This window comes from Haliotis asinina, chromosome 1 (assembly GCF_037392515.1).
Source record: "Haliotis asinina isolate JCU_RB_2024 chromosome 1, JCU_Hal_asi_v2, whole genome shotgun sequence".
Taxonomy (NCBI): domain Eukaryota; kingdom Metazoa; phylum Mollusca; class Gastropoda; order Lepetellida; family Haliotidae; genus Haliotis; species Haliotis asinina.
This window is the reverse complement of record NC_090280.1, coordinates 90269357-90341445: the sequence shown is the minus strand read 5'-3', so window position 1 is coordinate 90341445 and position 72089 is coordinate 90269357. Positions and strand designations below refer to the sequence as shown.

Here is a 72089-nt window from a genome sequence, read left to right as displayed (position 1 = left end):
CATAAAGCACTAAAAGCATGACAAGATCAGGGTTCTAGCTGAAGCCAAGTTGAACATGATCGATGATCACGTTTCCAAAGCACTTACAAACAGCAAAATCTCTTACCAAGAATTCCGTCTGGATTTATCCGAAGTACCACAGAATGAAAAAAGTGATTCAAACCAAGACTCGGAAAATTACTGTGGGTGTTATCATAAATGAGAAAAAAAGCACAGGGCAGACAACCAATCATTTAAATCTTCTCTGTCTGTGCTATCACAAAGAGAGTCTGGAGACAGTCTTTTGATGTTTGGGTTCTGTTTATACTATCGCAAAGAAAGCCTGGAACCAGTTTTATTTGTTGCCTTTTTACCTTGAATAAAGGTCTAATAAAATACAAATATGATGCCCGTAGCTAATTTTAATGATGCTAATAATGATGAATGGGTCAGTATACACTAGAAACAATTGTAGAAACCACAATGCATTATTTTAGAATACAGCATGGCCAGCCTATATATAGATGCATTGGTCCTCACTTTGAAAACATTTGCTGCCTTTTATGATGTGAATAAAAGTCTAATAAGATACAAACATGATGTCCGTAGATAGCTTGATATACACTGGAAACATTTTTTGAAGCCACAAGCCATTATCTTAGAATCAGTGTGACCAGCAAATAAGCGGTGTATAGATTTATTACACATCTGCAGTCCACTAGTGTAAAGGGAACTTCAGCCATGCAGGTATAGTGGTCCAGTCTAGGAAAACCAACTACTTTTTTTTTAACAAAACCAGGAAAACTTATTTTAAGAAAATAAACCTTAAGGGTAATCTGGTCCAGAATATTCACTTATGCTACAACTGAGGATCATGTTCAAAAATCTATTCTATGTTTAGACATTGTTTCTTTGGTAGCCATATTGTATGTGTCAGTTTTCCCTTTTCTCATATATCTCCTTGATAATTGCCTACTGTTTTGATTTTTCACTTTTTAGACAAATTGTTTAATTTATGCATAACAACAGATTTATCGTTCAAAACTGTGTTCCACAGGAGATATCTTTTGTGTGAGATCAGATCTCGTTTTTGCCTCACAATAGTTTATGTAGGTTACCATTGATTGATTGATGTGGATAATTATCAGTGAACGCAACATTTAGCATTTGTTCACAGTCACCTGTGGAAAAGTGTGTCATAATAACGAGCTTCTGTCCCAAATGTTGATATTCGAATTCTCTTCTATTGGCAGGCTGAAGATCTGAACAAGGGGAGACACTCGTGATCTAGTGGAGGGTATAAACAATAGCATGGCGTTTTACTTCCGTCAGCGCTTCTTCATGCTTGTTTTGTTCCTGTCTTTAACAACCTTCATTTGCCTACACTTCCACCTTCACTCAAGCAAGCGGAAGAAGTGGTTGTCCAAGAATAATTTCCTCCCATTGATGCCCACAGATGTCCATGATCATAAAGAATATAAACAATCAAACTCAATTCTTCAGATAGCACAGGCAATAACTGGTGGCCCGGTGCTGATAACTATCATCAATGACGCATATCTTCCTTTCACCCACAGCTGGTTGTGCAATACGAAGTATATGGGCATACACAAACAGGTGCTTATCATTGTAACTGACAAACCAACTCGTGACACACTGACTTGGATGTGGCCAGACATCCATGTTGCCTTAATGCCAGGAGGTCAGGAGTTCAGCGGAGACCAAAACTACAGCCATGTTGGGTATGTGAGGCTCATGATCCGGAGGACTGAGGTCATTCTGGACCTGCTCAAGGACCAGGTGGAGGTCCTTCTGTTTGAGGTGGATTGTCTGTGGCTTGCAAACCCGATACCTGAGTGTCAGAGGGAAATTAAAGGCTTCGATCTTCTTGCCACAAAGGTCAGCAACAGTCCTGGGATTCTTGGAGGGGGATTTCTCTACATGATTCCCAATAGCAGGGTGGTGAATTTATGGGGGATGATGACTCAGAAACTGATGAACCTTGAACAGAAGATTCTGAAGATGGATCCCACAGAGCCATTACCTGAAGGAGACAATGATCAAATATACCTGTCCCGTCTAATCAGTAGGAAATATGGGGGAATAAAAGTGACTGCTGTGTCTTTAGATAAGTTTGCTGATGGTCGGTGGTACAAGATGGATGAAGAGAAAAGGTTGACTCTCCGTCCCCTCATCATCAACAATAACTGGGTTACAGGCAATAAAGCAAAGTTGAGGCGAGCTCGCAAGTTTCACCACTGGTTTTGGAAAGAAGATGAAGAGGAGTGTGATTTGAAATTGGTGAACAGTACCGTGTACTAATATCAAAATGCATTAATGTCATCATGTGCAGGGGGTGGTGTGGTAGCCTAATGGTTAAAGTGTCTAGTCTGCTTATCATGCTGAACTCCTGGGTTCAATTCTCCACATGGGTACAATGTGTGAAGCATATTTCTGGTGTCCCCTCTCCATGAATTTGCTTGAATATTGCTAAAAGAAGCCTAAAAATGTACTCACTTACTGTGCACTGGGTGCCATTGTACGAAAGGGTCCGAGACTGAGACGATTATAATTCCCATGTAGTTTACCGTAGACTTCAGGTTGTTTTGTTCAGTGGCACCCAGGTATCAACATCTCGTGATCAGTATCTATTCATCAAGGTGTACTAATATTTAGGTGTACAATGACACCTATCCGGTGAAAAAATGATTTTGGCTCATGAATCTTGGGCATTAAGTGTCCTTGACACCTGTCAAGGGATCATTACTGTGTACTTTTAGCTTTAAATTATTTCTGTCAGAAAATAAAACTTGAAGATTTCCCATTTCTGTTCACACCAATAACTAATATTATGAATTTGTCAAAGTGACATTGATGTTTGATAGCATCAATGTCATTGATATCAGAACAAGTGTAGAAGAAGAATCTTGATGCTAAGTTTCATGTTAAAAGCATTGAATGCCAGGTTAAAATATGTTGCAAAGTAGGTCAAAAACTGAGAACCTGAAAACTTATGATAAATCCAAATTATGAGAAAAATGAATTCCCTAATTTGCCCCAAAAGGGATCTGACTTAAGAATCCCACACAGAACAAGTAAGAGTTTTCTATACATGTTATTGATAATGACAAGATAATTGAGGATGTCTTCCAATCAAGCACAGAACAAGTTGTGTCAAAGTTTAATGTCTGACAGTTTAAGATAAATTGGTGCCAAGGTGTAGCCTAATGATTACAGCATGTGTTCATCATGCAGAGGACTCATGTTTGATTCCCCACATGGGTACAGTGTCTGAATCCCATTTCTGGTGTATCTTGCTGTGATATTGCTGGATTACTGCTAATATGGACATAGAACTAAAATCTCTCACTCATTCTTAACTTCATCAGTATTTTGTATTTCAAAGGTCCTTTTGAATTTTCTTTGTTTAGTATGAATGTGTGAATACCATAAACAGTAATTGTAATGTTGAAATCATTCAGTCTTCAGCCCTTGTGGGCGTATTCAGTGCTTTTGTTTTGTTCACTGAGTATTGGCTGCTCTTTGAAGTGGCATAATATTCATGATACCAGTGTTTTTGTCTAGTAAACCTGTCTGAAGATCATGCCATGTACTGCATCTAACAGATGGCAGAGACATATTTTTGGCATTTTTTATTTGACATAATATGCTGATGATCAAAGTCTAAGTAAGATTTTAGTATGGTGGGTTGTCTGAAGTTTTCAGTTAAGCCCCTCTCCTTTTGAATTTGTGGAATCAGTAATGTTGAAAACCCAAAATACAAATAACCCTTTCTTTGAATTAATGACATTAACAATTATTTGATGTCACTGAATTCACTGAATTAATGACAAAATAATACAGGTGGTATATTCTTTGTATTACTGATAAAGCTATGGAGCTGGTATTCTTTGAATTTATGATAAGGTTAGAAATGTGATATTCTTTTAATTTATTATCAAGTGAAAGTGATAGTATTCTTTGAGTTTATGTCAGAGTGAAAAAGATAGTATTCTTTGAATTTGTCATAAAGTAAAAAAGATAGTATTCTTTGAATATATGACAAAGCGAAAAATGTGGTACTCTTAGATTTTATGATCAAGTGAAAAATGTGATACTCTTTAAATTCATTATCAACAAAAAAATAGTATTCTTTGAGTTTATGATAGAATGAAAAAGATAATATTCTTTGAATTTGTACCCGTGAAGGTCCCGGGGTAGAATAGGCCTTCAGCAACCCATGCTTGCCATAAAAGGTGACTATGCTTGTCGTAAGAGGCGACTAACGGGATCGGGTGGTCAGACTAGCTGACTTGGTTGACACATGTCATCGGTTCCCCATTGCGCAGATTGATGTTCATGTTGTTGATCACTGGATTGTCTGGTCCAGACTCGATTATTTACAGACCGTCGCCATATAGCTGGAATATTGCTAAGTGCGACGTAAAACTAAACTCACTCACTCACTCTTTGAATTTGTCATCAAGTGAAAAAGATAGTGTTCTTTGAATTCATGAGAAAGTGAAAAAGATGATATTTTTTGATTTATGATAAAGTTAAAAAGGTGGTATTCTTTGAAATTATGACAAAGTTGAAAAGTTGGTATTCTTTGAATGTATCATTAAGTGAAAAAGATAGTGATCTTTGAATTTATCAGAAAGGTGATATTCTTTGAATTTGAGAAAAGTAATTAAGATTGTATTCTTTGAATCGGTAATCAAGTAGTAGAGGTCATATTCTTTGACTAACTGATGAAGTAATATAGGTAGTATTCTTTGAAATACCAATGAATTAATTGAGGTGGTATACTTTGAATTAGCATTGAAATAATTCAGATGATATTCTTTGAATTTGTATTGAAGAAAAAGAGGTGATGTTGTTGAAGTTTACAATAGCGACATATATTTCATTTTTATTGCATTCAACAGATTCATGAAGTAATAGGAACAGTATTACTTCAGTCAGTAACAGTAACAGCTAATTATCTGATATTATCATATTGAAATCTCTCATTGTTAGTGTGATGGAAAATGGAGAATTCTATAGATTTATAACGTCTGTATTTTGTTAAAACTGTTATCAAGCAAATGATGAGCAGTGCCTTGGCAATATGTTTGTATGGTTGATTCTGAACTGGAAATGTCTTTGTATATAATTATTATGGTTTGTTTCTTTTCTTGGTGTTAATCTGTACAAGCATACAGGGTACTTAATGATTCAGAATGTATACTAAATCTTGATGTTTGATGCATGTATTTGTGATGCTTTTGCTTTGGGATGACAGTTTTTATTATATACTAGAAATAGTATTCTTTGTAAACTGTTCAAGTAAAGTATGGGTGATTTTTATGTACTGATTGAAACAATTAAGGGGACGCCACTGCATTGCAATGTTCCTTTACGTACTCTCAGATGACCTCCCACATACTAGAAACAAGTGTTTCCTGGCGTTCTTTGTTACCGACAGGATTTATGTGAAGATTTTGACATTATACTAATATATTGTTACATGCCTTCTTGCCTTTCTTGCCAACACTTGAAGATCCTGTTTGTAATTGGTCTTCAGCAGCCCATGTCATAAGAGGTTAAGAACTGGATCAAGTTGTTGGGTTTGCAGACAAAACATGTCAAACCAACTGAGCAGATCGATGCTCATGATGTTGATTTTTGTACAGTCTGGTCTAGACTGGATTATTTACAGACTGTCGCAATATAGCTGGAATATTTCTGAGTGCGGCATTAAACTCACAAACAAACAAACATACAAATAGAGAAACAAAGAAAACCGTACTTGCCTGTTAATAGAGGTAGCCAAAAATGATTGTATGCAGAGATTCCAACCACTACGATTTTATTGTAGTCGCTATGAATTTTAAGTTCAAACTACGCCAATACGATTCCACTAGAAATACTATGAAATTTGAATAACATTCATTAAAATTCGGATGTATAGACAAAAACATATATTTTCACCCTCACCTCACCTCACCTCACCTCACCTCACCTCACCTCACCTCACCTCACCTCACCTCACCTCACCTCACCTCACCTCACCTCACCTCACCTCACCTCACCTCAATGCATAGCAGGTATTCAAGTTCACTCATAATACTAGCAGTTTAAGATTTTCATAGAAGCTTTACATTGTGGTGTCTTTCTGTAATACAGTAATGTCCCAAACAGAGAGCATTATGTGGGAATTGCTGACCTTGACCCACATTCTATCCATATGATGACAACACCCAAAGATAAGGCTAGAATTGGTCTCCAGCCAACTTATGTTAAGAAGTGACTAATGGGATCAGTTGGTCACACTGAACAAATAATCATGTATTAGTTATGAAGTTAATGCTCATGTTATCAATCACTAGATTGTCTGGTCCACACTTGATTGTGTACAGCTGGAATATAGCCAAGTGCAGCATTTAGAACAAACCAAAAAGCAAACAATCTTGTCAATCCCTACCATGTCACTTTCTGATGCTGTTGTGTGTAAAATGTTTGAAATCATATTGTAATGTGTTCTGTGTTACTCCAAAATGTGCCAGAGAATAACATATATGTTGGAAGTGTTTTACTGGAATGGTTCATGTGAAGTGCAAATTTTTGTCCAAAGCCAAAAAACAATTCATTACACCAGTCAAGTGCAGTCAGTTTAGGCCAGTTGGATGAGATGTGTATCTACAACAAACTGTCTTTGATATTTTTTGTTAATGCATCTAAAAAATAATGCAACTTTCCTAAAGTGGAGTGTATGACAGAGGTACAGTTTGTGACCTTCAAGATATCTTTGTCATTAATATAATTACCCATGAAAATCTGGATGTCATCATTTCCCCATTTGTGTGGGTGAATGCTCATGATGTCAATCACTGGATATTCTGGTCCATACTCGACTGACCTCAAGACCTGGAAATTGCAGAGAGAACAGTTAAACAACAAACAAACAATGATTCTAAATTTGTTTAGGGACTGACTGTGGGGTGCCCATGACTGTAACATCAGCTAACAAGTAATAATTTTATTCATTTTTGACTTACTGTCGGTCAGTGGGTCAGACATATAAAAATGTCACCTTTGACATATTGTTTTATTTCAAACTATTATTATGAGTATGTCATTGTATGTGCTAATTTGTTGTATTGGTGCTTGTTTTAAACTGACATAGCTTTATAATGTTTACACTTTTAGAACTGTATAATTTGTAGTTCTTAAGTTACACTATAGACCAAAGTATGTAAATTTTATATTCACTGTGAAAGCAAGCTAGGATGTTACTACTGACTTTGTTCTGTGGGTTGTCCCAATTTGTCATCCAGAGTTTTAAATGTCACAGTGTCACTTCTAATAATTTAGTATCTGTGAAGGACCAGGGTAGAATAGGCCTTCAGCAACCCATGTTTGCCATAAAAGTTGACTATGCTTGCTGTAAGAGGTGACTAACAGGATCGGGTGGTCAAGCTCGCTGACTTGGTTGACACATGTGATCGGTTCCCAATCGTTCAGATCGATGCTCATATTGTTGATCACTTGGTTATTTACAGACTGCTGAAGTGTAGGTGGAATATTGCCGACTGCGGCGTAAGACTAAACTCACTCACTTACCCACTCTAACAATTTAGCTGAAGCTGTACAAACTCAAGCTGCCATCCTAGGCATGACGACTTCTTGTTGACAGATGTTTGACATGTCTGAATTTCAAACAGTGCCAAAATAGTAGAGTTTATTGTGCTTTACCAAAGTTATGGATGTGTGAATTGTTGAGGCTTTGGCCTCCACTTCAGCTGTTCTGCAGCTCGTGTTCATGATGAAAATAGAACTGCACCTTTTAGTGTAAAGTATAAACACTTTCGGGGTTTATTGGTTCTGCTCACAGGAACCAAACCATATACAGAAATGTAATGTAAAGATGTTAAATCACTTCATATTTGTCCCAAATGAGTCATTTTTGATGAATTAGAATAATGAAAATGTACGGAATGAAAAACTGCAGTTAAAGTTACAATATGTAATTTGGTCATAATGCATATGCCTGTATTGTTTTTTTATGTGTGTGCTTGTCTTTCCCTTGTCATTGAAATATCTAAATATCCAAAGTTTAGACTCACTGAAAACACTCACTTTATGTTGTGTATATATTTATAGTTACTTCAAAGATGAATTTCTCCACTAACTTAAGAGAACCAAGGGCAAACCCTATGCAGATGAATTGCTAGAGGACCATGCATCAAATTGCTGAGAAACGTGTCAGTATCGTAGGTGTGAACAGCAGCATTATGGTGTAAAATGTTGTGAATCTTCACGGAATTTCATCATTTATTGGACTCGTGACAATAGTCTTTTCAGAGTTACCAATTTGTTTGACAATACATCAGTTCATATGTAAACAGTACTTTTAAACAGTATGGAATAGTTTGCAAAATCCAGTGTAGAACTGTTGACTGTTGGAAATGGCTGCTTTTACACTAGTGAGTCTTTTGCTGAGTAGTATATACTGAGATAAAGCATTTAGTGTTATGTCTTCAGAGCATGTCACCATTTATAGCATGATCTTGTATTCTTTTTCAGCAAACTCACTTACCAAATCAGCATTTATTTACCTACACAAATATGTGTATATTCTGTTAAGCAAGTGGGTCCCAGTCAAAATGGACACATGACAAAATGGCTGCAAAACTTCCAAGTCAAAATGGACATACAATATGTCAGTATATTTTAATACTCTTAACATTTGTATTATTTGATATCAGGGTGTAAAAATGAGAAAAGAAGTTATGTCAAACAAAACTTGATGTTTGTTACACATGAACAAATCATTTTAAACAAATAACAAATATATATGTTTGTTCTTTATTCATGTCCAAGCACCTTTTTACTGTTTATTTTTACTGTTTATCAGTTGCTTCTTGTCAAAATCTTGACTTTCTAATAGTCCAGTCAGCTGTCGAGTCTAGTTGAAGCAAAATGTGTGACTACACTGGGCCTGATCGGCTGAGGTGCATCTTGGTTAGGCGTTTCGTACGAAGTGTACTCATCAGACGGAGATACTGGAGGCGCGCGTGCCTTTTCACAGAGAGTCTCGGTGGTGGTGTTATTTGTGACGTCACAGGAGTGTTCTCATGCTGTGACGTCATGGCGGCACGTCTGTCGATGGGGGATTCCCCCCGTAGGAGCATTGCAGCGTGGATTAGCCGTATTATCGCGTTGATTGATTAAGCTTTTTTAATCTCCGCTTGTTTGGGTAAGTGATTCCGATTTGGATTGATGTGAGAACAGAGTAGATTTGGTGACTGTATTGTGAGAAGGAGAATCTGACTACTGTTTAAAATAAGATATGTGTAGATGGGATTTATTTACAAATAGATGGGTGAAACGACATGTGTGTTTGTTGTGTGGAATTGCTGCTCTCTGGATTAGAGAGTCCGGGTCCCGAGTCATCGGCTTGATAACTGGGGAGGAAAAACAACACTACTAGTGAGTGGGTTGCTCTCTATAAAATAAAGTGATCGGATTGATTTGAATATACAGAAGGTTTTTTTTACAAATAAACATATTGCACTGACGTGCCGAGGTAACTGACTGGTTGTCCCACTTTATATTGCAAACTCTGTAAGTGCTAACAACATAGAAGTTTTCAAAATGTCCTCATGGGTAGCCCTAGCTTTGACCTCCTGGTACTCTTGACGGGTGTTATCCAGGTGCGCGGATTTGGGTTGAATCTAACCAGCTTCATCGGGGCGGATTCTGTTGGGTATCCCGCGTTGACAGTACAACGCCCATGGCTCAGTATCACATTCCTCAATGGCGTGAGACCAGTTATGGAACGATGGGACCGGCTTGAATCCTACGTATGTGGCCTCATCTGTGGCTGGGTGTTTCCAGACCTGTTGTATACATCTTGTCACCCGAGTCAGATTAAAATGAAAGATCTTTTCAGTCAATTTCCACGATTGAAACGCATCTGTTCAAACCCAGAGGAATATGAAAAACATAGCCTCAATCTTATCAACTACTACCTAAAATGAAGGTATCCTAAGAAATATACACAACAAAACAAAACCAGGTCCGACTCTAAAGACAGGAAATCTCTCTTATCCTCCCCACCGAAAGAACCACGAAATGACAACAAAATGGTTCTAGTTAGCAGCTATAACCCCATGAACATGGGACTCAGTGCCATTGTCAGAACACGCTGGCTCATATTAAGTGGCTCAGACATCTGAATAGACACTTTCTCCTCACCACATATTGATGCTTATCGCAAAAATAAAACTCATAAGGATCACCTAGTCGAAGCCACTTTGACCTATCCCAGACAACTACCACAGATCAGTGGACAGTTGTCGACGATACGTGCAACAAAGCGAATTGCAAAATCTGCAAAATATTAAGCAACAGCAACATTAAGCAAACACTGCAAGAAACAATATGTAGGTGAAACCAAAAGATGTTTCGGAATCCAATTAACAGAACACTGTGCTGATATCACGCATTAGCGCGACAAACCTCTCGCACTTAACTTCAATTCGTAAAGTCATGGCAAAAGTGATCTACAATTCCAGATCACAACCCAAATCAAAGACAATCCGGACTCTGAGACAACCACGGAAAAAAGATCTCTTGAATCAAAGTGGATATTTGAGCTCCATATGTTCCACCAGCAAGGACTCAATGGCAGGATTGTAGACTGAAATATCCCTTTCGCCTTACCTAGCTGTTGAGTCTAGTCACAAACTTGATAATTCCAACGGTCCTCCTGAAGAATGGTCATGGCTGCTTCCTTCACCTGAAAAGTATAAGAACAATAACAATAGACACAGGGTTTAACAATTGTTTGAACAATAGCGGCTAGTTAACGAGGCCCTTCAAGATCCACATATCAATTAAGGTTATACCATGTGATTATGATTATGTAATATATTTAAGATCAGGAGAAATACCTTTCCGATATAGGTGTATCCCCTAGACTCCATTTGTAGAGGTTTCCCCTTCTGTGAGCCCGTCTCTAGAAGGGTGAACTTCTCTTCCACCTCAGTGACAATCAAAAAGTATCATTTAGGAAAGAATAAACACCAAGTTTTGTGTGATATACCTTCTTTTGTCATTTTATACTTTCATATCAAATAATACAAATGTCATGAGTCTTGAAAAATAATAAAATACTGAATGGCCATTTTGACTTTTTTTCTGTGGCCATCTTGACTTTTTGATATGGCCACTTTGACTTTTTTTTGTGTGGTCATTATGACCTGTTCCCGTTTAGCAAAGATATAGAATTCTAAGAATGTGTGCTACCTCCTTTGACCATATACTTTGTCCATTGTAGATGACTGTGGATGTAGTTCATGTTTTCACACTAGAGGGCACCAGCGCAAGTGGAATCCCCGAGTAAACTTGAGAACACGAGGTGATGTCCAAAAGTTATGAGAATTTCTCGTATTAGTAAGGGATATCTCTTCCAGTTACCACAATATTAATATAGTAACTGTTAGCTGCGAGGTGTTGAAGTGTTCACAGATATATCATAAGTGATCAATGTATGCGATACTGTCTCTGTATTGGTGTTTCATAACTTAAGGTAGTGAGTTCTAACTCTTTGACCTTCCTTCAAATGTATTGATCTTAAACATTATGACCATGGATAGTGTGGTTCTATCTGTTTTGCAAGCATTACCCACATTTGTGTTTTCCCATATGGGGACAAAGAGGTAGCCTTGGGGTTAAAGCTTTTGTTCATCAAGCAGAAGACCTTGGTTGCGTTTCAGACGAGTACAATGGAAAAATACAGTTTCTGGTGTAAGCCTCTTTGATAATGTTTGAATATTGCTAAAAGTGGCCTAAAACCTAACTCGGCCACTTGTTTCACCAATAGTAATAGTTCATAGAGTGTTTGCCATGCAGCCAGCACCTGCTCTGTCTAAATAGCTAAGACAAACCAAAGAACTATACAAGTACAAACTGAAGATGAGGTACAGCTCTTAATAGTCAAGGCTTGAACTGTTGATGTGAAAATTGTGGAATCTCGCCTCGTATATGATGTGGTGGCTTGTTTAATAAAACTGTTTAACCTTCTTGTTATGTCCTTTTATTTTTGTCCCCTTGACCTTATTTTCAATGTCACCAAGACACTTGGACCGCTTTTCAAACTTACGCAAACGAGAAATCTGATGAAACATTGCACTGTCTTGAATTATGACACTAGTCATTTGTGGAACTGACTGAGTTCAATGAATGAAGCTGAGTATGGAGAGATAGATCTTGCTCAGATAACTCTTTGACAGTCTTGTGTTTCCTTTGTTGTACGTATTCACGCCAGGAACCATAACGGCAGGCGTAGTCATGTAGTTCATGTTTCTGGCTCGCTGACTTTGATGACAGTTATCCTATACCCGTTATGTAAATAGATATTCATGCTATTGATCACAGGATTGCATGTTCCAGATTCGATTAGCTACTAGTGATGCGTTAGATAACAGACGGCCAACGGAGGGCATTGGTCATGACATGAACCACTGATTTTTCTGATCTGTACGTATTATATCATGTAGCTGTAGAACTGTGCATTGTGTTCCTTTGCATAATACCAGTGAAGATTCAGGGTAGACCTGATCTCCAGCAGCCCATGTGTTTTAAGAGACATCTAACGGGATATTGTGGTCTGGCTAGCTGACACATGTCCTCGTATTCAATGCGTAGAATGGTGCTCATTATATTTATGACTAAATTGTCTGGTCAAGGCTAGATTCTTTACAGAAGAATAATCCCGAGTCCGGCATAAAACTAAACTCACTTATTCTTGACAACACACATACTCACCCACCCACCCAGGCTCATTAGTTAAGAATGGGTGAGTGCGGCCTGTAAATAAATAATCCAGTCTTGACCAGACAATTTAGTGATAAAATCATTCTACGCACTCATTCTTAACTCACTCATTCTTAACTAAGACTCTTTGTTTATGGTGTATAAGCCCGATAAGTGTTAATTTCAAATTGCAAATGGTCAGTAATAGAAGTTCTTCATTGCGTATTGTCATTAGCAGACAGGCAGATAGATGTTACTAAACCAGACATTGAGTTTTCCCTGTGACAGACTGCTTGTCACAATCAACATGTGTTTTTTATGTAACGAGCAGATTATTTACTTGTTTATGTACACAACTAAGATTAGAATACTGCTCATGACCTCATACTCCGGGCAGGTACAGTTTCAAGCTCCGCGAACCTACTCACTGCGCATGCGTTATGAGCGCAGCGCAATGTTGAAACCACTTTTTCCCCCATCGCTGGGGAAAAATTCGTGAATCGTTTGAACTCCGATTTTGCGGGGTTTTTTCATCGCGTAATTTTCAACTTTATAGGCTGCATTGGCATGTTTGATGATTTGTTTCGATAAGTGCATATCGAAAGGTATCAGAATCTGCAAAGTTGTATTTTACGTTGCATGTGACCTTTAGCGGTGGTATTGCTCCGTATGATGTATGCGTTTTCAGTGTGCCCGTGAGTCATGGAGTTCAGAGCCATGTAACTAGATTTACTATTGCTGGTTGAACAATGCAGTGGAGCATACTTACAACCTTAGATTAGACCCAACATTATTCTGTTCGCATCAGAATTTTATTATGCTCATCACAAATAGAAAAGTATAACATGACAATTTTACAATAGTATTATGTGACGAAGTGATGAACGATATTTTTAAACAGAGGGAATTTTATATTAATTACTGACATATTACTGGCGATAAAATATCAAATGAACATCATATGCCAGATCATTGTTTCACAAGAATTAACAAGACAAACAATCGGTGCACAAAATGTGTCATTACATGATCAAATTCAACTGGTTGGTTTTTCTAGTTCTTTTAGAAGTAGACACGGATCGACTATTTACATGGCATTTTTTTGAGAGTATCACCTCCATGTGCTTCCATTTCGCCAAAATTCCGGTCTGGTAGCCAGGGAGTGAGGGTGTTCGCTTGCAACATCAAAACCCCGTTTCGATTCTGCGAATGGGTACAGTGTGTTCTAGTGATATTGCCGCATCGTTGCTGAAAGCGAAGGCACACCTTACTCCTCAACCTACATCGCCAATATATGTTATGAACAAACTCTCACAATGCATTTTTGTTCCAAAGTCAGACTGGAAAATCACCAATCTTACGACATTTATAAGAAAATATATTATATATGAAGCCAATATATATCCCTAATTAAATGCGACATGTGTCGGAAATGCACGGAAATATAATAACAATGTCATATGCTAGGTGTTTATATGAAGAAACAAGATAAACAATCGGTGCTCAAAATGTGTCATTATATGACCCTTTCTTTTACTGTTTGGTAATAGCTGGTGGCCACTGCTCAATGAAACAATGTTCAAATTGGCAACTTTCAGACCGAGTGATGTAAATATACAGAAAGATTACAATAGCTTGCGTAAGATTATACAAAACATTCCAGGTATACTCTTAACAGGAATGTTCATTTGTCCAATTGAAATTATTTAAAACGCCATTGAGGTATATCGTCTGTGTACCTCTTCACACTGTCAGGTAGTCAAAAAAGTTCAGAAACGTTTGACTGCAGTTTCTCTCACGAACGCAAAACATTCAAGTTAGAGACATTTCAACTTTGTCGCGGCTCGGATGTTTACATCAGTAATAACAACTTGGTGACACGTGTCATCGTATCTCAGCGATGTGGACCGATCCTTTTGCTGTGGATCTCTAAACTGTTTTGCCCAAGGTTCAGTTATTTACGGACGGTCCCGTGTAACTGGAAAAATGTTGAGCGTTGCCTTAAACAGCAAGCAAATCATCGACACAATGCTATACAAAAGGGTCCTTCTACCAACTGTCATGTTGTACATTGCACCATTTCGGATGTACAAATGATCTTGTTTGTTGTTCATGTCATTGGGTACATTCAATGGATAAGAAACATACTGGTCACCCAAAGCGCACTTGATACAACAAAGAAAAGTACACAAATACTTTAAAATAATTGTAAAGCCTAATCCCAAAGAAACAGTTGTATGCATAAATCACACATAACATTGGAATAGGATGTGATGCAGTTGTACGGTTCCCGTGAGTCACGCGACACACTGACTTCATTTTTCGTTCATGGGCGCCACATGGGTAATCTTGTTGTCTGTTGTACTCTTGCAACAGGTACCGATCATTTTCAGGAAAAGTTCCACCACTTCGCACAGAGAGAGAACTGATATACCCAGCCACAGTCCCAACTGGCCTCCGATGTCACTCTGCAAGTTCTCCCACTGAAATAGAAAAGTGGGCATTATTTTACATGTCTTTCTTTCTTGATGTATTCAACCCATGCTTGCCATAGAAGGTGACTATGCTTGTCGTAAGAGGCGACTGAATCGGATGATAAGGCTCGCTGACTAGTTGCGCAGATCAATGCTCATGTTGTTGATCACTGGATTGCCTGGTCTAAACTCGATTTTTTAAAGACCGTCGCCATTTAGCTGAAATATTTCCAAGTACTCGTATGGCGTACAATTAAACTCACTAACTCATTCTTTATTTATTACTAAGTGATATATAATTCTTGGTTCCAATCGCACGATGGGTTAGAATTTGTCTTCAGCAACACGTTTGTCGTGAGAGGTGACTAGTGGGATCGGGTGGTCAGACCTGGTTGACTCATCACATCCAAATTGCGTAGCTCGATGCTCATGATGTTGGTCACTGGATTGTCTGGTCCATACTCGATTATTTACAGACCGCCGCCATTTTTCAGGGATATTTCTGAGTGCCGCGTTAACCAAACTGTAATGTATGTGTCCAGGAGTCATTTGTCTTACCATGTAAGCTGGCTCCTCCTGCACGACCTCCTCAATCAGCTCCGAAAAGAAGATGTTGAGGGACACCAGGTTCTTCCTGACGAAAATATCACATGTGGTTAAATGGCTATGTCATATAAAGCACAAATCTCTACTAATTACCGTTGCCTTGCCAAACAGCCCCTACCCCTTACCATGTAATATTCACACTGGCGATGCCACATTGTGTGAACAGTAAGCACAGTGGTCCATATTGTATACAAGCGCTATCATCTTATTGTGGTGTGAAAACGTGGTGTCCTAACCATAATGATGCTACTGGGTACTGACAACGTCCCATTATTGTAACCATACTCATGCTGTCATGTAGTGAAAACGTCGCTTAATTGTGACCATATTCATACAAATGCGTAGTGAAAACGTCATTTCATTGTAACCATATTCATACAAATGCGTAGTGAAAACGTCATTTCATTGTAACCATATTCATACAAATGCATAGTGAAAACGTCATTTCATTGTAACCATAATCATACAAATGCGTAGTGAAAACGTCATTTCATTGTAACCATATTCATACAAATGCGTAGTGAAAACGTCATTTCATTGTAACCATATTCATACAAATGCGTAGTGAAAACGTCATTTCATTGTAACCATAATCATACAAATGCGTAGTGAAAACGTCATTTCATTGTAACCATATTCATACAAATGCGTAGTGAAAACGTCATTTCATTGTAACCATATTCATACAAATGCGTAGTGAAAACGTCATTTCATTGTAACCATAATCATACAAATGCGTAGTAAAAACGTCATTTCATTGTATCCATACTCATACAAATGCGTAGTGAAAACGTCATTTCATTGTAACCATAATCATACAAATGCGTAGTGAAAACGTCATTTCATTGTATCCATACTCATGCTATCACGTAGTCAAAAAGTCATTTCATTGTATCCATAATCATGCTACTGGGTAGTGAAAACGTCATTTCATTGTAACCATACTCATACTATTGTGTAGTGAAAACGTCATTTCATTGTAACCATACTCATGCTATCATGTAGTCAAAAAGTCATTTCATTGTCACCATACTCATGCTATTGTGTAGTGAAAACGTCATTTCATTGTGACCATACTCATACTATTGTGTAGTGAAAACGTCGTTTCATTGTAACCATAATCATACTATTGTGTAGTGAAAACGTCATTTCATTGTAACCATACTCATGCTTTCATGTAGTCAAAAAGTCATTTCATTGTCACCATACTCATGCTATTGTGTAGTGAAAACGTCATTTCATTGTGACCATACTCATACTATTGTGTAATGAAAACGTCGTTTCATTGTAACCATAATCATACTATTGTGTAGTGAAAACGTCATTTCATTGTGACCATAATCATACTATTGTGTAGTGAAAACGTCATTTCATTGTGACCATAATCATACTATTGTGTAGTGAAAACGTCATTTCATTGTGACCATAATCATACTATTGTGTAGTGAAAACGTCATTTCATTGTGACCATACTCATACTATTGTGTAGTGAAAACGTCGTTTCATTGTGACCATACTCATACTATTGTGTAGTGAAAACGTCATTTCATTGTGACCATAATCATACTATTGTGTAGTGAAAACGTCATTTCATTGTCACCATACTCATGCTATCATGTAGTCAAAAATTCATTTCATTGTCACCATACTCATGCTATTGTGTAATGAAAACGTTTCATTGTAACCATACTCATGCTATTGTGTAGTGAAAACGTCATTTCATTGTGACCATACTCATGCTATTGTGTAGTGAAAACGTCATTTCATTGTGACCATACTCATACTATTGTGTAGTGAAAACGTCGTTTCATTGTAACCATAATCATACTATTGTGTAGTGAAAACGTCATTTCATTGTGACCATACTCATGCTATTGTGTAATGAAAACGTCATTTCATTGTGACCATACTCATAATATTGTGTAATGAAAACGTCGTTTCATTGTAACCATAATCATACTATTGTGTAGTGAAAACGTCATTTCATTGTGACAATAATCATACTATTGTGTAGTGAAAACATTATTTCATTGTGACCATAATCATACTATTGTGTAGTGAAAACGTTATTTCATTGTGACCATAATCATACTATTGTGTAGTGAAAAAGCCATTTCACTGTATCCATAATCATACACATCATACAAACTGGTTTACAATATCGATAAATAGTGTGGTTTGGTCAATATCCGGGATTTACTGGAATTCAGCATAGGCAAATTTAAACTAAATTTGCCTATGTTCAATTCCAGTGAATCCCGGAAATTAAACAAACCACACTATTTATCTTCCAAGTGAAAACGTCATTTCATTGTAACCATAATCATGTTATTGTACAGTGGAAACATTGTATCATTTTAACTATTTTCATGTTCTTTATGGAAAACGTCGTATCCTTACCATAATCGTGTTATTGTATAATGAAAACGCTGTGTCGTAATTATATTCAGGCTATTGTTTGATGCAAAGGCCCTATCCTAATCATTGTCATGCTGTAGTGTAGTGATGACGTTGAGCTGTAGCCATAGTGATGCTTTTGTATACGACGTATCCTAACCGAAAGTAAGGTATTACATCGTAAATAAATTCTCATGTTGTCGAATTGTCAATACATGTTGTTTCCGGGCACTGACGAGACCAGGACATAGTGAATACATTTCGTAGCCTCCATCAATTTTTGTCACCAATTTCAAGTATTTAATGCTTACACGTAGTAGAACAATGCAATATAAGGATTTTCAAAACCCTGGGGACAGATTCCCAACTCAGTTACTTGGCATCAGTATTCTCAAATAACTTCCAATATTCAATGCTTATACTTACAGGAACCATGTAATAACAGTGCCACCAGTCAGAGGCTTCCAGAGGCAGATTCTGAACTCAGGTTCTTGGCATCAGTTTTGTGCACTGACTTCCAGTATTTAAACTCGAAACATAAAAGAATCCTTACTCGAATCTCCAGAGGCAGATGCAGAAATTTATAGTTACCTTGTATCAATGTCACCCAAGGATTTCTCCTTGTTGATGACTGTCTTTAGAGCCATGTCGTAGTGATCCGCAGGCCATGTTGCCATGGAGACACGTTGTATATAGCCATGCTCTCTGCAAAAATATACGTCTCAAAGCATTGCAGTGTACTTGTTTAACTAACACAAAGAAATTCTCAAGCGAGAGTGATCACAAATGGACAACGTCACTAAGACTTGTATACACAGTGTCTGTATTAGAATACAAACATACATGGTTACAAATGATAGATATATGTTGCAAAGTGATATGTATTCTGGACCAGAAATCATGTGAACCGTGTATTTGTACCTTGGCATACTGACAACAGTTTGTTGTTTGCCAACATTTTAAACTGCACATAGGTTTCACCCTCAAGTAAATCAATCAGGGATGAGAAAATTAGTTATTTCGGAGGGGTAATATTTTTTCAAGATGTTATATCATATGGTTGTCATAATCACATGCGTGTTTGTTACAAGGCAAACATTCTGTTGAAACTACATTTCGTGATGCCATTTTCAAGCATAACTGCAAGGCTGCTCTGTATTAAGGATACAAAAATGTCAGTTCGAAAGTATGTGGTTTGACAATGATGTATGAACTAGCTTCTTACGGGACAATCCTGCAAACTTTGTTACGTCACGTTTGTTCTTCACACTCATGTACTTGATTGTTTACAACTTGTCTCCACTGGTGTTTTGAGGGATGTGAACTACTGTTTAAATAAGTACATAAGTAGTTTCCTTGCACAAAGCAGACTGCAGATCTCCACATATTTTTATGATGGCGTGTAAGCTATGGAAGCACAAAGCAAGTGTTTTATAGGGAGCCAATGAACTGACGTTTACGTTTATCAGTGTAACGACAGGGGGTCCATATCACAGATTCAGCTGGAGTGAGTGAGTTTTGTTTCACGCCGCGGTCAGCAATATTCAACCTTAGAGGCGGCGGTCTGTAAATGATCAAAAGCCGGACCAAACAATCCAGTGATCAACAACACTGGCATTGATCTACGCATTGGATATGATGTCATGTGTCAACCAAGTCAGCGAGCCTGACCATTCGATCCCGTTAGTCGCCTCTTACGACAAGCATAGGTTACTCCAGATCAATTCTAAACCGGATCTTCATGGGTGGTTCATCTTGAGATCAATGCTTCCCAACCATAAAACCGTTTTTCAGAATCATTCTTTGGCGTATATTAATACAAATAGCTGAATGTACGTCAGTTTTAATTGGGTCCAAAACCCCGTCATGCATTCTGACGACAATTTTCAATTCTAGATTTGCAAATTAAACAGATAGGAGATAGGAAACATACCGCTGTGAGCACTGTCTGCCGATGTTTTCATTGCCAAGAGTGTAGTTTACAGTTTTAACATCTGTGTTATAATTCGTCCTCAACAACGCTTCCTTTGCCAATAACGGTATAGCGTGGCCAGGTTCGCTGACTTGGTTGCACCGTGTATCCGGTGCTGATGGGCGTGGCTTAGTCTTTTACATTCTATGAGAAATGAATCCAACAACACGCGACCAATCTAGCCAAACAGAATTACAATTACAATTACAAACAAAAGGAAAATTATATTCCAGTGTTAAGTCGAATTTGCATCTAACCTTCACAATAGATTTAAGCGCTAATCCACTGACGTAACGCCTTGGGTGGGTTTACGTTTATGCCGCTCTCAGCACAATATTTCAGCTAAATGACGGTAGTCGTACATAATCAAGTCTTGACCACACAATCCATGACCAGCAGCACGAGCAACGACCTACACAATGGGGATACGATGACCTGTGTCGACCAAGCCAGTGACCCTGACCACTCGATTCCATTAGGCGCTTCTTTCAACAAGCGCGGGGTACTGAAGTTCTCTTACCTGCATGAGATCCGACACGTCGAGCATGTGAGATTCCCTTTCTGCATTTGTTTGATAACAGTCTTTATGCAGCCCCCTTCTGCAAACAGTTTTCAATATTCCAGGATCATAAAAAGCGTTCCTCTGCTCCTTAAGCAAAATAGTAATATAGAATATTTTTGTGAAGGTTCGCATGATAATAACTCGTCTTCACGTTTCCTCAACCATTTAGGAAGTCTTCAAAGTCTGCTGTGGAATCGGTTATAGCTGCTGTTATATTGGCTCTGAGTAAATTTCGAGTGTCACTGTACAATTTCAGTGTTATTTGTAGTCGTAAGTTTGACCTTAGAAAAGAAGAAGGTGATAGGTAAGGGAGGAGTTTCATTGTTTTAGAACATTTGACGTTCGAATATCTCATGTAAAAAGTATATTCCGAAATGATACAGTATTCAGAAAACAAGAGCACATTTTGATATGGGTACAGATATGTTTTAAGTGTTGAATTCGCTGAAGCGTCATGTCATCGGTTAATCGAAACTAGTACAATTTGTCAAAGAAATCTTTCACATAATTTCTGTTCATTTTGTATTCAAAAGACGATTCGGGGAGTGAACTGGTCTTCAGCAGCTCATGATTGTAAGGGGCGATCGGGTAGGCAGGCTCGCTGACTCAAAATCGCGTACCAGTTTGATAGATGGATGCTCAAAATGTCAGTCACTGGATTGTCTAGACCAGATTCGGTTCGATATAGACAAAGGTCATATAGCTGGAATGCTGCTACATTAAATATATTGAAACAAAACTTATTTTGTCCGTATCTAAATGACCCAAATAAACTGACCATACAGATGCAATATTTCTGTCGCAGATGTTGAAGCAAGGGCTTGCAACAACAACGAAGCGTCAAAGTTTGCTTCATAGGGTATTACAGAACATTTTCCTGACGTAAGTACAGAAAGCAATTTCACACAACAGATGATCATTGTTTACAATCTGACTGTCGGGTTTAACGCCTCACGCAGCAATGTATGTGTTCCAAATATATAGAAGCGGTCTCTTAAATACTCGAACCAGGACCAGACATTCCAGTGATCAAAAGTATAATGAGTGAGTTTAGTTTTATGCCGCACACAGAAAAATTCAAACTATATGGCGGCGGTTTGTACATAATCGAGTCTGAACCAGACGATCTAGAAATCAACAGCATAAGCAGTTGACATACGGTGACAAGTGTCCACCCAGTCAACGAGCCTAACCACCCGATCCAGTTAGTGCCTTATCTCTAGTTAGGGTGGCATACTCACGGGCTGCGGAGCACACGTAGGTTATGTTGTTGGGGTTGTTGATCCTCCGTGAACATTCACACTCAATCTCAATCAGATCCTCCAGGCATCTTCTCTCACAAGTCTGAATGATGGCAGAGACCCAAGGTGTTCTTATAGGCACATTCTTATCTAATGTACATCTAATGTGCTTAAATACTAAAGAGTATAAAGGCAGCGACATATGTACATTGTTAGCGAATGCATGTGCCTATAGCCAAAGATAATAAAAGTAACGACAATTATACATGCACATAGTTATCAAAAGTAACTAGCTTTAAAACGAAAAAATAACTGTAACCGGTTTATGCGCATATTCTGCAAGGTCACACCTACACAGTCCTTGGCTCCGAACAGTCATAAGGAATGTTGGGAAGACAAAATCTCAGGGCAAAAGAAAAAAAAATAAAGGGGGATAAGGAGGCTCGGGATTGGAGAATATAATATGTTTATTTTTTCTTTATAATACTTGCTACAGTGCATTATTTGTGCAGTTCTTCAAAAGTCTCAAACATATTTCTTTCAAGAATTGTCGTCACTTTATCTCCCACCTTGTAATGTGTATTTTAATATAGCGGTTTTGATAGACTAAAACATTTTCAGATTTTTGGGTGTATTTTTGTTTTGTGAAAAACACCCTCGGAAACTGAAGAGGTCAGAATATCATCTGTTTGTTGTATCACGTCACTGAAAGGAGTTTCAGTGTGGAACTTATCTAGTGGTGGTCGGAAGGATTCTTACTCACTTGAATGTCGCCGTATGGGTTGTCGGTCTCACAGTTGCCGTACGGGTGTGGCTGATGGATTCGAACTGTCTGAAAAAGCAGATAGGTTTGGTCAGTTGGATCTTCAACTCTTTCAGAAAAAGTCAGAAATAGTCAGAAATAGCACAACGAGAATGGCTTTACACAGTGTATCCGTGTCTGCTGCTGTGAGACCCGTGAAGATCCGCATTAAAATCAATGTTCGGTAACCCATGCTTGTCGTAAGAGGCCATTAACGGGATCAGGTGGTCCGACTCGTTGACTTGTTTGCCACCCGTCACCATATCCCATGCATAGATCGATGCCTATGCTGTTGATCACTGGATTGTCTGGTCCAGACTCGATTATTCACAGACCGCCGCAATTAGCTTGAATACATTGAATACTTCCGAGGGCGGCGTTAAACAAACATAAACTTTGGATCAATTTTTCATTTCTGAAAAAAAAGGCATGAACGCACGCACGTAAATACACAATTCAAGGCCGTTTACATCCCACATCATACGCGGCGTAAAACAAAACTTACTCATTTATTCAGTCCCTATTAGTGTTACTATGATACAACTTTATATCAATAACTGCTCAAATTACGAAAACATTAATACAATGCAAATACTGAAATGCCACTGCGTCTTTTAAAATGAATCCGTTTCTTTAAACGTACTGATATTTGCCGATTCGCCAAGGTGTTGGTCTGTGTTCCTCTTTAACAAGTATTGAAAAAGAATGTGTCTTTAAGAGGATAATTTAATACTGTATTCTTTCTCTTTCATAAACCTTGGCCACAGTAAAATGTTGTTTCAAAACCGGCAAACATTTGCCCAAGTGGTTACTTCCACTGTAATATACTCACTGGTCTGATTCCAATTGAAGTTTCGAAGCCCGGAGGTGCAGTCAGTCCTTTCTGCATCAGGTTGGGCGATGAGCCGTACTCATGAATGGCCACACGGATACCGGCGCTGGGCGTGACGAATGGAACGTACTCTTTCTGGTCCACGTTCAGAATCAAACTCAGACCTCAAGACAGGAGAAGGCATATGATGAGAAATCTTTGAACAACATCTAGAGGCCATACCCATAAAGGAGAGACTTTGTGGATGTCAGCTTCTTTATTTTGAAAAAAACACGACGTTTCCGGGTATATTCTTACACCTTCATTGAATGATAGTGACGTTGGCACCATGTTATTTTGCCTTTTGATAATAGGGGGTATATACAGGGTATGGTGAACAATGAGATTTTACGTTTTTTCTGCTCTGAAGCAATGGCCACAGCAATATTTCAGCAATCTGCATTCACTTTGAGGTTTCATCAAATATCAAACTGATACAGTGACATAGGAGCAATAATAATAAATCCACTGGATTAGCTCTTAAGGCTATTATCATGTTCGACATAACACCGGAATATGATTTTCCTTTTCGTCATGGTAATTTCTGCATTCTTTTTGGCTGGAATGTTATTGGATTCATTTTTCAGTGGATATAAAAGATTAAGCCACGCCCATCAACGCCGAATACGATGCCAGGTGTCAACCAAGTGAGTTTACCTGACCATTCTATACCGCTGTTTGCTAAGAACGGGTTGTTGAAGATCAGTTAGTTATCACCCAGATTTTCATGTAACGTTAAAGCCACAAACTACATTCGATGAAAGTGTTAGCAGATCACTAGGGCGAATGCAAGACAGGGTGTTGGGACTTGGGACAATATGACACTGACCTACATTCAGCTACTTGTGTTCATACATGTCAAAGAATGACTCTGAAAAACCAGTTTATGGTTGTGAAATATTGATAGACACTGAAGGGAGGTAGATGTGTTAGCAGAACACCACACAGTGGTATGTTGCCCGCACTGTGCACAGACTAGTTAAGAGATGTCAGGCTGAAGATTCGGGTTCGAATTGGTTAGAATACAGCAAAGCCTGCTTGATGTAAGATGCGATTAACGGGGCGAGGTGGTCGGGCTCGCTGTCATCGTATCCCCATTCCATAGAAAGATGTTCATGCTGTTAATCACTGCAATTTCTGGTATAGATTCGATTATTTTATGATGCGCGCTATATAGCTAAATATTGCTGACAGCGGCGATAAACAACAACAACAAAACATCGACTGCACAGTAACATTGTCACACATGAGTATTCTGATAGTATGCAATTGCTGTCTGTACTTATATCATCATACCGTTCTGTAATACCCGATGAAATAAACTTTGCATCATTACAAACAAAGAAAGCAAACTATAATGATTGTCAATGTACTCGGTCTCTGCAGAAGCTGCTCCTAGGCCAGTTGTAATGATTGCACCAAAACCAGGTAATGTAATACATCCAGCCTTATCATCCATACTGCATATCTTGACCATGGTCAACACCAGATCTTGTCACCGCTTGACAATGTGGTCAATACTCATGCAGTTGGTCTCTGAACATGTGGGCACTGGTTCAACAGTGGGTGTTTGTGTTTAGCAACATTCTGTGGCTAGGTCCATATCAACAAGAATTTTGGGAAGGTGGGAGGTGTCATACTAATCACTGGATAACACGTTTACTGCTGCAGAGATATCCTAAAAGATAGGGACTTTTCTAGCATGTGGCCAAGGACTAAAGCTTGATATTTACCACATTTGGTTGACACGTCTCAGTGGTTCTTACCGACCGTTACCACCAATGTAAATCCGACCGGCTCATTCATACTCACCAAAGACCTGACCAGCGCTGTAGACCTCGCGCGACCGTGTGCTGTTATCTCGTGGAAACTGGAAGCAGTTCATATAGTCGAGGTCGTAGAACCAAGAGAATTCGCTGAAAGGACACACACGATATCGTATGATGTGGGATATAAACGGCCTTGAACTGTGTACTTACGTGCGTGCTTTCGTGCGGTTGTACATTTGTGTGTGCGTTATGCTGGATGTTCTCTACAAAGATGAGTTGTGGAAAAAGACAAATTCTTTCTGTGTAAACAGTGGCGGTTTCAAAGAAATAAAAAATTGAGCGAAAGTGAATTTTATATCTTTTTGTTTGTTTAACGCCGCCCTCGGAAGTATTCAATGACTATTCAAGCTAACTGCGGCGGTCTGTGAATAATCGAGTCTGGACCAGACAATCAAGTGACCAATAGCTTCCCCATCAATCTACGAAACTGGGATACGATGACATGTGTCAACGAAGTTAGTGAACCTGACCCTCCGATCCCGTTAGTCGCCTCTTACGACAAGCGTGGGTTGCTGATGAACATTTTTAACAGGGTGGTAGACACTCACTTGTGGCGGCAGGGGCTACCGGCAAAGAAGCAGCTGACGAGGAGCTCAGACATAGGCTGTGCTAACCGCTGGATTTCCGACGTTTCTGTCAAAGTCAGAAGGGTGTCCGTCCGAAACTGATCCGGTGCTTCAGTCAGGAACTGACTCACTGAGCAACGAAAATTGTAATTAGGACATGAAGTAGAAAACCAGGGTTGATAAGAGAAAAGTTTAAATCTATTATGTTTTACAGATTAAGATAGAAATGCATCAGGGTTGAGGTGGTCCTGGCACAGTCTGACTGTTAAGGCTCACCATTAGCCCAGGGCCCTTGCCCACCTCTACACACAGTCCAGACAGTGAGTGGGACATCTCCCATGAAAAGATGCCTAGTCGAACCTACCGGGAATATGTAGATTCTTCAACACTGCAGCCTTCTGCATTATCCAGAGTGTCAGAAGGGCTCCGTTCCCAGTAGAGCACCCGGACACTCTCCTGATCTGCGCTAAGAGATCAGGAGGTACCAAGATAAGAGGACCGAGAACAATGGAGAGCATGACGACAGTGTACAAATTTCAAAGGCGAGGTCAGCATGTTTTTCATGAATCTCGCCAGTCACACTGCCGGCAAAAGGGCAGAAAATACATAAATTCAATGATATAAATAAATTCACTGGTTGTAACAAAAAGGACAAGATGAGGTTTCTTGGCAGAAATTCTTCTCAGACTGTATGTAAGCCCATTCCACAGGAGTTTGAAAGCACCATTTTCCATGGTGCCTGGACGTGTTCAGAAGCGTAACATAGATGGACCTCGGAGTCAAAGCCACAGGCATGGCGAAGTCGGTAGTAAAAGCCATCATGTCCTCTAAGATACTGCGTAATCAACATGTCATGTTAACAGTTTCTTTTACAATCACATTTAAGCGATTGCGAGTACAAAGTGTCTTGTCCTGAGCAGCAAAAACAAAGCCCTCAGTTTCACATTCGAGTCCAGACCTACTTCGCCAAGGTGAAGGATTCGGTTCGATACTGTTATTTTCCTCTCACTGCATGTACACGTGATGCACAAATGTCTGACTCTGGCAGACTTGGCGAAGGACTGCACCTGGTTTACACCTGGACTATACCTTCCAGCTTTACATTGCCATCAACAAAATCAACCTCAAATTTTACACTGTGAAACAACAACTTTGGGACGCTCAAAGTGGCTGGAAGTAATATTATTACAATTATTGCTGATCTGACCACTCTACAATGAACCAACATGTAAATATATACCTTCCTACTACTGTATGTAGCAAAACCTACTTATCAGATATTTGCCAACCTCGTATCTCCTGATATTGTTGATATTCCTTACAAAGTTGAGTTCATTCGCTGAATATTCCCCCAAACCTGGTGTCAGAATCTGTGTAATATCAAGTGGTGCACAAACAGTGCATTGTATTATTGACCTTTTGGCTACCTGAACGTGATAAATGACTTGAACAGAATGGAAAATTAAATATTATGCAACCGCAAGTGGGGAAAAATTCAGTTTTAGCGTGAGTAACTGGATATTGAAGCCATTCGTTGCCATACTTGGTCATCGTCAAAACGGGCCGGGGATATTGACGTCGATATCATGTTACGACGATGTAGGTTTATTATCTGAACCCTCCTCGGTATGTCCCTTGTGATTCAAGGTCCTCCGTTCGACAAATCGTGCTCAACTATGAGGACTTTGGATGGAGCTGCATGGAATTCTCACTATCAGTCAGTAACCCTGAGAAATCTATTTAACCGTCAACTATTTCATGAGTGAGTTTAGTTTTACGCCGCATTGTTCCAGGAGCATCACGGCGGACAATACCAGGAATGGACTTCACACATTGTACCAGTGTAAGGAATGAAACAAGAAATGCAACGTGACGAGAAAACGCGTATATATTTGACTCCCATGAACTGATCCAGTCCCTTAACAAAATGGCAATACATATTCTATATAGGAATTCGAAGGTGACACTCCCTCCTATACCGAAATGCAGCTGTGCAGTTTAAGTAATAAGTCAAGGTTACCTGAGAATTCACCACCTGTGTCGTCACTGTAATATGCGTCTTGAGTGATATTTCTAGTTTCAGTATCGACAGGTGCCTGAAGCAAGGATGAAGTACGCATCATGTTATGTCAACTAACTAACGTGTATTAATGTTAGAGGGCACCACCGCATTCCTGAAATATGTCAACAGTATAACAGATCTAAACAATCATCAGAAAAATCCAGCAAATCTATTCTTGAGAATCACTGGTACATACGAAAAGCATAACAAATGTATTTTTGAGAATCACTGGAACATTCGAAAAGTCTAAGAAATCGGTACGTGAGATTCACTGGAATATAAGAAAAGAGTATACAAATCTGCCCTTGAGAATCACTGAAATAGACGAAAAGCATAACAAATGTATTCTTGAGAATCACTGGAACATACGAAAAGTAAAACAGATCTGTTCTTGAGGTGCACTGAAATATACGAAAAACATAACAAATCTATACTGAGTCAAAAACGAAACTCCATAAAATGTAATTTTAAAAAATAATGAGTAATCGTTGTAATTGTAATCTGCACGTGTTTGCAGTGGCCTCAAGAATTGAAAAAACACTTTTAAACCGCAGTTCTGACGGTACTTTAAATGTCATGATTGTCAAATGTGCAACGTGAACATGCCGTTGGCATGTTGCGAGCGGAAAGATCAGTTATTGACGTCGCAAGAGCAATGGGATGCAGCCGTTGTACTGTGTATGACTTGCGATGTCGTCTACAGCAAACTGGCACCACTTCTGATCGCCCAAGGTCGGGTCGTCCACGTGTGACGTCCACGTCCTACGTCACCTACGTGACAGATTTCTGCCGGCTACACGAACCAGGGCTGAGATTTAGAGGTCGACTATCCTCACAGACTATTCGAAATAGGTTGCGGGCTGCCAATCTCCATTCTCGACGTTCATATCGTAGGCCAATACTGACGCCGTTCCATCAACGTCAACGTTTGCTGTGGGTCCAACGCCACCTCCGATGGACCCAGAGAGACTGGAATCGAGTCGTCTTTAGCGATGAATCCAGGTTTACCCTCAGATACGCGGACAGCAGGCATAGAGTCTGGAGACGACGTCGTGAACGCTATGTCCAATGTTGTGTACAGCTGACAGATTCGGGAGCGGAAGTTGCATGGTGTAGGGTGTTTTCTGTGGGAACAACCGTTCCCGACTTCTGGTCATCCGTGGAAACCTTACCGCGACCAGGTGCTAATCCCTGAACTCACATGGCGGCTTATGGCCCAGGTCTACAGTTCCAGCATGATAATGCTCGGCCGCATACTGCGATGTTGATACGAAATTTCCTCCAAAACGCTGGAATCAACGTCATGGACAGACCAGCGAGGTCCCCTGACCTTAATCCAATAGAGCACGTTTGGGATGTACTTGGGAGAAGGCTTCGTGGTCTTTGGAACCAACCTCAGAATTTGCTGGAACTTGGCACTGCCTGGCAAGAGCAATGGCGCAGAATCCCCAACCACGTGTTCACAAGCATCAGGTAGTCGACGAGGAGACGGTGTTTTGAGGTGAATGCGTGGGGCGGCTATATACAATATTGAACTGAGAAATTTCAAATGTTTATTCTTGTGACTTGACATTCTGTATACCCATGTTTTGGAACGGCGATGTATCCTAATGAAACTGATTGTGGCACTGTCAGTGTATCGAGTTTATCACACAAATCTCAGCAATGAAATGATAATAATTTAACCACCTTGCCACCTCTTGTTCTTTTATAGTGCCCTGAATAAAGAATGTGAAGTTTCTTTTTTGACTCAGTATACTTTTGCGAATCACTGGAATACAACAAAAGTATAACAGATCTATTCCTAAGATTCAGAAAAGTATAGCAAATCTATCCTTGAGATTCACTAAAGACTTATCAAATCTGTTCTTGAGAATTGCACTTATTGTGTGATAAATGCGATGCTGTCGTGGGATTTAAATAATTTAAGACAAGACACTGATTGGGAGTAACGGATTGCTTAAGATTCTTTATTTTGCCGACCATGAGACAAGATAGATCAAGAAATAAGACAATGAGTTCAATTTTATGCCACGTTTAGTTTTATTCCAGGAATATTCCAGCAATAACAGTGCGGGGGACCCAAGAAATAGGCTTCACATATTGTACCATTTATATGAAATAGAACCCGGGTCTTTAGTGTGATTTTCGGACGCTTTAACCACCAGTCTACTGTAATGATGTAACTTTGAACGATTCAGGAACGTGAAGAACCTGTCTTGTCCGTTCATGGCAAAGTCACTATGTGTGTAGAGTGAGTGAGTGAGCATAGTTTTAAACTCGCATTATACATGTAGTCATGTTCTCTTAGCAGGTAAAGTGTTGTTCATATCACAAAGTGTTTATAGAGATTGTAAAGACACCATATTTTGTTAGCCATTGGTATTGTTGCGTTTTACATGTGTGCTTCTTAACATCTAAATTATCATATAAAATATTCGATGATGATCATCTTTGAAAATATTCCTCAAAATCAGGCGATAACCGAATGCATCTGATTGGTGCAAGAGTGAACCTGCCTCAGACTGTGATAGCTTGGAGCTTCAGTACTGATTCAACTAAGGAAGAGACTGAATCTGCACAAGTCTGTGATAGGTTCATGTTTCGAAACTGCCTCAAGTAAAGCGAAAAATTACAATACACCTCTCACGTTGATAGGCTGGGGTTTTAGGCCTGTTTCAAGCACAGTGAAGAATACAGGTGTATCCCTCTGCAATAGGCTGGTGTTTCAGAACAGAAGTGAAGAATTACAATACATCACTCTCATTGATAGGTTGATGTTTGGGAACTGCTTCAGGTAAAGTGAAGAATTATAATATATCACCCTCATTGATAGGTTGTTGTTTCAGAACCGTTTCAGGCAAAGTGAAGAATGAAGGTGCATCCCTTTCGGATACGTAGGTTGGTGTTTCAGACTTACTTCATGTTAAGTGAAGAATGAAGCTGCAGGATTGATTCAGGTCACGGTCCCTAATGTGGTGATCTACCTTCAGTTGTTGGCAATCTATAGCCTATTTTTATATTGTATTGTCCTCTATCGTTGAACTGTTTTAGATCTAATTACTAGTTTTACACTCTCTGTGATATTCTAGTTGGTTTTACTGTCCTTCGTTGACAGATCCTTATAACGTGCCATTACTTAATATGTAGGTTTGTAACTAATCGCTCTCGTCACGATCTGGCTGAAATATTGCCGATGTGACGTTAAATATGAACTCACTTACTCACTCACTCATTGATTTAGGTAGAGTAAAGTCTGAAGCTACACCAGACTGCGACAGGTTTGTGTTTCAGAACTGCTTCCAGTAAAGTGTAGAATGAAGCTTCACAAGCCTGCAATAGGTCGATGTTTCAGATTTGATTCAGGTAAAGTGAATTAAGATACGTCACCCTCGTTGATAGGTTGGTGTTTCAGATTTGATTCAGGTAAAGTGAATTAAGATACGTCACCCTCGTTGATAGGTTGGTGTTTCAGATTTGTTTCAGGTAAAGTGAAGCCTGAAGCTACATCAGACTGCTATAAAATTTAGTGTTTTAGAGCTGCTTCAGGTAAAGTGATTTAAGATACGTCACCCTCGTTGATAGGTCGGTGTTTCCGATTTGATTCAGGTAAAGGGATGTTTAGTTTTAGCGGCATCTACAAAGTTACTCAGCCTTCCTTAAATTAATGAAACAGAATGAATTGTGATACAGTTATGAACAGTTATCGCCATTCCAGATTTCTCACGTCATTCGTGAAATAATATATATTTATATCGCACAGTAGCCTCGAATAAATTATTTTGTGACTATTTGAGTGTTTCTTTTACACTAGATTGATAGGAAATGACACAATCAATGACTTGTGTACTTGCTTTTATATAGTCACATTATAAAGTTAATTTATATCATATGTTCCCAACTTAATCTTTATTGTTTACCCAATGTTACTAACCGGAAGAATTTTCTTTTGCTATCTTTTATTGTTCTCAAATGCCGTCGGGAAATATGCTGGAATTGTAGCTGACCGGAAGTGCGAACGTGTGATACTGATGTATTGGCGATAACTGGTACGCGACGATAACTGTTCGCTAGCCAGTACAGTTTCAATCAATGTCAAATACGTTTGTTTGCGTTACGTAGGGGATAAGATACCTCTTTAATATATGCGTTAGTGCAACGCAGCAGTTTCAGGTAAACTTAAGAGTGCGCCTACCTGTCCTGTTTGCGTTGCGCCTCCAAATTGCTCCAGTGAGATGTTGAGAATCCCTGAAATTTGTCTGAGAGTTTCCATGGGGAATTCCTCCTTTTGAATTTCGGAGTACTTGAAGGGATTCAGGTTGCACAGAGTGACGGTCGGGAACTTTAGACTGCGAGAGTGTATCGTAGTCTTGATCGTAACAGGACGCCTGGAATATATAAGTGATATTGACATAGAAAGCAAACAGAAGGTGCTCTTCTTAATGTTTCATTCCACGAAAACAAAACATGGTGTTGGAAATCGCTTTTCATGGCATCAACAGTTGTGGATCTTCTGAAATATATGTTGTATTCAAGATATACCCAGCAGTTAATTGTTGTACATAGAAGCAGCAAAACCCAAAAGGTAACAAGAACTGGATAACATATGTTTTTTCATTTTGATTTAATAGCCTTTTCTTTGAAACAAAGGTTGAATTTCTACCAGCAAAAATGGTTGGAAAAAATTTCAATGTCTACAAAATATAATCATTACTCAATCGGTAAAACTCACATATATGTTGAACGTTACTTTATGATGTGTTAATGTTAAGAAATGTAGAATATCTCGTTTACGTTGTTTCTCATGATCTGTTAATGAAAACAGTAGGTTTGTGATGATCAAGGGAGAAAAGAGAATCTGTAGATCCCGTAATAGTAATAATTCTGTACGTAAAAACACATTAAAAAATTATTTTCTCCATCCATCAGTTGATAAACTTTCTTCTGTATTGAATTGCTCAAATGGAATTGTAATTCAAAATATTGCGGATTTTATTATGATAGAAAAGTTTTATGATATGAAATGTATTATTGGCTTGTGGCCAGATCAGAGCTGAAACAAGATTGATTCACAGGGCTCGTTAGTCGCGTTTTGGCTACTATATAAAAAGAAGTGATGGGTCCAAAACAATTCGTTATACCCGTAAGTTCGTTACAAGCATGATCGTAATATCCGTAGTTCATTTTATGAGTTCGTTGTTTACAGGGCATTCATTATATTCGAAAACATAAGCAAGTAAGCTCTTTGAGCAGAAAGAATGCCAAATCTTTCGCATCGTTTAATTTTTGTTCTTGTTGGAATCGTCCCCACTTAACAGCTAAGTGGTGTGTGTCTTCCTGGAAAGCTGAGGTACTACCACTCTCTATGGTCTCACGTACACCCTTGTTTTCATGTGTCTTCCAAAATATAAATAAATATCCATGTGATGTTCAATATGTACACTGTTCTTTTGAGTACGTTGTAGCATTTTGCACTCATTCCATCATCCCAAAATCAGTACACTATGTTATAATAAGCAAATGCAGTTGCGCAACCGTTGTCTATCTATTTACGATATATGTTTTCATTAAACCATGCCCTGAATATTTGAGAACACAAGAGACTGACTTTACTACTTGAACAAATTGAGACAATTATGACCATATTTTCATTATCTGAAAATTATTCCTTTGCAATTGCTTAGAAAGAAATTAACTGATAGTGGGAGGTTATTGATGTACAGTTTATGTGTACATAAAATTAAGTGAATACGGTTAAGTAATGATATGTCGTAATCTGGTATTTTACCCAATCAACATTAAGTAGATGTGATATCAAAGTATATATAACACGATACAGAGTCTTGGCAAGTATACAATTACTAAATGATTCCTGTTGCATCCATTCGATTTAAAACTTCTTTGGCTCTTTTTGTATGACATTATCCGTTCTTAAACACTATGTCTATTTATTTCTAGTGTCGTTTTGTAATGCAACACACATAAAAAGAAACTACTTTATATAAAAAGAAAATTAATTTGGTTTTGCTGATTCCTTTCATATCTTTCTCACTAACGTTTTTAAATCGTAGAGTATGTGAATGTTTTTTCTGTTTAGATTGATTTGTCTAAATGGCTAACGACTGGGGGATGTTCTAAATGCACCTAGGGTCCTGGCAAAAGGCCCATGGTCCCTAGCATGGTGGCCTGCATGTGGTTGTTTTCATATTTTCTTGTCATTTATAATTATAATGTTTAATTGTAACTACTTTTTAATGTATATATCCTGATAAACTATTGGTTTCACTGTCCCGCCTTTTATAATTTACCTTTGACTAGTATGAAACAATAACTTGATTTTGTCACGATAGATACTGTCGATGTCCCTTAAATAGTAACCAGACTTACATGGAAGATTTGGGGAAAGGTTTCAGTATTTTTTATTATGTTGTTCAGCAAAAGCAAGTGTTTCTGTGGTACGTGTTGTTTGGTTACAGTTATATTGCATGGGTACATTATTTTCACTCGTGGTATGAACAATGCCTAGAGGAAAGTTTCGTGTGTGATTTCTGATTTGGATATCACATAAACCAATCGGATATCAACTTAAGGACATTCTATGATAGTCTGTCTATATAATCTGGAATCGATCCGTCTTGAACAACCACCATATCATATGTCCTTTCGTGATTTATAGGAACGTTATGAGACAACATAACTTATGAAGCAACGTATTTTGTGTTCAAAAGAAATTCCAGATGTATAGCTACCGATGCATATAAATATTTTTACTTTTATCACCGAGTTTCGATATATTTCATGTCAGAAGCCACGGGAGTGAGATTTTGTTTATCATCCATAAACATTCTTCATCAGTTATCTGTAAAAGATTTAATATAGCTGAACACGGAACTGCTATTAGGCTTCATTAGCAGTGATCCCAGTTACGTCATACCATCGTGACGTCATCAGCTTTATGACGTCATTGCATTATCACCTCAGTTCTTAGTGATATCAAAGTATGGTGAGGCCATTAACTGACTATGTTAGAGCATCATGACATTTCAATTGTCATGACATGGCAAACTATTTTGAGGGATAAAGTTTCTTTCATGACTCAGACATGATATGTGAAATGAAGGGATGAGTCCCATCCTGGATGAGGCATTGTGTATGCATACATTATTTACGGCTGTGTCCAATAATAATTTGTCGTTGATGCAATAATAAAGTCCTATTTCTCGAAACGAAAGACCTAAAATTTTCTAGACTTTGACCAGAGCCAGTGTGTTGGATTTGTAACGTTAACATTGCTTGAATCTCTTTGTTCTTGCATTCAGATGATGGAACCTGTGCGGAGGAAACTTTGCAATCTGAAATGCTGCATTTCGGGCAGAATATACGATTCTGCTAAGATATGAATTTCATTTTCATATTAACTAAAGATTATATATTTTCTAGAAAGGTATGAAGAAAACACTCAGATACAGTTATGAATTACACAAATTTAATGCATGTTCTCATTTTAATTACTTTTGTTACATTTCGGCCGTTTTCTCACAACTTATTTACGCAGAAAATGAATTTGTAATTTGACTTGTTGTATAACACAAATATGCTGACTTATTAAAATGTGCATGGAATGCTACCCAAATCAAAAGTAACTGAAGTGATGAAAAGAGACGTTTAGTAAGAAGTCTGTCTATCGAGGCCCAGGTTCGATCCACGGAGGAGGCACTTAGGTTGGGGTCTTGAGGTGGACACATTTACGAAGTATCCTTAGATACGAATTGCCCCAATTCAGTCAAATGTAAAATGGGTACCTGTGAGGATGTGCTAGCAATGTGAGTGTTTAGTTTATAGTAATTTACGTAGCGCAATGAGTAGGCAATGAACGCCAAGTGGACTATTTACTATTACCGTCATCTGACTAAAGTGTGCAGTGAACCTTGTTGAAAGAATTTCTACCTACTCACTGTGTATAAACACAAAAGGAGATATTGAGCTATCATCCATAACGTGATATCAGAATGATTGTATTTTTGTATTTGTATGGAACCAAACCGTGTGTGAGCGCGCGTGCGTGCGTGCTTGCTTGCGTGCGTGCGTGCGTGCGTGCGTGCGTGCGTGCGTGCGTGCGTGTGTACATCCAAAAATCCTGAAAGAGCAAGAAGCTCTAGCTGGTCAGCTGGAGAAAGAATACTTATACACATGTAGCTTATTCATTTCCGACATATCATTTGGATAGATACACCACTATCAGTCGAGTCAAGGGCAAACGTGTTGTCATGGAAACGAAAATTACCAATCTGTGCTCCGGAAACGTAACGAGTGCAAATCGTCCATGGAAATATAAAACAAATATCAATGCCCCTCTCCGTTACTAGCCGACGGCATCTCTTCGTAATCTGCTTGAATGAACATACTGAACTCTGTCCGAATATACTAAATTACATCTCATTGTTTTATCCTAAATTCCACCTCAATTGTTTGGTTGAAAGACTTTACACATCGTTATGTTAATCTCACGAGTCAATCCGCAGGTTGAAAATAGAATGGTAAACGTTTTCTCTCTTTGTTTGGTGTTGAACGCAGCATTCTTCAATATTCAAGCAAAATGCAGCGATGCGCAAGTAATCCAACTGCCTTCAATAATTACACAAGCGAGGCATCGCTACTTTCTGGGAATCTATCTGATCACAAAGGAAACTTAGAAACTTTATGTAAAGTACCGTCCCCGGGGGCCTGTCATAAATCATTGTCATTGTCCGAAATCAGGAGCTCATCCGCCATCCGATCCTCACCTGTAGATTCCTATGAAGATCGGGTCTCATCACAACAATGATGCCATGATGCTGGATGACGATAATTTCTACAGACAGTAGTATAGCAAAATGGCACTTGCGTCTGTTTGTATAATCACAAAATGCAGTATTGTATACATCCTATGAATTCGAGTTAATTATCTTTCATGAAATAATTCAAGTTCTTAAGAGGCACATAGGTTTGAATCTGAATATATGCCACGTATATGAATAACGACTTCTTTGTATTATTTTCACAAGTAAATAATACATAAGAAGTTGTTTTACTGAAAATGTATCATGCATTCACAAACAAAGCAAGTTCAATTCACAAAAAGGCGTAAAACTAGATCAGGCACTTGTTTCAATCGCTATTTTCAAGCTAGCCAATCCTGAAAAAGTTGCCAGCTGTTAATTGTAGATATATATTCAAAATCAATGCTCCAGGTTCTGTCTTCACTGTTTTAGATAAATTATTCATGCCTGTTTCTCTGCACACTCTTTATGGGTTCATCAGACTGCATTTCCTATTATCAACAGCTGACTGCATAGTAGTTCTCTCTGTTCATTGCTATTCGTTTAACGACTGCACCAGTGGCGATTCTGAATATTTCACGAGTTTATGGCCATGTAAGCAAGTATGTCACGTTCATACATCCAACAAAATACAACCTCAAAAGGAGAATATCTCCCTTTCCCTTCGTGCCGAGGACCATCTCTTCTAACCGAAACTTTGGTGTTTCCATTTCGCAGCTTTTATGTCTGGTGAGCATGCTCTTTTTATCAAATTGAAAAAGAGCGTGAGATGAATTTTGCTCAGAAATAATTGTATCCAACACAATGAAGTACATACTGATATAGGATACAACATAATGTTTCCGACATTCTCTGTTAAAGGTGGATTATTTCCTGATACTGACTGAGATAAGTGGAATGATTACTTGCAAAATTCACAGCTCTCATGTAAAGGTGGATTGATGCCTCATAATGTTTCACGTAAATGGAAATGAGAACTTTCAACGTTTACATCACTCTCTGGTAAAGGGACAATATTGTCCGATACTTGTTCAGATACGTAGAAATGGTCGAACCCGTATGCGTGACATTTGACCAACCGTCACGTGCTTAGAGAGAGCGGCAACATCTGACTAATCGACGTCCGGAAATGGTAATGAATTCGGATGAGCAAAGACTTTCATCGGATTTCTTTGACATACTGTATAACAGTATGAGAAAATACCCATTGCTGTGACATTAACTGCTCTTACTGGCAAAGAAAAGAAAAACATTCTTTATGTGATACAGTCTTTTTGCGTTTCCCTCCACTCCAAATATTTATATGTGGTTCTTAATATGAAACAGACACGGGCACTGGTCTTCCATTTTGTAATCCATATGGGTAACCAAGTAGAATCGCAATGGGTTTTGGATGGTTATTCGGTGATTGACCTTAAGTTTAAGTTAACCATCTATGCTAAATGACCTGTTTTGACTTCCCCAGTCGGGATGGAACTTCTGATTTTCTTTACAAAAGTACTGATCAATATGTTTGAGCATCCCAACTGGTGTGACACGCGAACACGTTATCGACAGAGTCATCGATTGCACACGATCTAGTTCCCCATCCCAATCGACCAAAAAGGATTTTACATGCAACATCGCAACGTTTGGTGGATCGTGACCAGGAACCTGTTTCTGTATCACAGAAACAGAAAAAAATCCGTTCCAGTCAACGATTTAAACGGATGCGTCAGGACGCGGCATAGTAATTGGCAACCAGGTGCAAATATTCCGTAGGTTTGTCAGCAGCAAAAATCCCCTAAAGCAATAAAAAGACCCATTCCATTTAATATTTTTAGGCGTTTAGCAGAGTCGGAAGATTTGTTAAACGTCAAAGAAGGTAATAGAAATGTGAACCTGGGATCGACAATTCGACATCAACTGTTAACAGTAAACGATGTATATGGTTTTCATAATGCACACTTGCTGAAATTCTGGATTTATTATGACATATGGAAAAGAACATACTGTGAGGTTGTCTGACCAACACAAGGGGCACCCGATGGATTAACTTGATTGTTGCACAGATTCACTCACATGTAAATTTGATGGACCCTCTGTTTTACTGACTCACTCATGATACTGATCAGATACGTAGCTGCAAATTGTTAAACCAGGTTGCCATGAAGCTGTATATTACACTCTGATACTGATCAGCTCACCTCTAACACTTTTGATGCAGTTGCAGTGTCTGTGAAACTAGTATATGTGCATCTTTTTGACTTGCCTTCTAATGAACTCTCCTCCAATGCTGGCTGGCATACCTCTGATTCGGTTAGCATTCTCTGATATTGACTGACTTCCCTCTGGGCATGTAAAGAACTGGGTAACACTGGTTGATGCATGCCATCGTGCCCAAAATGCCAAAATGCTCATGATATCAACCACTGGATTTTCTGATCAAGTGGTTCTATAGCTGTGATCAGTGCTACTTACCTTTGGTAGTGGTTGTCTCACATCTGACCCTTTTTCACTTGCTTCCGATAATGGCTGTCTAACATCTGATGCTGTTCTACTTACCTTTGGTATTGATTGTCGCATATCTGATGCTACCTCTAATACTGGTTGACTCACCTTTGATTTTGGTTGATCCATCTCAAAACTTGATTCACTTCATTCACATACTGGTTGACTCACCTCTGAATCTGATTTGTTCACCCGTACACTGGTTGAGAATTATTTACTTACATCTAACACTGCTTGATTCTCGTTTGATTCTGGTTGACACACTTTTCCTACTTCTCGACTCACTTCAGATACTGATCGACTCACCTCTGATATTGGTTGGATCAATCCTGATGATGTTCAGCTCGGATACTGGTTGAGTAATCCTTGGTACTGGTTGATTCATTTCTGATATTGTTGATACTGTTCGACCTACCTGTGGTGTTGTGTCACCTCTCATACGGTTTGGCTCACCTCTCAAACTGGTTTATCAGATGCCACACTTGCATGAAGACATTCCCTGTTGCCGTCAATAGAAGCAGAAGCCAAATCACTTTGAAAAGCCAGTGGCTCTTTTCATGTAGTTTGCGGACGCCATGGGCTGATGTATTGTCCGCGAAGTCACCCAGCATCTGCAAAACAGGCATCTTCTTACCACCGGCCATCTTCCACAGTGGTACTTGCGTGAGAAACGAAACAACGAGTGTGTTGTCGCATGGGACTGTTCATCTTTAATGAAATCTGAAAGCGGGATTGTGCACCTTTGTCATATTTGTAGTGCGCGCAGTTAAGTGTCACATTCATTATTCATATAAGGAAACTAAACACGTAAACATTTTCAGTTGTATTGTCCGATAGGTGAGAGCCAGAAGTAAAGAGCTAATGTACTGAATGCCAAATTTACGAGTTAATTTTCAGTATTAATTAGAAGAAGTCTATTGATTTTAATGGTCGAGTGCTAAGTGAGCCCTCTGTTTCAGCTTCACTGCAGCTATGTAATTGGGTTACCTCACTCAAGTGTGACACGAATGTTCCTTGAAACCTATGAACACACAGGGTACATTCTAGAACCGCTTTAGGAGACATAACAGGCAGTCTGTTCAAATGCCAAGTCCGTAACTGCCTGGAATGACTCTGAGTGGTTGATCAATGGTTGGGTGACCATCCAAAGAAGTTAGGTTATTTGGGCTGTTGTGAGCAAAGTGGCAATGCTTATTTTTCCAAGTCTGTTTGGGCATCTGTTCTCAGACACCTCACTAATAATTTAAATAGTCTTAGCCCGAATGCCTATGTGACGGACGGACTGACAGTCGGGTAACCGCCAGCACTGATGCATGGCACTGTTTCTTCATTGGGATGCAGGTACTCTTATGCATGTACAGTGGAAGCTGTCTAAACAGACAAGTACATATACTCACAATCTCAATTAAACTGCCAAAAATAAAACATTTCTCTATTTACAAATCACTGAAATTCAATAATTAAATGATAATTTACGTTAAAAAGATTTTCACTTTTGAAACTGAAATATCCCCACCCCCCCCCACCCCCCCCCAGGACCAAAGTCAAACAGGACAGGCTTGACTGTGATTCTTTTATCTCAATAGATGTAAAACGGACCATCTTTACTTCATTCGGATGCTGAAACCCCATTCATCTGGATGTTGCTCCATTGAAAATAGCATTTTGACTCCTGCTTCTGAAGACGGCCTGATATGGCTTGTAATGTTTCTGGTGATGCTTGACTAAGGTCGAAACCCATGCGACATTCTTATTTGTTACTATCTTTGTGTGAATGTGAGCAGACTTCCGCAAGATTTATTTTTTTGCTACTTTTTACGTTTTGCGCATAACAACATATATGTCCATAAGGGACATCGCAATGACCCTGCGCCCAACAATATCTACAGTTTGTTATTTTGTAACCATTACTGGAACCGGGTTTTGAAGGAAACTATCACGTTGTAATATGTGCACTTTGAAACAAATAGGGGAACAAAATAATTGTTGGGTAGAGGGTATTCACTGACATGAGTCATTAAAACTTATTTTGATATATTTTCTGGTGTGAGTAACAAGGATGTTCTTCGTGATTGGTTGATGTACGCCATCGTATCCCAACTTCGTATAACGATTCAGATGTCAGACGTGGCAGACTGTAATTACACACACGTTGGATATTGCTGATTGTTGCGTTAAACAAACAGTATTTACTATGTTGCTGTAGCATGTAGTACGCCTTGGGTAGCAAACGTGCGTGACAGGGTACATAAAACAGTATTTCAAACAGAAATATTCAAAATAAAATTTATTGTATTGTTAATTCCTGTGAGAAATATAAATAGTCCAACTGTGATTGAATAAAAAAGTTGCATGGGCAGTGAACCGACATTGATGCATGTCACTGTGAAGATATAATGAAAAAAAACCCCAACACAACAGAGTAGCAGCTATTCAGTTTCCCAGACTGCATAGCTCGTTATTTTGAATTGTCTCCCTTTGCCGTGCGAGGATTCACAGGTAGTGGGATCTACTCCCAGAATCCACTATTATGTTTCCTTGTCTTTAATAACCAACAATTTGTCATCTTATCAGTGAAGCATTTCTTGAACTTGACCCAAAATACCATATCGCATATACTTGATAAAGTTGATCAAATGAAGAATATTTTTTGTGTCAGCATAAGAAACAATGATTCATTCGAGTTGTACTTTTGTGATATTCACAAACTACAAACATTAAATGACACAAATACCTTAAGAACGAATAATAGTTGCCTGTGTATTAAGACACCTTCCAAATATGAATTTTGAGCATAACCTCAAGTAAAAAAGCAAAGGGTATTACCAATGATGAAAATGGTAACGATGACAATGGTAAAAGAACATGACAAACCATGTATCCAAGACGCGATGTTTATCTTATTTCAAATGATTTGGAAAAGACACAGACATTACTATAAACAAGGGTATTGACAATATCGGTGCATCAAACCTCAAATCTTCTTATAACTTGGACGATATCACGCCTTGGACCTGGGTTGGATCTCCACATATAGTTACAATGAGTGAGTTAGGGAGTTAAAATGTAAAGTCAATATTTCAGCCATATCGTAACTAAAACAATTTGTTGGTTAACAATAATAAAAAAAACCCCCCAGATTATACAATCCTGTCAACGAAAGACAGTAAAATAACTAAAATATCACAGATATATACATGTAAAACTAGTAATTAAATCTAAGGTATTTTAGCTATAAGGGACAACACAATATAAAACTAGGCTATAGATCGCAAACAAATGAAGGTAGATCACCATACCAGGACATAGCTATAATGCTTGAAGCTAGTGCTAAAAGCCGCCTAAAATTACACGCACTCGTTCCACTTAAAAACAAGGAAATAATTAAATAATACGAAGAACAAAGTGAACCGTCAGGTATGAAAATCACACCAAATGAATAGTCAATTGTAAAATGTAGTTCCACAAACGAACCGCTTCTCATAAACATATGTACAAACAGCGGTCAGCTGTGGAAACAGCAACGATTGGTCTAATGAATGTGCTTATAAAGAGCAGTTTTGTCCATAAAAATGCTACTATTGACAACTGATAACACATACAGATTGGGATGAATACTGTTCGCTGCTGCCTCGTTGTAAATGGCAAAAACATGTAATATGCGCATATGAGCACATGAGTAGAAATTCTATTACACAAAAAGCATACGTATACCGTTGTGAAAGTTAATAATGAAAGTGTAAAATAAACTAACCAATATATGTCCAGATCCACACTGATACTAAAAAGCTACATCTACAGGCAGAGAGAGAGAGAGAGGTGTTACCCCTGTGGGACAGGATACGTTCTCGCGAACACCTGGTATCATCATAATTTGGTGGCGGTGATTCATAAACAATTGCTCAGTCATCGTCTTGCATGCTAATCACTGAATTGTAAGTTGACGACCTGTCCATTTCCAGACCAAAGTCAAACAGCGTGGTGCGTAAATTGACATGAACAACCAAGCACAACAACAAGCCAGAATTGTACAATCGACTCTGCTTTTAACAAAGATTTCTTATGGAGTTGGAACATGTTTTGTCACTTTACTGAATATATAACTGAGTACTTTCAACTTTTCTCAAACAAAATGTTGTTCCTGAAGGAACACATTTATTATGGAAACGGCTGATCATTGCACATTGTCTGGCTATGTCAGACATAACGACGAAAGAATATACACATGCGCCACCCACTATTTTTGTGATCTGTTACTTTGGATACTCAATGGTAACTATCATAACGAGATCTATGACTGTCATTGACACCATTGGTTTGATTATGTTTGGCAACTAAACGGATGACGGAGCTGTGATGATGGCAATGGCCATGCAAAACATGCCATCATTTTCCATGCCTATCACCTGCCATCTTTCAGCGGTAGTAAACTTCCTTCTCACCATGAGTGATTTTCTAACTCTAAAGTGAAATGAGAATCTCACAACAGACTGGTGAAACCGAGTTTCAAGATTCAGATGGTAGGGAAATGGAGTTTTCCTCGTCATATCTTGACAATCTCAGGTTCAAGAATCTATGGAAGGCTAATTTAGTCATAAACATTTACAGTTTGTATTTCTGATCTTCAGTGATGACACTATGAAAATAGTGGCGCTCAACCTTTGTGCATGTGTTTATTTAAACCAGGTATGAGCAATGAAGTGAAGGTATGTATTGTTCCAAATATCATTATTGTTCATTTTCGTGTTGGAGACTGTAACTAATCCATAATGGTAGAATTATAAAACCGTTGTGAGCAAAGAAGTGAAGGTACTTGTTCTTCCAAAATACATCACTATTCATTCAAGCATTGCAGACAATGGCAAATGTATAGAACCCAGAACCGTAAATATGGCATTGGCAAAAAAGTGAAGAATGCAGCTGAGAGCTTTCATTTAATCATGTTAGTATATAAGTACAAGGTATCCTGCCCACATGTATGACTAGTTGCAGTTCTTCTGAACAAGAGTTAAATACATTTGTGTAAATGGGCTGCGATTGTCACTGCCAGGAATACAACCAACTACTAACCATTCCTATTACAGCTTAGGAGTTGCTAGTGCCCCATAAAAAGAGGAATAAACGATATGCCTTTGTTGAACTAATTAAAAAAAACTACCTTGAAAGCTTATGGCAGAATCATCAATGTGTAACGTGGTCCAAAAACAAAACCTTAGCATCATCCACCACACCAATGGCCAATGTGATATTGCAGCAAAATGCACAATCTCTTATTTTCTTCTTGACTACTATAAAGCTGCAATCAACTTCACGAATGGTGTAATGTAAATATCTTTGCAAGTCCACCCTTTCCATTCCTGTCATGGAACACAGAGTATTTTGTAGATTATCTATGCTACCAGCACATAGATGGGTTCCTCCACTTTTCAGAGGTAATGGTGATGCAATGAAATAGGACATATTTGATGGGAGGCAAATTAAATATCAAATTCGCTTTACACGGTGGCTGTTGTGTAGGAAACCATGTTTTTAGGTATTTGTGTAATTTTTCATTGACAAAGAAGTGAAAAAAATGTTAAAGCTTCCATATCCAGGTTTGCAGAATCAGCCGACTTGCAGTTAGTCACACGATACCTACAGAATGGCTATTTAGTATGGGAATATGAGTTTCGGGGTATTTATATAATTACATAATCAGAGCACTATATGAAATACGTTTAAAGCATCCATGATTTATTGTACCCTATTACAAAATGGCACATCATTAGATGTAGATGAAGAAGTGAAATGGACCTAAAGTATTGGTAAAGTCGTGTTGGTGGAGTTGATAGAGTTACGACTTGAAGTCAGTAACAGTGGAACTGCTGACTGATCGTGGTTTGAAGCAGTTGGCCAAAAGGAGGTAGAATAACTCCAGGACCTCACAAATAGACAGCACGGATATACCCATCCACAGACCAAGCTGACCACCGAAGTCACTGAGGAGACTTGCAAACTGAAACATTCAGAGATGAAACATTTCGTATTTGTCACAAGCGGAATCTTCAACTGAAACATTCAGAGATGAAACATTTCGTATTTGTCACAGAGGGGAATCTCAAACTGAAACATTCAGAGTTTCCCGAACTAGTTGTGACCAGGATATTCCAGGAGTTCCTAGGGACATAACTCTAAGGGCCTCCCTTGCTATAAAATTCGGCTGGTAAATGGCGCCAGTGTCGATTTAATGCAAAGTAGCATTTATTCATTCTAACCTTTTGATTGGATAATCAACAATACACACTGTTTTATGGGTAATACGCTATAGGGTAGCTCCCTTTAGGGCTGATAGTTAGTGCTGTTTGGAGAAATGAATTATATATTTTTGGAGAAGTGTGGTGTGATGAAGTGCCTTTAATGTTTTCAGTTTTAAGATATTGCCAATCTTTGCAGTACCTCCTAATAACTGTTCCGGTTGTATTTCCAGACATTAGTTGTGGTATGTTTGGTATGGTAACAAAGCCCAAATCGCCTTCACTTCAACGGTTCGAATTTCGGTGAGCCTATCGTAGTTCATGTATCAAAATGCCCGCTTTTGGTCTACTTAATCATTGTACCGACCAATCGAGATCAAAATATGAAAAGGGAGCGGGCGAGAGAGGCAATTAGCATTACCTACTAATCAAAGAGATGGTCAGTTTTAGTGGATATGAAGACATCCTTGCCTTGAAAAAAATACCCAGTTCCTTTTTCCGCTATCGAATGTCTCGGTTACTCAGTGGCATGGTGGGGTAGCCCAGTGGATAAAGCGCCCGCTTGTCTCACCGAAGACCCGGGTTCGATTCCCCACATGGATACAATGTGTGAAGCCCATTTCTGGTCTCCCTGCCGTGACACGAGTGTTAATTGCTGGAGCATTTCGTTGAGCTGCGAAAGTCCATGCTCACCCACCCGGTAACTGGCTTGTTACTTGCATTGTTATTTGTACATTATACGTAGTCCAGTAGCCAGCCATATTAGCCAATGGAAATTTTAGGTAGGCAGCTTCAGTCTGCGAGAACCAGTGAAATGGACCCCGGAGAGGTTGGGGTTTCTTAAATGCCCTTCCTGGAGATGCCTTCCTTCAAACAAAGAAGCCGTAACCAGAAATAGTGAATGAGTATGGTTTTACGCCGCTTTTAACAATATTCCAGTAGGCGGGGGTCCCCTGCTATGGGCTTCAGAAATTGTACCCATGAAGGAAACTGATTGCATGTTTTCAGAGTAACGGGCGAACGCTTTACCACAAGACTACCCCACTGGCACGAAACGAGAAATGAGTGCTGTTTTGCCCCCCAAGGCTTTCGAATTTTGATACACAACGTAGGCAGTATCACTTACAAAATGTCTTTGTAGGGTACTTGAAGCTTACCTCATAAGCGGGTTCCTCTTCGATTGTTTGCAGGGACAGCTCTGAGAAGTAGACGTTTATGGACAGAAGGTTGTCTCTGCAATGAGGACACATCACAACTTGACGCCACCCTTTTGATACTGTGACACTACCCGTCTGCTGTTCGAGAACATGTCCATAATTTCAGCATTAGATTTCGAAATGATTTATTTGTTTATTCTTTCCCTTCTCAGCAATATTCCTGTTATATAGCAGCAATTTGTGTATATTCGAGACAAACTAGGGGTTGACCATGACCGTCACCGTGTTTGGCAGCTTAAGACTCCAGTCCTGCCTCACAGCGAAGCACATGTGATACATGTGGTCTCACCTTATGTAAGGAATGGGTACCCGGTGGGATTAGGTATGTGACCATTAACTTTATAGCGCCTCACAAGCAGCTTGGGTTATCCGGGGTTATGAAAATAATCAAATTATAATTTCATCGTGTTAGCGCCATGAGCATTCACCTGGTGAATGGAGTTTACGCATTGTAAATGCGCTCATTATTAACCTGATTAAATGATGAATATGCGGAGGACAAGCTTTATCTTGAAGACAACCGTATGTTCGGCACATCGATTTCGATCGGTGTTTAACTCTTTGAATGTAGATGAGCATACATGCATATTGTTCGTATGTTAATTGAAGGGAATTTTATGTTCGCATCGCAGGCAATTACGTGGAGACGATTCTGCTGCTATATAAATATCCTGCCTTGATTCCCACAGTTGATGCTGTTGGGCAATGTGACGACCGGCCAAGCGTCGAGAATGATACCCCATTTCAAGGGGCGTTACTCTTGACGGACTCGTTGTCCAAGAGAACAGTGTGTTTGGTGCGACTCGTATCCGCTAGACCGGCCTAAGCGTGCCAGTGCTGTTTTCCTCGGATTTGGGGTACGTGGTCAATTGATGTATTTCATTACATTCAACCCTCTTTCAAAGCTGTCCCCAAGGAAAGATCATCGATGGCAAATTCCTGACACCTTTCGTTCACAAAGGTATATTAGTGAGCGAGTGACTGAGGTTAGTTTTACGCAATACTCACCAATATTAATATGGCGGCGGTCAGTAAATAAACGACTCTGGACCAGAAAATCTAGTGATCAACAGCATGGACATCAATCTACTCATTTAGCGCACTACAACGAGTAACACGAGTGTGACCGAGTTGCTGAAGACAATCTTTGTTGGATTTCTCCAGTACATATCAGTCTAGGTTTTGATGACGTGGTGTCCTCATGAAAGAGTTATCCAGATTTCTATTTTATGGATAACCCAACATTTAAGTTACCTAATTTAGACGAAGCGGGTGGCTCGACCTACGGCGTATACAAGATGCCATTTGGTCCCCATGTACAAGACAGTAGGGCGGTATACCTGCTGTACTCTTCGCTGAATACGTCATGCTTGAAGGTTTCCGCCCATTTCCTGACCTTGAACTTGATTGCAGGGTCATAGTAGTTTGCCGGCCATCTTGTCATTGACACCTGTTTCTCGAAGTCATACACTCTACGAACAAACGAAAAGACATTCTTTCTATTCCAGGCCAGGATACATACTTTTTCTAAACTCAGTGGTCACAAATTCTTCGTCATCGTGCAAAGTAAAATATACTGAATAAAGAATAGTTCAGAAGATTACATGTGTCGTGGAAATTTCCTTGAATAAAAAACCAGGCCATTCCTGCCAGGTGATACCAGAACTGGGATTCACTCATAGTACTCATACGGTTAATGGCACCCGAGTCTTCAGCGTGATGAACGAATGAGTTAACCACTAGGATACCCTACCTTCACATAATATATGTTTTATCATATATCGTTTTAAATTTTTATGTTTTGTCTTAGGCATCAACTGAAGGTCTATTACCCAAGCAAACAAACAAAGTACATCATCCGAATTCATACCACATATAATGTTTCAATGCAATCCGGGTGTGTCAGCTTAAGTGTGGTAAGCCTAGAGTAATGCATTTCATAGATTGTTTTGCTGACAATCACAAACTGGGATACTGGTATTCAAACCCACTCTCAAAGGTAACTGGTATTTCAAAGGGAGGTAACTCTACACATAGTCTGTTTGGCACAAAAGCGGACCGACGAATTCTCGCAAACTGATAAACATACAATATTGAATGTGAGAAAGGATGGATACGGCACAGAGCAGGTAAATGAATCAATAGTTTTATCGCCTCTTTTGCATGTGCTTCGCGTACACCTGACTCCTTCGAATCAATTAATGAACTGTGTTAAAAATTTAATGATAATTTGCTGAACAAATCTATTTTCAGGTCATAAATTCTGAAAACAAAACTCACAGATCTGGGCTGATGTTTTAACTATGATCAGCGTTTCATTGCGTTTTACTAGGGGAGGGAAAAGGGTCACTATTTCAATGCCGCTTTTAGTATTGCATACATCGAAATACCTGTCAAAAGGTCCCCTCCAAACAGCAGGGAAAAAGATACAATACTGTTATCATGGAGAATTATAAAACTGGGTACACGGCCGTTGTTCATGTCCTTACACAAGAGGGAACAAACACAAGCAGAATCCACGAGAACACTCCTGACCTGGCACCCCGTGATTAATAGCCTGTATCGGAGTTTGACGTCCCCCAATCCTACACGGGGATGTCAAAACGTTTTTGGGAACTTTTCGTATCAGTAGGGTATAGGAGTAAAGGTACTGCTGTTTCCCAACATTAGGTAATGAGACCTACGAAGGTTTTGACCTCCCCTGGTATATATATTTATCAGTTGTCGAGCTAAATTGTTATTCATCGGTCCGTTTTGAGCCATACGGGCAATATAATCGGCGCCCCTGTCGATGGGATACACGTGTGACCGTCATTGTATGAGTATGATCTTAAGGCAGCTGAGTGCTAGTTATGCAGAAATTTAAGACTTATTGAAAACGTCAGAAGAAAACACAAAACACAATTGGTATTACGGAGGTGTAAGACATACATACCTGCATGTGCTCCGGCAAGGAACGTCACACTTCATCTTGCCGGACTGCTTCTCTTTAATGATTTCCTTTATACACGGGATGTCTACAACACACAGGTTTACATGATTTGTTAGATGCGCATGTCCAATACGCTAGTTAAAGGGGAAGGCTATTCTGTTTACCCGTCTCTTAGTCTTAAAGTAACACGTACACTGTACAGCTCGCATGGCGCATACGACAGTTTAAGGTTGGACCGTTCGGATCAGCACACCTAGCAGGTTAGTTAAACGAAGATAATTTGAAAACGATCACCCATTACGGTGTCCCGTTTCACAGAGAAATCTCAGCCCTACGACGTCTATGGTAAAGTATGTGGGTAATGATCACCTGACTTCAGTTTATACAAGGAGCTGGAGAACACATCCACCGTGGGATGACTAAGACTCACTTGTGGATCCGCACATGTCTAGATCGGATTCGACATCTTGCTGCCGTATACAGGCACAGCGATCCTCTATTAGACTCTCAAGGCAGTCGCGTTCACAGTCCTGATCACAAAAACATTATTATAATTTATTATTCCAGATAAAGACCTGTTACATTTATAGGTCCAAGCCCATGTCACCAACGGACCTCTTTACAGATATTATACTATTATATTATCATTTAACAAGCACACATACATGTCCACATGTTTCGTTTCAATAGAACATATATTACTTCGGGATTCCCTCCCTCACCAAGCTGTCACACCTTGATATTATCAGTCACAATGTTGATGGGTTCAAGACGGTGTTTTATTGAATTGCGTAACTCGCCTTATAGCTCTCCGACTTTTCCATAAATCCATAAGTTTAAAATGTCCCATTTTGGTATTGTCAATGTTTAAATTTAGTTCAGTTACTTTCTACTTCGTTTTCTAACGCAACAGTATGTTTTCTAAGGGCCCATACAAAACACGCCCTTACCAGGACATTTTCGAACCTCCCGGAATCGTCGCACGTGCCATACGGATCCGGCTGTCTTTTGTACAAGATCTGTGGAGCAGAAGTCAGAGTGAGTGAGTTCAGTTTTACGCAGCTATTATCAACATTCCAACGATACTACGGCGAGGGATAAAAGAGGGCAGAGGTCAAGCATACATGCACTGTTTAATGCATACCGACTGATGCTGATTAGAATTGGTGCCTGTTGGTGGAATGCTTGAAGCTCACCCATTTACTCACCCATCCACTTGAAATTTCGCTTTATTTATACAAAATTCAAGATAAGGAAACTATGCTGTATATGCACCATATTAAGCCCTTGTACACATGGAATATAGACATGAAACTTAAAGGCGTTGACACGTATATACATACAGGTTTTATTCCAATCTGCGTCTCAAAGCCAGTAGAGAGAGATTGCCCGAGTTCCAGCATGTGAGACCTGGATCCAAACTCATGGACCTGGAGACGGACCCCAGCGGATGTGGTAATGAAAGGGAGGTACTCGTTCTGATTCACGTTCAGGATCAGTTTCAGACCTGGTAAAAATCACTGTTCTTTCTTTAAGAAGCTTTCAGACGTTGGAAAAACATGAAAACATATTTGCATTTTCATAAAGCGCCAACATCGCCATCATAAACTCTATCATAAACTCATGCGGTACACAAAACCTTTCCTGTCGTGTCATTTTCGTCATTTGTAATTCGCAAATAGACCACCTTAAGTTATATATGAAAATGATATCCCCGAATCTAAAGATCGTCTGGGCATTTAACACTCCAAAAATAACTCTATATATTTTGTTTGAATATATTTCGATTTGAAAAAGGTTGTTTGCATAATACAGAAGTCCTGATATCTCACATATTTTGTCTTTGGAAATGAATAAACACGTTTCTTTTATATTTCAGCTGTCAAAAATTTGTTTCATTTCTTATGCTCGTTTCCATTAAGTATTTCTATTTTACCGAACAACAAACTACATTTCTCAAAACATTTAGCAGAAATGTAACATGCATCATTTCAGTTTTTATTGAATATACGCCGTATATATTCTCCTACTGCTATTTCATCCCATATTATATTAATATAATATTATATAATTAATGCCATATATAGTTTGGTAATAATATTCATAGGAACTCCTTATTTCCTTTGAGCTTCCTATTGAATAAAGAGGAGGGTTACCATCTCGGATCTCCTCAGCACACATCCCCAAGACCTACTCACATCTCCTTTACATGAATGACACAGAGCTCCTTGCCATTGGAGAGAGCAAATTGAAAGATAAGGTTTTCCTTGTTGAGACCATATTTAAAGACAATGGCATGACATTTGGACTCGACAGATGTAATACTCTTCATGAAACGTAGCAAAGGTAACTAATCATACATCAGTCACGTATTGTTTGGAAAGGGAGTTTTCAGGAGTGATTGGAAGGGGCTCATTGTGGACACTGTCTCTACAGAGGTTGGAAACTTCTTCCATCAGAAGGGAACAGAACTGGCAGATGTCTTTGGGCCTAATGCTCTCATCTGCCATTTAGTTACTTGAATCCGTTCATCCGCGGAGCGAAGACGTCTCGATGGTTCATATCGATGTATCAACTCTGACAGATATTCTGGATCTGTGTTGTTGACACTTTGATACATGCGTGAGAGGAGTTTGAACTCTCCTTTATCCATCAATCAAAGCCTTCAACACTAGTGGAAAATACTCTGACTTTCCCTTCCTCACTCTCACAACGTGCTGTATTTTCTGTAGTTTCCCAGATTTTCTTTGGGCTAAGTATTAAGGCTTCGGTCTCTTCCTCCTCTGCTATCAACATGTTCTTTGTCATCAAGGATTTTTGCCGAATTGATGCAGCACTGCAGCTGCGATATTGTGTCAGCATCACTCTCTCGTCTGAATATCTATGTTTTCTGAAGCTGTGCATAATCTGCATGGAAATGACAAAGTACGTCATACACGCATTTTGTTCTCCCAGGCTGGCTGTTAAGCGTGAGAAACAGTGGTCCAAAATCTAAGTCTTGTGGTTCTCCGCAGGACAGGAGATAATAATGGCGTCCGAGTTGAACAGTATTCTCTGCTTTCTCTTCGTCAGGTAAGATGAAAACCACTCACGTGCAGTGCCTTCAATTCTGTACTCACAACAGACACGTGTTACCAGGATCGATTGTATCCAGCGGAAAGCCAATAAGGCGACATCTCCGTTGTCAACGTATGTAGGTGTTCATGCTGTGTGAGGCTCTGTATGCGGATTGAAACCTTCTTGTACGTCACGTTAGTGAATATGCTCCATCCAGCACTTTTTGACAGCTTTTTCCAGTATCTTTGAGACAAACGGTAGGTTTGAGATGGGCCGGCAATTCTTCATGATGTGTGGGTGGAATGTAGGTGTCTTTGAGAGGGAATGGACAACGACACTTTTGAAACCCTCAGGAACTATACAATGTTCAAGGCAGCTGTTTACAATTTTTACAAGTTTGGGAAGAAGTTCTTCCTTGCATTTCATAAAAAAGTGATCAGGACATGGGTCTAATCAGTGCTGCGTTGGCTCTGAGGAACCAAGTACATCGGGGATTTCCTTATAGGTGAATGTTTTTTTCATATAACACACGAGACGAGTCCCGATATTTCCTCCTCTCAGAAACTTCTTTCTTCTTATCAGATGTGCGATGAGTCATAAGCCACGCATAACGGTCGCATATCTCTGTCGTCATCACGCGTATGACGTTATGTTTAGTGACAACAACGCGAGACATAAAAAAACCATAGTCACTTGTGACGTCATCATGTTTATGAAGTCATACTAACAATGCCAGTAGACGAGTATAAAATGTCGTATATTTCAAGGTGCATCATTTATCGTTTTCCCTAATTGTTGAACTTTACTACATAAACTGAAATGTTATACAGTGCATGATGATGTGTTAATGACATTACATTTACAAAGTTCTATACAGAGTACCAGAGACGGTAAATATCTACTGTGATAAACTTTTTTGTGTATTGTTAACATTACAAATAAATAATGCATGAAATTCATCATCGATGAAATATGTGTTATTTGTTCACTCACGACGAATAATGAGTCATGAACCGTACTGTACAGCAATATATCCTGAGTTATGAACCATGCTGTACAGCGATATATGCTGAGTTATGAACCTACCGTACAGCGATCTATAATGAGTTATGAACCTACCGTACAGAGATATATACGAGCTGTGAACCTACCGTACAGCAACATATAGTGAGTCATGAATCATACTGTACAACGATATATGCTGAGTTATGAAACTACCGTACAGCGATATATAATGAGTTATGAACCTTCCGTTGAGCAATATATACTGAGTTATGAACCTTCCGTACAGCAATATATACTGAGTTATGAACCTACCGTACAGCGATATATACTGAGTTATGAACCTTCTGTACAGCAATACATACTCAGTTATGAACCTTCCGTACATCGATATATACTGAGTTATGAACCTACCGTACAGCGATATATACTGAGTTATGAACCTACCGTACATCAATATATATTGAGTTATGAACCTTGCGTACAGCGATATATACTCAGTTATGAACCTACCGTACATCGATATATACTGAGTTATGAACCTTCCGTACAGCGATATATACTGAGTTGTGAACCTACCGTACAGCGGCCCCGCATTAAAAATACGGTTGCCTTCAGTCTGGTTGTCTGTCTTGTCGGGGAACGTGTAGCACAAGCCATAGTCCGGATCAAAGGTCAGTGAAAAGTTGCTGAAAGTCAGAACAGAGACGGAATGAAACCTCTTTTGCAAACTACGTCGTGTTCTAGTACATATGAGGATATTTCATGAGCGTAATTTCACTTTCTTGCTAAATAGTATCATAAAACTCGATCGAATTCATTAAATTTTCAAAAAGTATTTTTCTTTTCTCCTATGTCTATTTCGGAGAGGCGATCGGATCTCTGTTGACAATATATAATTAGGTACCTCACCCTTTGTCGCAATCAGTTCCTCCGAATGTGCAAGATATGAAGAAGTTATCAAACTTCTGGGAAATCTCTTCAAGATCATCAAATGAGAAACTCTGCATTTCCAACTGGAACTCCAGAATGGATTCATCCAGGGGATCATCAGCTGTACAAATACACACCCACTCAAGTTAACTGACTGTCAACCAGAGCGGGAAACCAAGAGGGTACATATATAGGTAGAGTCAGAGTAACTACTGTCAGACGTACTGACAAAGAGATCGAGAAATTCAAAAGGAAAAAGAGGCAATTAAAGTCAGGGTGACTGGAGTGTGAAAAACATGTTGTGATTCCGATTATATCTCTTTAAATTTAGGGTAGGTAGGTAGGTAGGAGTTCTTCCTTTTTACATTTTTGGAAGTAAAATTTAAATAACACATTTATCAATGTGTAATTGTTTATTCAATCAACCTTGCAGCCATAATGTCGACGCTCCCTATCAGAATGACCGATGTCAGTCAGTGCAGACAAAAAACAATGGTACTTGAAAGCGTATTCTGCTTCATGGTTTCGACAGAACAGTAACGGCACCAGAATTTAAGGGTCGATCCGGTAACCGGACGCACATTTTGTAGACCTCACTGACAAAGAGATCAGTAAACTGAAGAGGACACACAGACCCCCGAAACTGAAGAGGAGACTACGGATGATAAACACGGCCTGATCCGAGAGTGACTCACCAGCAAACAGATAGGGTAACTGAAGAGGACACAAAGGAAGTTAAAGTCGGCGTGATTTAGGTGTGACTCATCAGCGAACAGTTTGGGTAACTGAAGAGGACACACAGGAAGTTAAAGTCGCTGTGAATTAGGTGTGACTCACCAGCGAACAGATAGGGTAACTGAAGTGGACACACAGGAGTTAAAGTCGCTGTGATTTAGGTGTGACTCACCAGCAAACAGATAGGGTAACTGAAGAGGACACAAAGAAAGTTAAAGTCGGGTTAAATGTGTGCTTCACTGACAAAGATATCCATGAACTCAGGAGGATACATATAGAGTTTGCGTCGGCGTCAGACTTGGCTGCACTAACCGCTTTACAGGATCTGAGTACACGACGCACGGTCGTAGAGGGTATAGTTCCCAGAATATCCTAGCACTGTGTCTGGATTATATTAATTCGTTTTCACAGCGACAACACGAAGCTGCCAAGTTTCCGCTTATACCGTTTCCTTTAGCGTTTGTAGGACCAGAGACCCTATAATGGTGCACAAAAGGTTCTTCTATCTCAAGTCAATACTGACATACTCACTTTGGAAGTTGACGTCGGAGAAACTGTAGTTATCACTGGATAGAGGCTGTAAAGGTATGAGTAGGTTCACGTGGTGGTAGTCAGTGGACAAATGGCATATCTATGTAAATTCCACTTCCTGTATTATCTAATCAATGTTATGGACTTTTTGAAAACTTCTTATGTATAAGAACATACAATCGCAGTAATATTGGTTTGTAATTCCATTTTGGTTTCATTTTAATTTGTTTATATTTGTTTCTACAAGTTGCGTAATCAATAATATGTTAGTAGATACACCACGTTTACACGAAGAGAATTTTATTGTGCCTAAACTTTTAAAAGGTCGTCTCTTATTGTTCACACTTGACATATTTTGAGGTAGAGTCTAACCAAATCTTGCAACAGGAATCTTACGTACGTCATCTTATTCTTTCTCAGAAGGTCTTTGACAGAGCATACTACATTTACTGACATCAGTGATGCTTTGAAAACGTTTCATGCAAGACATGTGCACGTCACTTTCAGGTCATTTTCATGTCGTCAGTGACTAAACGCGTGTCGAATCTCCTTGCTGACTTGTAGCATATGGTTCCTTGTAACATGTGTTCGTGACAGGTACCGCTTGTAGGGCAGGGAAAGAAGGTTGTTTATGAATGCGAATTAATATTTACTTACGTTGTCGGTGTCTGTGAGGTAAGACAGGTCAAAGTTCAGGTAATTGGCCACCCTTTCAATGACGTGGTACATGTTGTGTTTTTTCGCCTCTGAGTTGAGAACCGGGTTGAGGTTGCACACGGTGACGCTAGGGAATGTCAACTGGGTGTTCTCTATGGACGTCTTGGTGTTCACTGGGCGCCTGCGGGATGATAGTAACAAAGTCATCCAGTAACAAAAAAATGGAGAGAGAGAGAGGGAGAGGGACAGAGAGAGAAAGAGAGAGAGAGAGAGAGAGAGAGAGAGAGAGAGAGAGATGTCGTCAAACAATCCAAAACAGTCATCAAGATCACTGTCGATATTTGCATGCTTACTACAGGTGTCTAGACGATAGGCTCAAGGAGAGAGAGAGAAGGTACACCTGTGGGAAAGGATACGTTCTCGCGAACACCTGGTATCATCATAATTTGGCAGTGATTGGTCTGGTAATGCAATAAGATGTGGAAGTGTAGCACAAGACTCGAATGGCCGCTATGGTAAGGTGCATGTTATCGTATCCCAATTGCCAAGATGGGTTGTTATGTTAATCACTGTGTTGTCAGGTCCAGGACTGACAATTTACCTACCACTCTCATATAGCCAAAAGTTACTCAACACACAGTATTCCAGTAAACGGAGCAGCAACTAAAACCAAAAGGTTTTGTGATTCTGAAATGAGCTGCCCCAATGGTTTTGGTGTTCCAAGCCAACCACATGTTTTAACATAGCAGCCTTTCATCCACAACACTGAAGTCTTCTCAAAATGTTGACTCCAGGGGTTTTACACCTGGTCGCAGGTAGACTCCATCTTAGCTCGATGGATCACTAGTCTGGCGCCTTAGCTAGCTCGCAACCATGCCCACGCGATCTAGTGACCGTGCAAGTACACAATTCACTAGATATAGAATCGGAATGACAAGTTTTGTTTTTCATATGCTGTACGGTAGCAGTCGCTTCACATGACATAAAATGAGTCCTTGATGGTTAGTCACCAAAACATTTCCTTCAAGGATAAATCGTAAATACAAGTCATATTATAGACATATCATACAGAATTTATAAGGAGCTAAGTTGTTCTAATATGTTAACTATCTGCAGATACTAAAATTTAACGCTACATTACGTTGTATTATGCACTCGGATATTTGCCAACCAGATTCTGTCAAATACCATCTTTTCCCTTCCCCAATCCGGACGGTGGGGTAACCTTGTCACGCCGAAGACCGGGTTCGCTTCCCCATATGGGTGCAATGTGTGAAGCCCATCTGGTGATATATATTGCTGGACTTACTCACCAACTCACTTAACACCAGCCATCCAAAAATGAGAATATTAGGGTCATTGAGACCTCATTTGTCTGTCCGGACATGTATGGCAAATGCCAGTCACTAAGGACATTGTCTGATACAGCATTCCCAGTGCGTGAGTGAGTGAAGTTGGTTTAACGCTGGACTGAACAGTATTTCAGCTATAACACGGAGTTTAACATTCCGTTAAATATTCAATTCCTTGACGGGAGCTTGGTTTCCATGTTTCTCCAACTTCTGGTTTCACAATGGAATTGGATTAACGAAACCAATAAGGTTATGTGACCTAATGGCAAAAAGAAACTTAACCATCTTAGAATGAACAACATTCGGCCCTACCCTAAACGTGCGCAATGTCTTCCATCTCATTGCACAACATTCGACCCTACCCTAGACGTGCGCGATGTCTTTCTTCTTATTACACAGATTTCGACCCTACCCTAGACGTGTGCGATGTCTTCCTTCTCATTGCACAAAATTCGTCCCTACCCTAGACGTGTGCGATGTCTTCCTTCTCATTGTATAACATTCGACCCTACCCTAGACGTGCGCGATGTCTTCCATCTCATTGCACAACATTCGACCCTACCCTAAACGTGTGCGATGTCTTCCATCTCATTGCACAACATTCGACCCTACCCTAGACGTGTGCGATGTCTTCCTTCTCATTGCACAAAATTCTTCCCTACCCTAGACGTGTGCGATGTCTTCCTTCTCATTGTATAACATTCGACCCTACCCTAGACGTGCGCGATGTCTTCCTTCTCATTGCACAACATTTGACCCTACCCTAAACGTGCGCGATGTCTTCCTTCTCATTGCACAATATTCGATCCTACCCTAAACGTGCGCGATTAAAGCCAACTGACTTTCAAAATCCAAATCAACTTCCGGCATTCCACGTTTTCTCATACCATTGTTTAGAAAATCCGAAAAACGTTATTAAAAAATAAAAATATAATTTGCCGTTCCTAAACATATTTTTTCAAAAATGAATGATGAGAAACAAAAAAATTACTTTATGTGAACTAAGTGTCAAAAGTGGGAAACGCATGGCACTTGACCGGCACTTGAACGGCGATTCGTGGATGGCATTCTTTGTCCAACTGTCGTACCCAAGAAGATCCCGATTAGAATTCGCCTTCAGCAACCCATGCATGTTGTAAGAGGTGACTAAGGTGATTGGATGGTCAGACTACAACAATATCATCGAATCCCAAATGCGTACGTAGATCATGTTTATGCTCATTGATCTCTTGACTGTCTGGTTCACACCCGATTATTTATAGACCGCCACCATGCAGTTTGAATATTGCTGAGTGTACTGTTAAGAAACAGACAAACAAAACAAAACATTTCAAAGGAGTTGTCACGTGGTACCCTTTACCAGCATGACTGCGCCTGCTCGGATTGTTCACAACGAGGTTGTGTTAACTGTGACGCTGAGCAGATATGCTCCAAATACCTCTGTAATGTCAGAGATAAGCAACCCGACAAGAGCTTGAAGGTCCTTCAAGAATAACAACTCATCCAAATTGACGTCATCAAGCGACTGACACTGCCGATAGTTTCATCTCCAGAGAGTGTGTTTGTGTCAAGGCCGTTCAGTGGTCGTACACGCTAATGTGATGTGTCAATGGACTATAGCTAGCTTAGATTGGTTCACCACCATGCTATGAGCTTGAGTTTGCTAAACCACCTCAGCTCCACATCAAGTCCACATTGCTTCCTCTACATGACTCTCAATGTATTGACGATTTCGTTGTAATATTTGGAATACATTTTACATTAATGCCATTTTTATCTGTTTTAAACTAGATTGACTAGTCTTCAGTTGAGATACACTTGGTTGCAAAAGCTCTGTAGCGATAAATTTGCCGATTCACCCAAGCGTTGTACACAGCGATACGCGGTATATAACCTTATGTAAAATGTAAGAGTTGCTTATTCTATTAGTAAGAAGGAGCATTCTAGTACATATGAAATGGTAGGGAATAGAAAAACTAAATCAACAATATTAATAATCAATAATAACAATAGCTCTTTCATCACACTCTCTCGAGGGCTATACAGTGTCTTCATGGCGTTGCTCGATACTTTTATTACCTTCGCGTCTTCATGGCCATTTCGGGTGTAACCCGTCGAATTGTCGCTGGAATTCTAAATTAAATTTATCGCTAAATCTCTGATGGGTCCTACTACGAACTTCAGAAGTGGAAACTGCTTCCACTCGTTGCTCTGCATGAAGCGTTAATTGGTTGGTTTGTTGTTTTTCGCGACACTCAGCAATATTCCAGCTATGGTGCCGCCGTCTGTAAATAATCGAGTCTGGACCAGACAATCCAGTGATCAACAGCATGAGCATCGATCTACGTATTTGTCATACGATAACGTGGGACAACCACGTCAGCTATATTAACTACCCTATTCCTTTAGCTGCCTCTTTCAACAAGCATGGATTACTGGATACCAGTTCTATCGAAGAACAGGCTTTGTGTAAAGGACTAAAGAGATTATCTCAAGAGTGAGAATATTGGATCCGTTTGGGGTATACATCATCGCTACGGCTTGGAGTGTTGGTTGTTTGGCAGTAGAAAAACGGCATTTATCTGTTTGGACCGTCTAGCGTACGCGTCAGACATACACCGCATATCAAATAAACTCAATTTAGATGAAAACTGACTTACCTCTTATACTGATTTATCAGTCCGATAACCTGATACACGACCATTCCCGTTGCCGCTAGCAGCAGGAGCAGCCACATCAACTTCAGCAAGATGCCGTTGTTGTCAGCCAACTTCGAGATGCCATGGGCTGACGTACTGCCAGCGAAGTTGGTCAAGATTTTCTTGTTTGGGGTTCGACTTTGACTCGACATTCTTTGTTCACTGTCCTGTCTGTTGTCAAAATGTTTTTTTCTAAAATGACTGTTCTCGGTTGAACCTCAATAGTAACCCTGAGCTCTTCTTGTCTGTTAAATCTTCTTCCAAGGCGATCCCTATGCTTTGATCTTAGAATTTCTCTGACAATGCTCAATTCTCATCTGTGCAAACGGCAACTGAGGGTGACGGTGATCTGTTGTCAGGATCTCAACCACACGAAACCGGCATTTCTCAGTCCCCTGCTCGACACGAAAGAAGTTCCCAATGACATCAGTTCAAATTACACACCCTGGGGTGTGATTGTCATAGAAGATCGATCTTACAGTTGACGAGAAACAGTTCATCACCATTTACAAAGTGCATGCTGATCGTGAACAGTTCGCATTGTGAGGTACCTGTCACAAAGCTGAACACTATAATTGTACATGAGATAAAATAATGTGTATGAGTGTTTTGGTGTGATTTTACCACGTGAGGTAAAGTCGAATTGGACACGCCCAGGCCAGAACCATTTTGTTTCACAAACTGGACGAGTCCATGTCAACGACAAATTAAACTTCAAACTGTTTTAAGTAAGACAAGGTTTACATCAACACAACCTCGAGAAGAATACAAGTAAACAGTTTAATTGATTCTGCCTAAGAAAAAACAAAACACGAACAAAAACAGCGAATAGAACGCTAGGTATGAAAACGACGCATTATAATATGAATACAGATGTTTTCAATTTGAGGAGTCACGGTGTATTGATCTTTCTTACCTTCGGGAGCGACGACAAGATCCGTAATTGTATAGAGGATGTCCTGCCAAAGTTAAAACCAACCGATGTATAAAATTGGTTTCATTGTTGTGTAAATCTACTTTGCCGAACCTGCTTCCATTTAACTGTCATTATCAATCGCTTGAATTTTTAATTAGGCTTTTAAGACGTAAAAGTACATTCCAGTGATGCCTTCATTGAATCGGTATGACTTTATTAGGAATTATTATGTACATGTACAGAGTGTTCAGTTCAAATACATGTCATCAAGAGTTGACAATTCAAAATTTGCCAAGAATTATGTATAATGACATAAAAAAGTTCGAGAATACAGGACTGATCAAAAGATCAGGCAAACGCATGGGATGCCTGGCACTCGGTCAACGCTTGTTCCCTACGTCTTTAATGACAAGGGGCGTTACGATTAAGTGTTAAGCTTGAAGACACGTGATTCGCGACGAGGGCACTATGTGAGAACCCGTTTCTGGTATCCGTCGCCGTAAGTGTTGCCGAAATCTTTCTAAGATCGACACTAAACTCATGCACTGTTTAGTGGCAACACCTTGTGATCTACGGAGCATGGAGTTAATACCCGACCTTGAGATCAGCCACCCAGCGACGTGCAGAGGGTGTTCCACTTTCCACCACCATGCTGGAAGACAGGTTTCTCCTGACTGTATTAAGACGTCATCACTTCATGACTGCCACTGTATTCAGAAATAACCCACGGAACCTCAGTAACGTTAACGTCCATGGTGGAAGATCGCCGAGGATCTGGGTTCGATGTCCTTCATGGATGCAATGTGTAAGGCCCATTTGTGGTGTCCCGTATCGTGATACAGGTGGAATATTGCTAAAAGTGGCAGAAACCTAAACTCACGCAGTCTTACTGAAGTTTAGTACATTCCTCTTTTTACTCGCATCCAGACGGGTATTGTCAGCATGAGACGACAGTGCTGGCACAACCGACGTTTGTTCATCCAACATGTCTTCTACCAGTTTCAACAAATATGTACCAAATGACGTATTTCGGTTTAATGAATTCCTAGCAAGCTTTAAGTAATATGCCTATATCTGTAAAACTGGATCATTTTCTTACTGAAAAGGAACTTTAAGTGCATTTAGCATTGTAAGCAAAATTAATCTCTCTCACGTTTGCACTGTTAGCTTGTGTAAGCGCAGGAACATGCATGTCGAACATATTAAAGTAAAATAACTTGTGTGCATACATATCACAACAACATAAAATATACGAGAACACGACAAAATTAACGTTTCCCCTTCGTGATCGTTCATTAGCACAACCATTATTAATATGATCCCCTACAGTAGCCACTGAACACATGGTGATGCGCACGAAACACTTCATGTCAGTCAAAATGTTTATGCCATCATGAAGAAAGGTCATTGCAACATTGCAAAGAAAGGACAATGAATCCATATTTTCTTTCACATACAAAAGTGAATTGTTCAAAGAGACAAAATACCTTCTTTAGAATTACGGTTTGTACTGTAATATGAAAACGTTTTCTCAGTAATAACAGTACATGCAGTGTGTGGAACAGAACAGCAATCCAACCGACTGCTTCGCCTGGATGAAGTCGGCTGGTCTCAAATGTGAAACTGAGGGCTTCCTTTTTGCTGCTCAGGACCAGTCACTTCCCACTCGCAATCGCCGGAATGTGATTCTTAAAGAAAATATCAATATGAAATGTCGTCTTTGCAATGAATTCACAGAGACTGTCCAACACCTTGTCAGTGGATGCCCTTCCTTGGCACAAACAGCATATCTTAAAAGACATGATTGCATGGCTCGCTGCTTTTACTATCGTCTCCGCCATGCCTGTGGCTTTGACCCCGAGGTCCATCCATGGTACGACCCTGAACATGTCCAGGGCGTCCTGGAAAATGATGCTTTTAAACTTCTCTGGAATAGGCCAATATACAGCCTGAGACGAATTCCAGCCAACAAACCTGATCTTGTCCTTTTTGATAAAACCAATGAAATTATTTATATCATTGACTTTTCTGTCCCTTTTGACAGAAATGTGATTGTCAAGATTCAGGAAAAGCATGATAAATATGCGGACCTTTGAAATGTCTCGCTTGCATCCCATGTACACTGTCGTCAGGCTCCCCATTGTTCTCGGTGCCCTTGAATTGGTACCTTCTGATCTCTTGGCGCAGATCAGGAGAGTGCCCGGGTTCTTCACCGGGAGCACAGCCCTTCTGACAATCTGGGTAATGCAGAAGGCTGCAGTGTTGGGGAGCCTTCATATTCTCCGGAAAGTTCTTGGTGGGTTCGACTAGGCAGTGTTTCCTGGGAGAAGTCCCATTCGCTGTCTGGGCTGCGTGTAGAGGGGGCGAGGGCCCTGAGCTGATGATGAGCCTTACCGGCCTGAACCCTCTCTGCTGCATTTCAATCTTACTCTGTAAAACATAATAATACAGAAAACCCTCTGTGCTGCATTGCAATCTTACTCTGTAAAATAATAATAAAGAAAGAAAAATATTCTTATGGCTGTAAGTCTTCTTCACTGTAGTGTGAAATCCACTGTGTGTGAGACGAAACTAAATGCATCAAAACAATTTCAGTGATGTAATAATATATCACGATTACAAATAGAATGTGTTGTATGATTCCAGGGATTTTTAATCACAGTGAAATGATGATGAGAGATAACATGTGATCCAGAAAAGGTGTGGTACCCTAACAATTTCATGAGTCACAGACACGCAAAGGCGAATGGCTGACATGCTGTTTCACTTAGTGAACATGTTACAGTTTGTTTTGTTTTTTGAGCTACGTGCAGCATTCTTCGCTGAATAGTAAATTATGTAATAAAGCTGCAACAAGTTTTACAATCACAGGGGTGGTGGGGTAGCCTAGTGGTTAAAGCGTCCGCTCGTCACTGCCAATGCCCTGGTTCGATTTTTCACGTGGGTACATCGAAACATTGCCACCGGACACGTGTCGTTATACATCATGTCAGCGTTCCTGAGAGTAAAATCAGTCGTTTATGGGACCGTCATCAATAAACCCATTCTACGCAAGATCGAAGTGGCAAACCTCGGATTACCACTGCAGTGCAAAAGGTACACCTGTGTTCTTAGTTTGTGGACTCAAACTGTCACAGCAACTGCACATGCCGTGCCTGGTTTGAGGAGACTGTCGGTACAAACCATTTCTAATCGTTTACGAGTAGCTGGATCTTGAGCTACAAGATTTTTGGCCTGTGTTGCGACAACGTCGACGGGTCCAGCGCTGCAATGACGTTCGTATCCAGAAGCTACAAAGCTGGCGACGTGTCTGATTCAGTGATCACACCGCACCATCCCGTCCCGCACGGGTGAGAGACAATACTAATATTGCGGAAAGTGAAAAAATAAAATAAAAAATAAAGCCAAATTATTATGATCATCTGATGACGAGGTGACACAAGTATCAACACTCACCTCGCCTTCAATAGTGGATTAGTACGACAATATCTCTCGAAACCAGAACATCACACCCACTCTCTTTATGATAACTGCAACAGAACGTCAGATCACTGCGGACTTTATGACACCCCCTGACTGAATTAATCTATGTGAAGATAACAGCACATGCATTTCTGATGACAGTTTTGTCAAGTCGTCTTTATTCTAAATTCACCTCCGGGGCTACGTGGTATTGTGAAACTCTGTGATAGCCATTCACCTACCCACCGATGCGCGAAGGAACATCTATGAATAATATACTACACATGCGTCCACATTAACACTGAAGTCTTCACTTGTTGTTGATAGAAATGTTCCGTCGCGTCAACAAAGAGCCCTACATTCACACTCACCAAGGACGCACTGTATAATAGTCCTGATAATCGCGTTTTAGTTTAATACTCAGCAATCAAAAACAATTGCTTACGTAAGTAGTTGCCAGGTTTTATTCCATTTAGTTCAAATTTATAGATTTATGTCTACATAATGATCTCACTACGTGCACCAAACTAAAGTTATATCGATTAACAATCTATGCTTTTAGGCTCGTGATTGTTTTGTAATGAATCAAACATAAGTATGAGAAACGAATCGATTTCATCCACGTAATGTCCCCTTGACATTTTAAGTTTTTAACTTGTGAATACTAATTGCGTGCGCTATCAAAATATTCAGAGAGCAGCCGTTCTTATAACGTAAAGTACGTAAATATCCCTAATGGTTGCGAAACAATGAACGTATCTTACCCAGATACACACGTCAAAATGTATGTTCACTTGAAGAAAGTTGGAATCAAGTCATAAGAGGAGAAACTGAACGGGTATCAGTTGGTTACAGACTTGGACATGTTTGCCTCAAGTAGTCCTCTCTCTATACTGTTTCTCTGTTATATACTGGACAAAATAGTTAGGGGTATTTGTAAATTTTGAAATTATGAATAATGACGTATGTATTCATTGACATCCTGATAAAATATGAGTCATGAAAATACCAATATCCTTAACTTATTTTACCCAGTATATAATAAGAAATATGAATGTCATGTAATTGAAGTAATGCTTGTGGAAAGATGCAACTAACGAGATCGGTGACTTGGTTGACACATGTCATCGTATCCTAATTGCGTAGAAGGATGTTCATGCTGTAGGTCACTGGAGTGTCTGATTCACTGCGATACAGCTGGAATATTACTGTATTGCGGCGTAAAACTAAACTTACCCACCCATTTAAAATGGATATTGTATAAAGTTCTAGCCAACATGTGTTTCTTGTTCAAGGCTCACCGCTACTTCTGATTGATACCGCACGAGAAAACCCTTGACCATAGTTACAAGGTCTTAATCAATGTACACCTTTTGTTGGTTTTACATGCTCAGGTCTTTGTGGAGGTTATCCCTAAACACGTTAATCCATGTAGACCTGTAATCTAACTACCTTTGATAGCAACCCATGTACAATATAGATGACACTGTCGTCAACCCATGTACAATATAGATGACACTGTCGTCAACCCATGTACAATATAAATAACACTGTCGTCAACCCATGTACAATATAGATGACACTGTCGTCAACCCATGTACAATATAAATAACACTGTCGTCAACCCATGTACAATATAAATAACACTGTCGTCAACCCATGTACAATATAAATAACACTGTCGTCAACCCATGTACAATATAGATGACACTGTCGTCAACCCATGTACAATATAGATGACACTGTCGTCAACCCATGTACAATATAGATGACACTGTCGTCAACCCATATGCTACATGACTAACATTGACTTCCGCCTTGTGCAATACAAGTGATGTTGAGGTCTTCCAGGTAAATAAAACTAACGCTAAGGTCAGCCTATGTACAATACTGTTGTTGTTGTCCCCCATGTACAATAAAACCGATTCTGACGTCACTCCATATACAACAAAATCGACTTTCACCAGTGTACAACTAAATTGAAGTTGACGAGCACCCCATCTGCAGCAGAATTACAGAGTGGTCGACCCGTATGCTGATTATTTCCTGTCAGCGTCGATCCAAGCTTATGATGTTGATTACTATATTGATTTGTCGAGACTCGATTATTTGCTGGCAGACGCCCCATCTGGATTATTTTTCAGTGCAGAGTAAAAGATTAAACAAAGCCTACGTCATCAGAACTAGGGGCACCATGAGGGAAAAGACTGACTCAGAGAATATTTGTTCATGAGAGACTGACTTGGGCCATGAACAAAGCATACGCTTGTTTGACCAATTGTAGGTGCCATCACCCATCATTAACAAAGTTACCCCATTGTTATTCATTGTTGCACACCACTTTTGTCCTTCGTGATTGCTGCACTCTTTCAGTACACGGCCACCATGCTCTGCTAAGTGTCTTTGTACTTGTTTGTAGTCATCGGTGATCTATTATTTGGAAAGTATCTCTAACGTTCGTACAGTTGGTAAATGAATTGATGACGAAATGAAACTTGATTCAGAAGCCCATACACGATTAATTTCAAACAACCACTCATACTTTATTCATTACAACATGTCCCAGTCATACAAGAACGAACAATGGATTGTTTGGGATTCGTTCGTGCACATGTGCGATGTTTCTGTGTATGTGGTCCTACATGAAATCCCCGACGGCATGACCAACATCACGCTTGAAGGATTCTGTAGTTAGTGAACATGGAGCCACAGTGGTTGAATAGGGTCTAATGAATAATCTAAGATCACAGCAGACGGTGATCAAAGGAACATCAAAACTTTTGTCAGCAACCACTTTTACAACAGCTATTATTCTTGAGGCATCACCAATATTCCCCGAGTAAATGGATTTCGATTGGTAATCTGTGTCAATAAGGTTGTTGCAAAGCCTAGTGGTTAAACGCCAAAGGTCCGGTTTCGATCCTACACATTTATGTAAATGTGTTAAGGACACTGGCAGTGTGTCTACTCATATTCCTAAACTATTGCTAAAACGGCGTAAACGTGATGCCACCGAACTCATGTTATGGAGAATAAATATGATTAAAGATTTATTCCTATTACTGAAACAAGAGACCACTATCCCGTAGTGATTCATAAACACATGCGCTGTCATCGTATCTCATGGTGACAGTTATATGAGTGTCTGGTCCAAATTCGATTTGTTCAGACACAACATCGTGCATCTGCAACACTCTTAATATAATCACAGTTGCAGAATCGACTCTGCGTTTAGAACACTTATGGGTGTGCAAAGGAGTTTGTCACTTCCATTGCCAATGAATATACAGACTAAGTATTTTACCCAGGTGGTCCCAAGTTTGGTAAAAAAATATCTAGGGGAGTGTCTCTAGGAATCGATCTGTAGTAAATCCGTTTTGTTGGATACCGGTAAAGCAGCCATAGAAATCAAGTGTTTGCAGAGCCCTTTGACGTCTGGGATTGACGGCAGAATTAATGTACACTCAGTAACAAAAGTTTCAAAGCACCCAATTCGTGTCAACTGTAAACTCCAGACAGGTAGTGTCTGGAATGAACTGGCATACCACATTGCACAAACACTCCAATTTGGGCTGTACAAAACGCACTGGCATCCTTCGGGCTACACAACTGCACGTGATTTAATGGGATATCAGTTCCGTTGTAATTCAGTCTTTAAAGTCATTTTGAAAACAATTGCGCACGTCAGAACTGCTTACTGTCAGATAAAAAGCACCAAGGGTTGAAATACAATGAAGTGTCACAGGGGAATGCCAGAAAATGTCAGACATAAAGCCATTGGAATGCTGAGAGTCTTGATTGGCTTACGACAGGTTGCCAGACATTTTCTGGCCCTCCACAGTACCATTTCACGTCTCCATTCACGCCAGGTCCAAATTAGAACAGTCGAAGACCGGCGCCTTAAAAGAAATGTATCAGTTAAGCAAACAACTGGGACTTTCTGGAACCTTCCCATGAACAGGGTGTTGTTTTATTTGCAGCATAGGCTTATGGGTTACCTTCTACACCTACGTGCCCTGGTAAGTAGAAAAAGGACGGTGTCACTGTGGCAAATAGAAATACCGTTGTAAAGTGTGAAATACCGTTGTAAACATGGAAAAATAAAATTGCTACTTATGAGTAGCAATTTTAAAAAGGTAGCTCAAATCAAATGGTGATGGCGAACGAAGAATGAGTCCCGTAGGATTCCACTGAAATGGCCTGAAAACAGTTTTAATCTGTACTCCGGGACTGTAATTGTGTGCCACTATGTATCTGTAATTATGACCATGGACTGCATGAGGAAATACCTTAGCCGTTTCAAAACAAAGTGGACTTTGAGTTGAAAGACTCAACTCTTTTAGTATAAATGAGTCCGTAACGCCTCCATGTGCTGAACTGACGGAATGTAATTGTACTGGCGATTACTTCAATTACTCAAGTCTTTAAGAAGTTGCTGGTCGACATAACATGAAGTGCAATTGTATTTGCAAGCTCAGACGTAGACTTTCGTGTCTGTTCCAAGCTTTTGTTTGTCTTCACATCCTTCTGCTCAAGACAGACTAGGATTGTCATGTTGGGCCTCCACTGCATAGATCCCCGAAACGTCTTACGCGTGTTCTTAACACGAATGACAACGAGCTCCTTGCCAAATGAGACGTCTATTCGAATTACAGGTTCTCCTTGTCGAACATTTAGTGTAATATCGGTTTGACATTTGGACTCGGCAAATACAGTACTCGTCTCTTGAAATGTGGTACAGTAATGATTGAAGCGCCGGTAAAGGTACACAGACCTGCGCAAAATAACGAGAAACGACCAAAATCAGGAAATATGAGGCCACGATACTGCATAGCTGGACTGTGCACAAGTGCATGCCACCCTACATTAGACCATGTGGTGTATTTATATTAAGCAGACGGTCTGTGTAGGGGCTTTTACAATGAACTGGGGTATCTCTGTTCAAAGGTGACGAGCAAAATGGTAGTTGAAGGAAATACTCACAAACATGAATGACTCTAGAAATCGTTTACATGCTAGCTAATATGAACTTAACCCTATTTCTGACAAGATGTTTTCAACACCCCTCTGTACATTATTCGAGAGAGTGTAGATCACCGCTTGTCACTGTGATGCAATAGATCATACCCACAAGGACACAAGTTCCGAAATAAAGCATTACCTTAGAGCATATGAATGATTCCTCGATTAGACAGCGTCCATGCGTATATGAACTTATACCACATGCACCGTTTCACCATAAAAGAAAGTCTGTCGTAGCTTCCAAGCCAAGAGGTCACCATTAATGTATTTTTGTGTGCAATAACTCTACAAATTAGTACGGGGCAGTGATGTACATTGTGTAACAAATTACACGAGGCACGGAAGAATACCTGATTCAATGTATATATATTCGCAATTCACCATTCATTATTCACCCGTGAAGATACGGGTTAGAACTGGTCTTCAGAAACACCTGCTTGTGACTAGATGCGACCAACGGGTTTGGGTGGTCAGGCCCGCTGACTTGGTTGACACATGTCATAGGAGGACGATGCTCCTGCTGTTGATCACTGAATTGTATGGTCCAGATTATTTACAGACCTCCGTCTTGTACCTGGAGTGCGGCGTTAAACCACACTATTATTCACCATTCCCTCAAAGACTCTTGCATGAATGAATGCCCACAAACTGCTACGTTTACTTTAGATGCGATCCGGTACAACTCGAGCCCCAAAGAACCGCTTTGCATTGTGTTTGTCTGCTCACCAGGAACTTACATTCCGTCACGCAACATTGCGAAGCTTCATTTACACATGGGTACCGAGAGAACATGCCCTTGGTAGACTTTCCGCACGTGTGTGTTAAATGTTAATGTGCGTAACAATGCATAGAATTTATAACTAAATTCAAACGAAGACAATATGTTCCCTTTTAAACATTGACAAAGAATGGCTGGTAAATGTAGATAGCGCAGTGATGCGTGCCAATTATCTTGAAACACTGTTTGTCCAGAGACGATACGAAATCGACGTGCGTAACATCAGTGGAAGCACTTTCTGAAATTTGAATTAGCCTTAAAGTGTGTTATTCAAATTACAGATGCTTTGGGGAATTCTTAGACAGTGCCAATTCTGCTAAGCATGCACATGTGATGAGCGATACCCGTCATGACAAGGCTGAAAGGACGTCTGAAACAAGCTCTTGAACTACATGAAAATGACAGATTATCAAATTATCAGATTATTTGTCTATACAGGCTTGGTAGTGTGTATCCTTAACACACAATAACTTAACGGAATGCACATATTTGGAAAATCAAGCTTGTAAAAAACCCGCTGGGATTAGCACCTTCATACCTGGTTGAACATAGGACAAAGTATGTTAATGAAGACGTGCTTTGTCTGGATGTGACAGGGATTGTTTTAGACTTCCCAGGATTTTCATACATACATACATACATACATACATACATACATACATACATACATACATACATACATACATACATACATACATACATACATACATACATACATACATACATACATACATACATACATACATACATACATACATACATGATAAGGAACGTTGTTTTTGTGTACTACTAGAGAGTGGATTCTTGTCCATATTAAGTAAGGAGTAGACATTAGGTTAACAGCTTAAATGGAAATTGATTCTTCCTCTCCACACGTAGGAGTTTATTTTCATTATGACGATTGTGGGATTCATGGGGAAAAAACATGGTAACGAAAGCAGAGTTAATATATATGTTTTGACGGATTAATGAATGAAACTATCGGTGGACATTAGTATTTGCCCAGCACACGTGGTGGGGAGGTTGGAGATTGGTAATGTCATGGCACAGCTTGGTCATAACGTCATTTGTCATTATGTCATTTTATAA

General features: G+C 39.5%; 3 protein-coding genes across 3 annotated transcripts in view; 1 reads left to right on the top strand and 2 right to left on the bottom strand.

Annotated features, from left to right (window-relative positions):
• LOC137255131 (uncharacterized) overlaps positions 1-8813 on the top strand; it is a 22492-nt gene extending 13679 nt beyond the window's left edge. The window contains exon 3 of the mRNA XM_067792578.1: positions 1233-8813. Coding sequence (XP_067648679.1) covers positions 1291-2301 — 1011 coding nt within the window. The 5' untranslated portion in view covers positions 1233-1290 and the 3' untranslated portion in view covers positions 2302-8813. The remainder of the gene's footprint in view (positions 1-1232) is intronic.
• A 4766-nt stretch (positions 8814-13579) lies between these two features.
• Positions 13580-40118, bottom strand: LOC137284158 (amiloride-sensitive sodium channel subunit beta-like). The gene is made up of 12 exons (XM_067815872.1): positions 39928-40118; positions 32361-32553; positions 28124-28199; positions 26086-26233; positions 25521-25624; positions 23666-23833; positions 22799-22863; positions 22036-22138; positions 20753-20831; positions 18852-18965; positions 15816-15891; positions 13580-15266 (listed from the first exon to the last, which is right to left on the bottom strand). The coding sequence occupies exons 1-12, from the start codon at positions 40116-40118 to the stop codon at positions 15099-15101; spliced, it is 1485 nt and encodes a 494-aa protein (XP_067671973.1). The 3' UTR covers positions 13580-15098.
• Positions 40119-41742: 1624 nt separating this feature from the next.
• Positions 41743-61062, bottom strand: LOC137255099 (acid-sensing ion channel 4-B-like). Its single transcript, XM_067792576.1, has 12 exons — positions 60784-61062; positions 56772-56952; positions 56115-56160; positions 54828-54969; positions 54495-54604; positions 51200-51363; positions 50807-50875; positions 50287-50386; positions 49860-49941; positions 48265-48396; positions 46865-46940; positions 41743-45469 (listed from the first exon to the last, which is right to left on the bottom strand). The coding sequence occupies exons 1-12, from the start codon at positions 60972-60974 to the stop codon at positions 45308-45310; spliced, it is 1455 nt and encodes a 484-aa protein (XP_067648677.1). The 5' UTR covers positions 60975-61062; the 3' UTR covers positions 41743-45307.
• Between the last annotated feature and the right edge of the window lie 11027 nt (positions 61063-72089).

Coding starts and splice junctions, on each gene's coding strand:
- LOC137255099 (XM_067792576.1), bottom strand. CDS start 60,974: ATGTCGAGTCAAAGTCGAACCCCAAACAAGAAAATCTTGACCAACTTC. Junction 54,605..54,827: donor GGAACTGATTGCGACAAAGG/GTGAGGTACCTA, acceptor TCTGACTTTCAG/CAACTTTTCACTGACCTTTG. Junction 50,387..50,806: donor GGAGGTTCGAAAATGTCCTG/GTAAGGGCGTGT, acceptor TTTTGTGATCAG/GACTGTGAACGCGACTGCCT.
- LOC137284158 (XM_067815872.1), bottom strand. CDS start 40,118: ATGGCCGGTGGTAAGAAGATGCCTGTTTTGCAGATGCTGGGTGACTTC. Junction 26,234..28,123: donor CACAGGTGGTGAATTCTCAG/GTAACCTTGACT, acceptor TTCGTTGCTCAG/TGAGTCAGTTCCTGACTGAA. Junction 25,625..26,085: donor GGTAGCCCCTGCCGCCACAA/GTGAGTGTCTAC, acceptor GTGTCCTTTCAG/CGAATTCTCTTGGTTCTACG.